Source organism: Mustelus asterias, chromosome 22 (genome assembly GCF_964213995.1).
Source record: "Mustelus asterias chromosome 22, sMusAst1.hap1.1, whole genome shotgun sequence".
Lineage (NCBI taxonomy): Eukaryota > Metazoa > Chordata > Chondrichthyes > Carcharhiniformes > Triakidae > Mustelus > Mustelus asterias.
In genome coordinates this window covers 12,544,173-12,616,261 of record NC_135822.1, presented here as the reverse complement: position 1 = coordinate 12,616,261, position 72,089 = coordinate 12,544,173, and positions in this window count along the sequence as shown.

The window sequence follows — 72,089 nt, the reverse complement described above, 5'->3', positions numbered from 1 at the left end:
CAATCCCTTTTGGACCAATGCAGGTCAACAGGAGGTGCTTCATCAGAAGGGGCAGATTTGGTTTTGCTCTGAGAAATCAGACTTCCAATTTGTTAAGGTGCATCAGTGCTGATCACTTCTCCAGTTCCCATAGGAACACTACGTGACTCTTCCTCAGGCTGGCTTGTTTCCATACTGCTTTCAACCACAATAACATCACTGACGGGCATATTCGGAATGGTTCTTTGTGGGACTCCATTCTTCTCAAATGATAATCTAGATGTTTCTTCATTCTTTTACCTTGAACTTTACTGCATATGATACCAGGCCCATCCTGGTCTTGACAACACTTGGGGACCCAACTATGACCTGTCCCAAAGTTTTTAACAGACCATCCACTTTGAATGTTCTTCCAGGCTTTGTAGAATCATGATGTTTCTTTTCCACACACTGCTTTGCCTCCACCCTCCCCATCAAATTTGGAAACATCAGGTCCAACCTGGTTCAAGTGCACCTCTCCATCAGCAACTTGGCAGGAGTTGCTCCAGTGGGCATGTGGGACGTTGTTCTATAGGTAAGAAGAAAATGCACTAATTTGGTCTGTTGGGATGCTGGAGATTGTTTTTTCATGGCTGCTTTGAAGGTTTGCACAGCCATTCGGGGAGGGGATACAATGTGGTATGTACGTGCTTAATGCCATTTGATGACATAAGAACATAAGAAATAGGAGCAGGAGTAGGCCATCTAGCCCCTCGAGCCTGCCCCGCCATTCAATAAGATCATGGCTGATCTGACGTGGATCAGTACCACTTACCCGCCTGATCCCCATAACCCTTAATTCCCTTACCGATCAGGAATCCATCCATCCGCGCTTTAAACATATTCAGCGAGGTAGCCTCCACCACCTCAGTGGGCAGAGAATTCCAGAGATTCACCACCCTCTGGGAGAAGAAGTTCCTCCTCAACTCTGTCTTAAACCGACCCCCCTTTATTTTGAGGCTGTGTCCTCTAGTTTTATCTTCCTTACTAAGTGGAAAGAATCTCTCCGCCTCCACCCTATCCAGCCCCCGCATTATCTTATAAGTCTCCATAAGATCCCCCCTCATCCTTCTAAACTCCAACGAGTACAAACCCAATCTCCTCAGCCTCTCCTCATAATCCAAACCCCTCATCTCAGGTATCAACCTGGTGAACCTTCTCTGCACTCCCTCCAATGCCAATATATCCTTCCTCATATAAGGGGACCAATACTGCACACAGTATTCCAGCTGCGGCCTCACCAAATGAAATGCTGGAACTCCTCACTGGTAAATGCTGTCCCATTGTCTGAAACCTGCACCCCCCACCAGCACAGAGACATATTCCCCAGTGGGTCATGAAACTAGATTGGGCTTGGGGTCACATTCTGGGGAACACCTCACTGACATGTCTCCTCAGGAGTCAGAGGCATTGACAGTCCACATCTCTTTGATTTGATTTGATTTGATTTATTATTGTCACATGTATTAACATACAGTGAAAAGTACTGTTTCTTGCGCGCTATACAGACAAAGCATACCGTTCATAGAAAAGGAAACAAGAAAGTGCAGCATGTAGTATTACAGTCATAGCTAGGGTGTAGAGAAAGATCAACTTAATGCAAGGGAAGTCCATTCAAAAGTCTGACAGCAGCAGGGAAGAAGCTGTTCTTGAGTCGGTTGGTACGTGACCTCAGACTTTTGTATCTTTTTCCCGACGGAAGAAGGTGGAAGGGAGAATGTCTGGGGTGCTTGGGGTCCTTAATTAGGCTGACTGCTTTGCCGAGGCAGCAGGAAGTGTAGACAGAGTCAATGGATAGGAGGCTGGTTTGCGTGATGGATTGGGCTACATTCACGACCTTTTTAGCTCCGGCACTCGATGTATTACTGGGGATGAAGCACGATTGAGTTTGAGTTAAATGAGGAGCCTCTGGGAGTGGCTGTCTCTAACATACTTGAAATACAATGCGACGCAGTGGAAAATCAGGTAGAGATGCGAGAGACAGTCAACAGACTAGAGTGAAGGATGGAAGAATCTGTCCATGTTTTATCTGATGTCATGGTTTCGACATGTGAGCAGCTCGGGGTCTCCATGGAAAGGGTGGTGGCTGCCTTTGCGACCTTGGTCCAGCAGATCCTGCTCGATCTGGTACGTTGATTAAGGTCAAATTATACTTCAGCAACGACCGGATGCCCATTGGTACGTTATCCTGGCCAGATGATGAAAGCACATCATAGATCATAGAAACCCCACAGTGCAGAAGGAGGCCATTCAGCCCATCGAGTCTGTACCGACAACAATCCCACTCCAGGCCCTACCCCACCAATCCCACTAACCTACACATCACGGACACTAAGGGGCAATTTTGCATGGCTAATGCATCTAACCCGCACATCTTTGGATGATGGGAGGAAACCGGTGCACCCGGAGGAAACCCACGCAGACATGGGAGAACGTGCAAACTCCACACAGAAAGTGACCCAAGCCAGGAATCGAACCTGGGTCCCTGGCGCTGTGAGGCAATAGTGCTAACCACTGTGCCACCGTGCCATCCATTCAAAGCTTTTATTGATGACCTGGCAGATGTATAGTAGCTGTGCTTCCGAAACGGATGCCTGCAATTTCCATTCTCACATACCTCTCTGTCAATGCTCAAATGGAGCAACTGTATTGAAAAGCTAATGACTGCTGCAGTCTCTCGTTAAAGCAGACTAAAAGACAATATCTCCAATTGCACCTACTCAAGGAAGTCTTCCGCTTTTCTCTCAGCTCTGACTCAATTTCAATGTTGTGACTCTAAATTGTTTGAGAGTACTCCCTAAAAGGGCCCCTTAGTCCAGCTATGGGCTCTTCCACAGTGACTCAGACTCTTACACAAATTCTTTTCTAGTTTTGATTTTAAATTGCGCATTAATTGGGGTTTCAAGATGGCGGAGCTGCATTTTAACTTTGAGACCAGCTTCAACCCTTTCCATTTTCAGTGTTCGGACCTTCCAACCTTCCTGGAACCTGTGCAGGTAGATCCCCGAACCCATCACTGTCATTGTCCCAATGCCCCATGTGGACCTCACCTCTCCCATCTCAAGGGTGTGTGCATGGCCACATATAGAGGAGAACCATCCTAAGAGAGCTTTGAATACTGCCCCTTTTATTATATTTTCCTGATTTACAGGCTGCCCCTGGACAGACCAGCACCGAGCCAAACAACCACATTACCACTGACTGTAAGACAATGAACATGACCACTGCACCCACCCCTCACCCTCGCACCCCCCACACACTCATCCATCCCCACACCAAGCTATGCCTTCTCCCAAATTGAGCACACTGGCCTTGTCTCTTCCTGGAGCAGGACTACAATATGCGTACCATGCATATCCCTGTAGCGTGACCAGCAAAGCCCAGGACTGCCTTTAATCTGTCAGTGTGACTTCCTGGTCCCAGCCCAAGGCCTATGACTATCTTTCAATGAGTTTGTCTGTTCCTTCATGACTGATCACACCAATCTCTGCCTTGCCCCTGCATCCCTCATGTGCCAGCCTTTCCTCTTCCTTAGCCCAAGAGTCTCTGCGCAACCCATCTCTTGTGTGCCACACTAACACAACTCCCCCAATATTCTGGAGTCTGTGTGCACCCCTTCCCATTCACAGGGAGCAATTTTATCCCATGTTCGCTGTGAGTGGAAAAATGGAAACAAAGGCCCAAAATATTGCAAGAGTCAGAAAACGAAATTCTTACCAGCGAGATCTTGTTTTCCGATTTTACCTGCCAATTATACTTTTTGTTTTAATGCAGATCGGAGTGCCCTTTATAAAGGGCACTTCAATCTCTGTGGAGCCGGCACTGCTGGCTTTATGAGACCCGACCCTCCAACCTGATGGCGAAAATGACACCCCCAGATTTTCTGTGCAGAGTGCCAGAGAATCTGGAGAGAAAACTCAGCCGTGCAGCTGGAGAGATACACACCAGTTTTCTTGTCACAGTCAGCACTCTGTGCACAGAGTGGAAAATTACTCCCATACAGTTTGATTCCCATCCGCACCCTTCTGTGCCTGCATTCTAGTTTTCCATGTCAAACTCCAGCTTCCCCACCTTTGGTCTCCCCATTACTTACTGGTCTTTGTTTCCGAGTACAGCCCTGCCTAGACCTGCAGCACATACCAAGTGCTGCCCTCCTGGAGTATGGAGCCACCCACCATGAGGAAACGAACCCTACACCCCCACCAGTGTGAGTTCACACTGGCATTGCTGAGAAACCAGAGTGGCCCTGTTACAGGTGGGCTTTTAATCTTGCACTCATCTCAAAGTCATGAGCACCATCCGATAGTGAATTAGACCGGTCTGACATCCCGCTGGTGTGGCACACAGTTGGGCGGGGGAAGCGTGATTCCAATGAGCATTGTTTTTAATGAGTGCTCATGAAATGATAATGTAAACAAAAAACATTTCTGACATGGCCCTTCAGACAACCCAACCTGCCACCAGCCTGCCGTGAAAGTTGTGAGGGAACAATTCTGATTGGATTTGCGCTGGCAGGATTTCGATTTTTGACCTCTTGATTTTCCACTCCCATCTGCCACGAAACCCGCTGGAAAATTCTGCCCTGTGTTCCTTCTGTGAGACATCATCATATTCCATATACCTCTGGCTTTTTTTCAACCCCAGTGATAGGGCATTCCATTAACAAAGACCACTATCTCCTTAAGAAAGCTTAACTGCATAAGCCAGAAATCCTAAATAGGCTGGTGTATTTATTATGGGCAATTTATTCCCTGATCGCTACCAGCCTTTATCATTTAAATGAAAAAAAAAGACACTGAGAAATAATGATATGAAAAATGTACTGGTGAAAAGCTACTGCTGCTGATAATATGACCCTGGTATTGTTGTGTCTCTCAATGTGTCCTCTGAGGCTGCATTGTAAAAATGGTCAGAGCAAGAAATTTAGAGCATGTTGGGGTCATGGGCTGGGTCACTGGGTGGCAGAACTCAGTAAATGATTCCCTCCCCAGGCTGTAATAATAGTAACTGTCAGGGAAAGGGAGCAGTCACAGACAAGGCCAGCCCAACCAACTCCAGACGAAATAAGAAAATCTTTGCCTGGGGGGACCTGTGTTCAGGATCTTGAGCTGTGCTAAAGGTGGGCAAACACACTGTTGTGCTTATTACAATCCACCTCCTCCCCATGCCCTCCACCCCTGAAGAATTGTAAAGGTGCAGTCACAGGCTCTGAGGACTGCCGCAGGGGAGAATCCTGGAGTTTGTGGCAATTTTCTGCATCAAATGTTTTGATAATTAAGCAAAGCTGATCAAGAGAAAAACAACTAGTCTCCAGAGCTCAGAAGGCAAAGGCCCATAAAATGGAATATCCAGAAAATGCCAAAGGCTGCCTTAGCAGATTAATGATGCTCTAGTAATAGATTTTTCCCATGCAAACCATTAAGAAGCAAGGTCTTAAAAAAATGTGCAGGTGTATCAGAGAAGTACCCACAGGTTGTGACATGGGGCACACTCCTAGCAATAGCTAAAACTGTTCAACTGAAGCAAATGCAGCCAACGGAACAAATGCAAGTAACATTTATGAAAGAAGAGATTGTAGGTTATTCATTAATTACCTCATAAAAGATTCCTGCTAATTCCCCTCCATGCCAAATCTGAAATATGTGTTTCTTAATCAGGTTGCAACTATTTGCTTATTAGTCCCCCCCTGCCCCAATCCCCTCTCTAATCTGCTTGTAGTTACCTGCAGGTTAAAAGACTTGTTTCCAGTCCTGAACTATGGAAGCACTTTAGGGATGTCCTCAAAGCATTTGTGAAGAGGTCAAACATCCCCACCGACTCATGGGAGTCCCTGGCTTGTCACTGACCAAAATGGAGAAAGCTCATCTGGGATGGCGCCGCAAACACATTGAGACTTCATCAAGAACACGCAAAGGCAAAGGTCGCGGCGCAGAGGGAACGCTAACCTTCAAACAACCCACTTAACCAACCCTTCAAGCATCATCTGCTCCACATGTGGCAAAGTCTTCAGACCATACATTGGAGTCATCGGCCATCTTTGAACTCGCCATCCTTAATCCCAAGAGACTTTCTGGGAGGAAAAGAGATAAAATTATTCTTAGAACCTTCAAGACTCACATCCATACACTTAATGAGCATGTATGATATTATTTTGTTTGTTCTTTATGTGTAGGTGTTAATCCATTCTGTCACCATAAAAATAGGACACACAAGGGTGTAGTGTGGGAGAGGCGACTGAGCTCAGCAGGGGGTTGGCTAGGGGAGCAGGAAAGTTATCACATCAACAGCAGCACCCCCACCGTAGACTGGCTGTCTGCATATACATGAAATAGACAGCACAGGCAAAGGTGGATGTTTCACTATATCTATCAACAGGACACAACTGAATGTCCTTGCTAACAGCACTGAAACTGTAATAAAGACATAGTTAAGTGACCATTATCAGAATGGACAGTCTATCCGCCTACCACTAAAGATTATGACATTATCGATGCGATTAAATAACTCTTGTCTGGGGCCCACCTCTTTGTATCATATGTAAATAATTTATTGGTGTGCGTCACCAGAAACAATTATCTTTAGTAGAAGTTGTAAGAAATGCCCTATAAAAAAGGCTAACTGTACATAATTGGGCAGAGCATTCTGAAAAAGCCTTAGGAATTCTCCAGTTCCCTCGTTGATAAGAAAGAAATAAAGGATCCATCACTCGCAAACGCTGTGTCCGAATATCTTTCGAGAACCGACACTAATGTGAGTCCATTAAACATCGACAATCAAATTGTTTGCCATTAGCTTCCTGAATTACTTCGTTCTGACAGCATCTGTGGAGAAAGAAACAGAATTAATGTTTCAAGTCCAAAATGACTCTTCTTCAGAGCTTCAGTTCCAAAGAAGAGTTATTTTGGACTTGAAGTGTTAACAACCACCTCACTGTCCACAAGATGCTGTCAGACCTGCTGAGTTCTTCCAGCAGTTTCTGGTTTTATTTGCTCACTGACACATCTGGGTGTCACATGATTCTCATTCTATTGCTCTTGGGTCTCATTGGTTGGGTCCCTCACAGGTGTCATCAGCCACATATATTGTGTCCAAGCAGCAAGTCATTCAGTCTGCTTTAGGGTATGAAGAGGTTGGGGAAGATGAAACGCAGTAGGATAAAGCTATCATGGCCACTGTGTGTGCACACCTGCATGAACGTATTTTTGCACATCAGCTGTACATTGATGGAGTACAAGCCTTTACATTTGATGAATACTCCTCCGTGGTCAGGGAGAGGTTCTTTAATTGCCACAAATGTGCAATCAATGACGTGTGGGAAGCGAGCCAGAGACCCCATCCTAGTGCTCATTGTGCTGACTGGGGGCATCACTAGATAGTTGCTGACCTTGGTAAGCAAACTAGCCTTCACTTGTTTTATGTATTTATGGGCTGCTGACTATGAGATTCTGCAAATATCTCTGGCAGAGGATTCAGAAGCAAAGAGGTTGAGGATAGTGGTAACTTTCACAACCACTGGTGAAGGAAGCATGGCCTCCAATTCCATATGGCAGCAGGTCTTGTTCCACCAAATTGCAAATGTCCATCATCATCCAGACACAAAACCCTAAACCTCCCGAGGCACCATGTTCCAACATGGTGAGCAAGCTTATCCTCTGTCGGTAAGCTGTGTGGACTCCTCTGAGCTGCATTTTTCTGCTGATCCCTTCTCTTCTGAAACTAAAGGTCAAAACAGGCTATTGCTGCTCCTGCCATTCTCTTACCTGCTGCTGCTAGTAATGGCCATCTTGATCCTCATCTGAGGTCCAAAATAACACAGCATAAGTGGCACCTACACTGATCTGATGGATCAAAGCTCCAATGTGCGGATCTAATGTGCACACCTCCAAAGTGTAGACTGCACCTTCAAGGTTGTAAAAGTAATCTCTCAGCCCAAGTGAACAAAGCCTTTCACATAAGGAGGCAAGAAGGCAGCTGTGAGATGTCAGTACTTGCTGGCATATTTCCCTGTCAGGTCTTCAGCACCCTCAATTATTGTGTATCCTCACCCTGCTTTTCCTGGCAAGTTCCAGGAAGTCCAAAAAACCCACAAGCATGCAGTTAATTTTCAAAATCGATGTTAATATGGCTGAAACTGATTGATTAACATATTGAAACTGATAACCCACCTCTCATGAAGCCTGAAGAACTTGCAGTTGTACAGGGCATTGGTGAAGCCGCACCTGGATTATTGTGTTCAGTTTTGGCCGCCTTGCTATAGGATTGATGTTATTATACGAGAGAGAGTGCAGAAGAGGTTTACAAGGATGTTGCCATGACTCAAGGGACTGAGTTATAGGGAGAGATTGGACAGAGTAGGACTTTTTTCTTTGGAGCATAGGAGACTGAGGGGTGATCTTATAGATGTGGAGAAGATCCTGAGAGGCATGGATAGGGTGAATGCACTCAGTCTTTTTGGTTGAAGAATTGAGAACTAGAGGGCATAGGTTTAAGTTAAAAGGGGAAAAAATTAATGGGAACCTGAGGAGCAACCTTTTTACACAGAGGGTGGTACGTTTGTGGAATGAGCTGCCGGAGGAAGTGGTTGAGGCAGGGACATTGACAATATTTAAAAGGCTTTTGGACAGATACATGGATAGGAAAGGTTTAGAGCAATATGGGCCAAATGGGGTTAGCTTAGATGGGCGTTTTGGTCGGCATGGACCAGTTTGGGCCGAAGGGCCAGTCTCCGTGCCGTTGATTCTATGAATTGTGGTTAAATGAAGAAGGCAGTGTGTTGGAATTGGCTTCTCGACATTCTCGCGCATTCCATGAATTAACACCTCACCCCCACCCAAATCTATCCTCCCAAATTATTTGGTTAACACCTTTTCCATTTCCCCTTGTTCCCCATTGTAATTTCTCCTATTTCTGCCTCTAATGAACCCACATTTATTTTTCTAAGCTCTTTCTTTCTACGTGCTTGTTAAATCTCTTGCAATCTGTTTTTCTACTTCTCACCATATTACTCTCAGATTCTATTTTCCACCTCTTTATTGACTTTTTGGTCATCCATTGCTGGTTTTTAAAACCTCCCAATGTTCAAGTTTACTACTTTTTTGGCAAAATTATAAGTTTCCTCTTCTAATCTAATGCTAATCCTAACTTCTTTAGTTAGCTATGATTGTAGCGCTCTTCCAATGGACTTTTTATTCCTGAAGAAAACATGGATTAGCTGAGAATTATTAATTATTTCTTTAAATATTTGCCTTTGTTTACCTACCATCATATAGCTGGGCAGCTGGTCGAATGGGCGGGTGGGTGAGTGGGTAAGTGGATAAATGGGTGGAAAAGTGGATAGCTGGGTGAGTGGGTAATTGGGTGGGGAGATAGTTGGGTGATTGGGGGATTGGTGGGTCAGGTTGGAGGGGGGTTTAGTCAGGTGGGGGGTAATCACGTTGGGTGGGGGCGTTAGTCACATGGTCAGGAGTAATCAGGTAGTCAGGTAGGGGCGGTCAAGTGGGGGGGAAGGGACTCGGGAGGTGGGCAGAGAAGCGTCAGTAGTGGAGTTACCCAGCTGTTTGGCCAGTTTTCAAACTGCTTAATCTTTCCTGGGTAACTATCAAGCTAAGTCGCGTATATCTGGGCCAAGACTGCGCCCTGAGCTGCTTTGGGTCGGAGATATTCATGCAGGGTCCTAGGCAGCAGGAAATTGTCTGCCAAGAGTTTCAGTTTCACAGGAAATTTCCACGTATGTTCACATGTCAGCACTTCAACAGAATTCCGACATGCATCTTCCAAAATACATTTGGTCTCCAGCGATCCGGAGTTGGGAGGTTGGAGGCCCACATGTCCACAATATGTTCATCATTGTAATTGTTTGTATTTCTATGCATACATTTCAGTATCTGGTGCCAGGTAACTGGCAGATGTATTTCAGTGCAAAATGCCCATTTGAATTTATAGCTGTAATTCAGGATGTATAACCAGTACATGCTGTGGCACGATGCCAGTATTTCAGCAGAAACTGTGAGAGAGCAGTGTGGGTAATTCTCCAAGACATGGAATTTTGGAATTGGTGCCAGCTTCCAAGGAAAGCTTCAGGCAAGCATTGATAAACATGTTAATCCCATTTTGTGAGTGCCCTAACAAAGGATAATACTAAATCAATATTTTCCATCCCTCGTGAGCAATTTCCTTCATATACTTGGATTGGCATTTGTATAAGCAATTGGACTGTCATTTCATGGAATTCAGTAAGCCAAATTAGTCAACAAGTCTTTGCCATGACCTAATCCCTGCACGTGTAGCCATTTTTAAAAAATCTATTGTAGCAGTGTGTTTATCCAGCTCAGAATGATGCAGAGCAGCATTTGTAGGCTAATTTTGATTCTATGCTCCCGTTTGTTTTGTGAGTGCTGGCCGCAGGCTGCGTTCCAGCTCTGTGGGCAACAGCTGTTCTATGGTACCTTCACCCCTTTTCCACAAGTACCCAGAGAGTGTCAACAGGCTGACTCAGCACACATCAGGAATTGAACCCAACTCAAACTCTATGCTCTTCTTCACATTATGCCAATAGATCCTATGCATCCACATAAATAGACAGATAGGATCTCGGTTTTATGCCTCATCCAACAATTCGGAAATCTGCCTCTAGAGCATTGAAATATCAAATTAGATTATGTGCTCAGGTTCACAAATGGTAGCCATAACTCCAGTTGCCAAGGCTCAAGCTCTGCAGTTATCATGCCAAAGCCCTTCAATGCACTCTTTTTCCCCCTTTAAGACGCTCCTTGAAACCTACCTCTTCTCTAATATCACCTTACATGATTTGGTGTCAACGTTTGTGAAGCACATTGGGTATTTTACATTAAAGATGCTGTGTAAATATGTTATTGCTGTTGCTGTCCAGGAATAGGAATTATATCCCACACATTCCCGATTTAGAAGGAAGAATGCTACTAACAGAGTATTTTAAGACGTGTCAAGCACATTGTTAGTGAAGCGCATGGCATTACATTACCTGATGGCCTTCATGAGGGAGAATGATGTCACATACTAGTTTGTATTAACATAAATACCCTTCAGTTTCTTAAGGAACTTAAGGAGCCAAAAGACAACCAACTCAGGTAGTTGCTCATGGTTAAATATCCATATGACCAGGCAAATATTTCCAAAAAGAGAAGAGTATTCATGAAAATGGATCCAGGAACGAGGAACTTCAGTTACATTAATAGATTGGAGAGATTGGCACTGTTTTCCTTGGAGAAATGAAAGTTGAGAGGAAGTTTGTTAGAGATACTCAAAACCATGAGGAGTCTGGACAGAGTAGATAGGGGAAAATTGCTCTCACAGGTGGAAACATCGATAACGAAAGGCACAGATTTAAGGTAATTAGCAAAAGAAGGAATGTCATGGAGTATGGAATAGGTTCAACTGAGGCATTGAAGGGGCAATTGGGTTATTATCTGAAAAATAAGAATGTGCAGGGCTATGGGGAGAAGACTGGGAGCAGTATTATCTACATTGCTCTTTTGGATAATGGGCCGAATGGCCTCCTGTGCTTTAACCATTCTGCGATTCTATTGCTTAAACTCTGAATCGATTGTTCCAAAGAAGGTTAAGAACTATGAGAGATTTTGAAAGAGGAGTAAGGAAGAAACAATTTCTGCTGTTAGGCGGATCAGTAACCAAAGGATGGACAGACATAGTGGCAAGCTGGTTATGTTATGGGTTTTTACTCCAGAGGCCAGAAATAATGATCCAGAGACATGAATTCAAATCCCATCCGTTCAGCTGGGAAATTTAAATGCAGTTAATTAAGTGTATCTAGATTACAAAGCTAGTATCAGTATTTATTTATTAGTCACAAGTAGGCTTACATTACAATGCGATGAAGTTACTGTGAAAATCACCTGCTCGCCACACTCCGGCGCCTGTTTGGGTACACTGAGGGAGAATTTATCATGGCCAATTCACCTGACCTGCACATCTTTGGACTGTGGAAGGAAACCGGAGCGCCCAGAGGAAACCCATGCAGACACGGGGAGAATGTGCAAACTCCACACAGACAGTGACCCAAGCCAGGAATTGAACCTGGATCTCTGGCACTGTGAGGCACAATAAGAAGTCTCACAGCACCAAGTTAAAGTCCAACAGGTTTATTTGGTAGCACAAGCCATAAGCTTTTGGAGCACTGCCCCTTCATCAGGGAGTTGTGTTCACAAACAGGGCATACAGAGACACAAACTCAATTTACAAGATAATGGTTGGAATGCGAGTCTTTATAGGTAATCAAGTCTTAAAGGTACAGACAATGTGAGTGGAGAGAGGGTTAAGCACATGTGTATTGTCTCCAGCCAGGACAGTTAGTGAGATTTTGCAAGCCCAGGCAAGTCGTGGGGGTTACAGATAGTGTGACATGAATCCAAGATACCGGTTGAGGCAGTCCTCATGTGTGCAGAACTTGGCTATCAGTTTCTGCTCAGCGATTCTGCGTTGTCGTGTGTCGTGAAGGCTGCCTTGAAGAACGCTTACCCAAAGTTCAGAGGCTGAATGCCCATGACTGCTGAAGTGTTCCCCGACAGGAAGAGAACACTCCTGCTTGGTGATTGTCGAGCCGTGTTCATTCATCCGTTGTCGTAGCGTCTGCATGGTCTCCCCAATGTACCATGCCTCGGGACATCCTTTCCTGCAGCGTATCAGGTAGACAACATTGGCCGAGTTGCAAGAGTATGTACCATGTATCTGGTGGGTGGTGTTCCCACATGAGATGATGGATTCTGTGTCGATGATCTGGCACGTCTTGCAGAAGTTGCTGTGGCAAAGGTTGTGTGGTATCGTGGTCACTGTTTTCCTGAAGGTTGGGTAGTTTGCTGCGGACAATGGTCTGTTTGAGGTTGTGCGATTGTTTGAAGGCAAGAAGTGAGGATGTGGGGGTGTCCTTGGCGAGATGTTCATCTTCATCGATGACATGTTGAAGGCTCCGGGGAAGATGTCGTAACTTCTCTGCTCCGGCATTGGACTGGGGTACTGGACGACGAAGGGTACTCTGTCCCATGTTTGTCTTCTGAGGAGGTCGGTGCAGTTTTTCGCTGTGGCGCGTCGGAACTGTCAAAAGTGTTCTCTTCCTGTTGGGGAATACTTCAGCAGTCATGGGCATTCAGCCTCTGATCTTCGGGTAAGCGTTCTCCAACACACGACACACGACAATGCAGAATCGCTGAGCAGAAACTGATAGCCAAGTTCCGCACACATGAGGACGGCCTCAACCAGGATCTTGGGTTCATGCCACACTATCTGTAACCCCCACGACTTGCCTGGGCTTGCAAAATCTCACTAACTGTCCTGGCTGGAGACAATACACATCTTTTTAACCTGTGCTTAACTCTCTCTCCACTCACATTGTCTGTACCTTTAAGGCTTGATTACCTGTAAAGACTCGCATTCCAACCATTATCTTGTAAATTGAGTTTGTGTCTATATATGCCTTGTTTGTAAACACAACTCCCACTCACCTGATGAAGGGGCAGTGCTCCGAAAACTTGTGGCTTGTGCTACCAAATAAACCTGTTGGACTTTAACCTGGTGTTGTGAGACTTCTTATTGTGCTTACCCCAGTCCAATGCCGGCATCTCCACATCATGGCTAACATCGACACTGTGAGGCAGCAGTGCTAACCACTGTGCCAGCATGCCGCCCCAGTAATGGTGACCACCAAATTGCAAGATTGCGATAAAAACCCACCTGGTTTGCTAATATCCTTTAGGGAAGAAAATCTGCCATCCTTTCCAGTCTCATCTGTAAGCGACCCCAGACACGCAGCAGTGTGGTTGATTCTTAACTGCCCTCTAAAATGGCTTAACAAATTATTCGGTTGTATGAAACTGCCATGAAAGAACACTAAGAATAAAACAAGCCAGCATCGCCAGTTACTGGACACAGCAGAGGCATACACAACCCAATCAACCATGAACCAAAGTCCTGCTCACTAACATCTCAGACTTCCCATGGAGTCTCATGGTATCAGGCCAAACAAGGGCAAGGAAACATCTTGCTGACTACCACCTACTCCCTTTACTGATGGATCACTACTCTTCCATGTTGAATGTCACTCAGAAGAAGCATCAGCCATAGTAAGGGTACGGAACCTACACTGGATGGAGATTTCAGTGTCTGCCTTGGACTTGTTGCACTACTACTGACTAAGCTAGATGAGCCCTGAAGAACATAACTGCCAGTTTAGGTCTAGTGGCACATGATGAGAGAAACAACTCAAGGGAAAAATCTGCTTGACCTTATCCTCATCAATCTACCTGACGCAGAGGATCTCTGATCAATGATGGTATTGGTAGGGGTAACTGCTAGCACAGTTGTGGAGTTGAAGACTCATCCTCAAACTGAGCACAGCCTTCTTTGTGTTTCACGGCACTGTCACTGTGCTGAATGGGATTTTGAACAGAGCGAGCAGCTCAAAACTGGGCATCCCTGAGGGACTGGGGGCCAGCAGCAGCAGAAATACAGCAGCAAAAGAAGAATTATCCTAACCTTATGGTCTGACATTTCCCTCAGTCTATTACTACCATCAGATTAAAGGGGCAACCCTGGCTTGATGAAGAATGTAGATGTGCATGCCAGGAACTGTGCCAGTTCTACCTAAGGAAAATGAAATGTGACCTGGCGAAGCTACAGTGCAGAACTAGCTGTAGTAGTGAAGACCTGTGCTCCAGAACTCTACACCTCTAGCCAAGCTGTTCTAGTACAGTGACAACACTGACATCTACCTTACAAATTGGAAAATTACCCAAGTATGTACTGTTTACAAAAAAGCAGACGAATCTAATCTGTCCATTTACTATCCATCAGCCTAATCTCCTTCATCATAGATTCATAGAATCCAACAGTACAGAATGAGGCCATTCAGCCCATCAAGCCTGCACCGACTACAATTTCACCCGGGCCCTAACACTATACATTTACCTTAGCTAGTCCCCTTGACACTAAGAGGCAACGAAGAATGGCCAATCTTACCTAACCCGGGAGGAAACCGGAGCACCTGGAGGAAACCCATGCAGACATGGGGAGAATGTACAAACTCCACACAGACAGTGACCCAAGCCAGGAATTGAACCTGGGTCCGTGGTGCTGTGAGGTAGCAGTGCTAACCACTGTGCCACCCAGATCAGCAAAGTAATGGAGAGTAACAGTAACAATGCGTACTCATCAGTGTTCATTTAGGTTCTGCCAGGACCATTCATAGATAATGGTATAGCCTTAGTCCAAAGATGAACAAAATCCTGAATGAATTGAGAGTGACTGTCCCTGATATCAAGACAGCCTTTTTAAGGAGAGTGGCATCAAGGAGCCCTAATAAAATTTAATTCAATGGGAAGTGAAGGGGAGGGGTGGGGTTCGGCGAGGGGTGTCGGGTGGGTGTATGGGACATCCCCACTGGCTGGAGTCATACCTATTCAAAGAAAGCTGGTTGTGGTTGTTGAAAGCCAATCATCTTAGCTCCAGGACATAACTGAGTTCCTCAGGGCAGTAGGCCCAATCATCTTCAGCTGCTTCATTAATAACCTCCCCACCACCAAAAGGCCAAAGTGAGGATGTTCACTGATATTTGTTTAGAATTCAGTTCATTTCTCAAGTCCTCAGATAATGAAGCAGGCCATGCCTGCATGCAGCAAGGTCGAGACACATTTCAGGTTGGGCTAATGAATGACAAATGACATTCATGTCAAACAAGTGCCATCTCCAAGAGGAGAGATTCTAATCACCTCCCCCTGACATTCAACAACAGCATTACCATTTCAGAAACCTGAACAGCAACATCCCGGGGGGTCACCATTGACCAGAAACCTGACAGGTGCTTTTTCAACAGCATCTCCCAAACCTTCAACTTTCACCAGCTATAAGGGCAAGGGCAGTGGGCACATATGAACATGACCGGCTGCAAGTTCTCCTACAAATCACACACTGTCTTGACTTGAAAATGTTGTTCCATCATCGTCACTGGATGTAAATTCTGGAACTCCCTAGCCAATAGTGTTATGGGAGTACCTTCACTGCACAGACTGCAACGGTTCAAGAATGTGGCCCACTGCCATCTTCACAACTTTGGGATGGGCAATAAATGCCATTGATGCCAACAGACCATGAATGAATATGGAAAAATGTCAAATAATTAGCAAAAAAGAGATGAGGAGAAATTTTGTTACGCAGTGAATTTTTATGATCTACTTTGCACTGTCTGAAAGGTTGTTGGAAGTCTGTCAATAGTAATTTTCAAAGAGAATTGGATATATACTTGTAAAGGAAATTTTGCAGAGAAATGGGGAAAGAATTTTAGATCTCTTTCAAAATAATGCCACAAATACAATGGGCTGAATGACCTCCTTCTGTACTCCATGATTCATTAACTTAAAGTTTGCTTTGATTTGGGATCTGCTGCACTTGATAACTTGGTATCCAGGTTTCCACAAAATACCATTGAGAATGCTGTGCCAATCAATGTAGTAAACCTCCTTTGCAACTCAACGCCAGAGTATCTAGTGGATGAAAGCTGGGACCAAGTGTCAGTGTGTTGAGAAGGTATATTGAAAGATTCAGTGCCTGTTCTCCCAATGGGTGCTCCAAAGCACTTGATACCAGTATGTCGACTGGATGGAAATTAGACACAGTGCCAACAATGTCCAGTCACCACAATTTAGGATCAGAACTGATAGGTTCAGTGCATGTAGTTCAGCACATGCCATCAGTATGTTCAGCTGATATGCTGCACAAAATCTATGAGAAGTGTTAGCCTTGGCTCAGTGGGTAGGACTCTTGCCTCTTGGTCATAATTTTGTGGATGCAAACCCCATTTCAGAGGCTTCAGCACAAAACCTTGGCTTACATTTCAGTGGAGTCCTGAGGGATTTATCAGAGTGCTGTTCTTTAAATCAGGTATTAAACCAAGGTCCCATCTGCTTTCTCAGGTAGACATAAAAGATCTCATGGCACTATCCTAAGAAGGGTAGAGAAGATTTCCCCAGTGTCATAGGCTCATAGGGTCATACAGCACAGGAACAGGCCCTTTGGCCCATCATGTAGGGTGGCACAGTGGTTAACACAAGAACATAAGAACATAAGAACTGGGAAGAGAGTAGGCCATTTGACTGATCTTTTTGTGGACTCAGCTCCACTTACCCGCCTGCTCACCATAATCCTTAATTCCTTTACTCTTCAAAAATTTATCTATCCTTGTCTTAAAAACATTCAATGAGGTAGCCTCAACTGCTTCACTGGGCAGGGAATTCCACAGATTCCCAATCCTTTGTGTGAAGAAGCTCCTCCGCAACTCAGTCCGACGTCTGCTTCCCATTATTTTAAGGCTATGCCCTCTAGTTCTAGTTTCACCCGCCAGTAGAAACAACTTCCCTGCTTCTATCTTATCTATTCCCTTCATAATCTTATATGTTTCTATAAGATATCCCCTCATTCTTCTGAATTCCAATGAGTATAGCCCCGGTCTACTCAGTCTCTCCTCATTAGCCAACCCTCTCAACTCCGGAATCAACCTAGTGAATCTCCTCTGCACCCCCTCCAGTGCCAGTATATCCTTTCTCAAGTAAGGTGATCAAAACTGTAACAGCACTCCAGGTGTGGCCTCACCAGCACCTTATACAGCTGCAACATAACCACGCTGTTTTTAAACACCATCCCTCTGGCAATAAAGGACAAAATTCCATTTGCCTTCTTAATTACCTGCTGCACCTGCAAACCAACTCCTTGAGATTCCTGCACAAAGACACCCAGGTCCCTCTGCACAGCAGCATGCTGCAATTTTTTACCATTTAAATAATAGTCCATTTTGCTGTTATTCCTACCAAAATGGATGACCTCACATTTACCAACATTATACTCCATCTGTCAGACCCTCGCCCACTCACTTAGACTATCTATATCCCTTTGCAGACTTTCAGCGTCCTCTGCACACTTTGCTCTGCCACCCATCTTAGTGTCATCTGTGAATTTTGACATACTACACTTGGTCCCCAACTCCAAATCATCTATGTAAATCGTAAACAATTGTGGTCCCAAATCTGATCCCTGAGGCACACCACTAGTCACTGATCGCCAACCAGAAAAACACCCATTACCCCACTCTTTGTTTTCTGTTCGATAACCAACCTTCTATTCATGCTAATCCATTACCCGTAACACCGTGCACCTTTACCTTATGTAGCAGTCTTTGGTGCAGACTTTGTCAAATGCCTTCTGGAAATCCAAATACACCACATCCATAGGTTCCCCACTGTCCACTGCACATGTAATGTTCTCAAAGAATTCCACCAAATTAGTCAAACATGACCTTCCCTTCATGAACCCATGCTGGATATAAATGGGACAATTTATATCCAGATGTCTCGCTATTTCTTCCTAGATGATAGATTCAAGCATTTTCCCTACTACAGAAGTTAAGCTAACCGGCCTATAGTTACCTGCCTTTTGTCTACCTCCTTTTTTAAACAGTGGCGTCACATTTGCTGTTTTCCAATATGCGGGAACCACCCCAGAGTTCAGCGAATTTTGGTAAATTACCACGAGTGCATTTGCTATTTCTCCCGCCATCTCTTTTAGTACCCCTGGGATGCATTCCATCAGGGCCAGGAGACTTGTCTACCTTTAGCCCCATTAAATTGCCCAACACTACCTCTTTCATGATAATGATAGTTTCTAGGTTCTCACCTGCCATCGCCTTCCTGTCATCAATTTTTGGCATGTTATTTGTGTCTTCCACTGTGAAGACTGACACAAAATATCTGTTCAATGCCTCAGCCATTTTCTCATTTCCAGTTATTACATCCCCCTTCTCATCCTCTAAAGGACCAATGTTTACTTTAGCCACTCTTTTTCGTTTTATATATTTGTAGAAACTTTTGCTATCTGTTTTTATATTCTGAGCTAGTTTACTCTTATAATCCATCTTACTTTTCTTTATAGCTTTTTTCGTGGCTTTCTGCTGACCTTTAAAGATTTCCCAATCCTCTCGGTTCCCACTAATCTTTGCCATTTTGTATGCATTTTCTTTCAATTTGATACCCTCCTTTATTTCCTTAGATATCCATGGCTGATTATCTCTTTTTCTATAGTCCTTCCTTATCACTGGTATATACTTTTGCTGAGCGCTGTGAAAGATCGCTTTGAAAGTCCTCCACTGATCCTCAATTGTCCCACCATTAAGTTTTTGCTCCCAGTCTACCTTAGCCAACTCCTCCCTCATCCCTTTGTAGTCTCCTTTGTTTAAGCACAAGACACTGGTATTGGATTTTACATTCTCATGTAGGATGGCACGGTGGCACAGTGGTTAGCACTGCTGCTGCACAGCGCCAGGGACCCAGGTTCAATTCACAGCTTTCACTATCTGTGAAGAGTTTGCACATTCTCCCCATGTCTACGTGGGTTTCCTTCAGGTGCTCCAGTTTCCTCTCACAGTCCAAAGATGTGTAGGTTAGGTAGATTGGCCATGCTAAATTGCCCCTTGGTGTCGGGGGATTAGAAGGGTAAGTGTGTGAGGTTGTGGGGATTGGGTCCTTGTGGGATTGTTGTCAGTGCAGGCTTGATGGGCTGAATAGCCTCCTTCTGGACTAGGGATTCGATGAAATGTCTATGCTGATCATCCAATACCAATCTATACTAATCCCATTTACCAGCACTTGATCCATAGCCTACTATGCCTTAGTGATTTAAGTGCTCGTCCAGATGCTTCTTAAATGTTGCGAGAGTGTCTTGGCCTAATTTTTCTAAAAATAAATTGATCACTTATCTGACTCAGCAACTATCACACATTGATTTAAGTTAATTGGAAAAACAAGCGTCGAGGAGAGAAGGAGAATTTATTTTATGCACTGAGTTGTTATGATCTGGGATGCACTGCCTGAAATGATGATGGAAGTAGATTCAATAATAATGTCCAAAGGAAAGTGGATACTTTATGGTATATGTGCCAGGCCCATATACTACTTTGTAGTATGGGAGCCTGGCACATATAGAATTAATGTGGGACTGAGTACATTATGACCCCCACTGATGTAAGAAAGCACATGACCCATACCCAGGGTCAGTTGAGTGTTGGACAGAACCGTGTGTATAAGCAAGCATGGAGATAGCTCCTAACTTGTACTCTTTAGTATATTTGTAATTAGTTTTAAGAGTCAATAAAAGATCACAGAACCTCCCCCAGTACATGAGACGCCATTCAGCCCATCGAGTCTGCACCGACTCTCTGAGAGAGTATTTCACCCAGGTACTCTCCCCCGCCCTATTCTGTAATCCCACACATTTACCATGGCCAATCCACCTAACCTGCAAATTTTTGGACTGTGGGAGCAAACCGGAGCACCCAGAGGAAACCCAGGCAGACAAGGAGAAAATGTGCAGACTCCACACAGACAGTCACCCAAGGCCGAAATCAAACCCAGATCCCTGGCACTGTGAGGTAGCACTGCTACCACTGTGCCACCGTGCCGGTTAACCGACGTAAGACTACAAAAATGTCTACGGACCTATTGTACTATAGCTAACACCCTACAACATGATGGCAGTTTGGGGAAAAACCCAAAACCTTGCAGAAAATGCAGACAAAAACTGAAATTCTGGAAGACCGAGTAAAAGATTAACAAAACATTTGACCTGAAAAGAAACTCTAGAAGCAGAGGTACAGAGATGAAAGATCACCAGGAAAAAGCTCCAAAGAAAGACTTGGAAGCTGAAGGAAGAAATTTAAGCTTCTTACTGCAGCAGAAGACTCCATTGAATCTGCTTTGGAAGTCCAGCTTCAAAGCATAGAGTTAGCAGTTCTACAGCAAGTCCTGAGAAATCTTAAACAATTTCAGTGTCAGAAGTGCAGTTTGAATAAAGCTGTTGCTGAAAATTGAATCCCTGAGTCGGTGCTCTAACACTTGCTCTGAAAAAGTATTATAAACAATGACTTGAATACTCCAGGAGAATCGTGTCTATTAAACCGAGTTAAAGGTAAGCAAAAGCCAGAATTCAACAAATTTGCAATTTTAGACATAATTATTGAGCAAGAGAACTCAGCAGGCTTGCAGAGCTATATGGAAAGAGTAGGAGAGCAGGATCAATGGGATAGCTCTTTCAAAGAACCGGCATAGGCATAATAGGTTGAAAGGCCTCCTCTTGTGCTGTATAACTCTATATTCTGATTTGTTTTTTCTCATGCTGTCTGCACAGGGCTCAGTACAAGCAAACCTTTTGTTTAGCTCGTTGGATTTTTAACTATAAACTTTGGGCTTCACTGCAAGGTGGTAGAATACAAATGTTGATCTGAAACTCAAAAATTACATGGATTAACTTTTCCAAATGCCTGTCTGATGTTATCCAACAGATCTCTAGCTTTTATTTCTTTTCAATAACCTCCTCTGCTGAAGCCACTGTCTCACAATGAAGTGAGCACCTACTGGCAAAGGAGAGGTTGAATAAAGTAGGATTGTTTTCACTGGAACGACGGAGGCTGAGGGGAGACCTGATAGAGGTCTACAAAATTATGAGAGACATATACATGGTGGATAATCAGAGGCTTTTTCCCAAGGTGGAAATGTCAATTACAAGGGGCCACAGGTTCAAGGTGAGAGGGGGAAAGTTTAAGAGAGATGTGGGGGGGAAGTTTTTCACACAGAGATTGGTGGGTCCCTGGAATGTGCTGCCAGAGGAGGTGATGGAACTCTTTTGGGGCAAAATATGTCTGTTTCTTTGTGGAAGAAGTGATGGCATTTGTGCAAGATATCATTTTGTTTGTCATGCCAAAAAGCTTGACTGTACCTTAATAGCACTGATTGATCTCAGCAATCAGAATTTGGAGTGATAGAAAAAGTAGATACTTTTTGTTGCTTTGACAAGTAAACCATTTTCACTGCATTGACGAATTAAAGCATTTTTGTTTACCTGTGAGAAAGTATTCAAATGCACAGTGGATCGCTAATGCCTTTTTATTCAGGCCATTGTAGTCACGGATGGATAATGTAGGCATGGTAGATAGGTCTCCAAACCCAACAGATCCATAAATGTCCTTCAGGCAAGGGACCCTGCCACTCTGACCTAGCTTTGTCTATGTGTGACTGCAGTCACGCACTATGTGATCAACACTTAATGCATTCTGAAGCAACCTGGCAAGTCATTCAGTTATGAAAACAATCACTATGCTAAACTGGAGATGGGCAATAAATGAACCATTACCAACATTACCCACATACCTAGAACAATTTATTTTAAAATCCCTTTTTGATAGTGAGAAAGCGGAGAAGGGGCTATTCCTAATATTGTTGTTGTGGATATGGTCAAATAGGTGGAAATAGTATTCAAATAAGCAAAATAGCGCACAAAAAACATCAAGTTGACATTAACAGTACATTCATATACTTATTACTGATGTGTTCATAGAAGTAAAAATTATGGTATTAAAAATAGATGAGCTATCCAATTCAACTGTAACCATGTTCTGATAATGCCTTTAATAACAGTTTTCATCACCACTATTACTTTGCTTCCAGTGGCTGCTTTGATTTTAAATTTGCAGAAAACATTTTGTGTAATCCCTTGAGCCAACTTTATATTTTTACATCTTTCACAGAAGATGATGGAAATCTGCATTTTCCATTTCATTTTTTTTAATGCTATTATGTCAGATGCAGGATTGGCCACTGGAGTCAGCTAGCATGCAGGCAAGGTCGAATATGGACCTATTGAAGTAAGACAATCATCTTGGCTCTCAATGCACGATTAATGTCACATTATTATGTCCTGGTCCAACACTTTTACTCTTCAGCAAATAACCATCAATCACCTGGCTGCTACCAATCAGATGTTTGTCATTGTAACTAAGCACTAATATAAGGGGAGCTACCTCAGTATTGGATGTGACAAGAGGATATAAATCTGCCTCTAGCCAACCGACTCGGAGTGATCATGTGTGAGTGGGGGGGTGGTGGGGTGGTGGTGGAGGGGGCGGTGGGTGCGGGGGGAGGGGGAAGGGGGGAGATGAGTCCCAGTGCCAAAAGGCCATAAATATATCAAGACTGGCAAAATATAGTTCTACAAGCGTTTGGAAACACTGCAGGTATTTTATCACTGGATGTCTGTGTGCTGAACAACATCAACTTGCGCTTGTATAAACATTATAAAATGTCACAAAGTGCTTCATCAAGGCAAAAACGGAAGCTTGAGCAGTCACAGGAGACAAGGCAACCAAAGGCACAAAGAAACATTTTGAGGAGGTTCAGAAGGAGGACAAGAGGCAGTAAAGAGAGGTGTTTGCGGAAGGAGTTTCAGGATTTGTCCGAAACCTGAATTTTGGAGCACTTACACTACTTATTCAATGTAAATAAATGATGGCCAGATAATCATGCATCTTCCATGTTCAAATTGCCAATTTGCGCTCATAGTGGGTAATGCTGCTTTCAAGAAGTGCTAAGTTGGACAGTTGCCCCATTACCTCGAGTTTCCTGCAACATGTTGCCTACTGGCAAACAGCATGGATAAGACCAAATCAGTTGAACAGAAGGGAATCAATTCTACCAAACCTTTCTAAAAATGAAGCAAATATTTTACCTTCAATATTTACCTCTGTATATCTCTTCCTTTGTTTAGTTAGATAACACGGTTGTGCCAATTCTTTGATCTGCCCTACCCTTGATCACAACTCCGCACTGGGAGCTCAAAACTAGTAAATCAACCCTAAAATCACATCCTTCGGTGAGTTTCAGTTCTGTTCATAGCAGGAAGACCAAGTTCCAAATTCATTCACAGACCAGAGTTCAAGTCCAGTTCACAGGGCTTGGGTTCCAAGCCCATTCACTAGGTTCAACTTCCAATCTCACTTTCAGGCTCTGAGTTCCAATGACACAGGTGTTGAGTTCCAATGTCATTCACAGAGCTCGGATTCCTATCCCAGTCTTGAATAACATTGAACTTTGCATTTAGTCAGTAGTCAGTTGAGTTACTAAATGCAACACAAGGATTACTGGGGGGTCATAGAATCACAAAGCACAGAAGGCCATTCAGCCCATCAAGGTTTTGCTGCTCTTTGAAAGAGCTACCCAATTAGTCCTGTTCTCTGCTTTTTCCCATAACCTTGGAATTTCATCTTGCTCAAGTATATATCCAATTTCCTTTAGAAAGTGACAATCCTTTCAGGCAGTGCATTCCAGATCATAATAATGTGTTACATGAAAAAACTTACCATTTCCTCACCGTTCATCTAGCCAGTATTATTTACTGCAAAGGACATTTATTGAATTAGATAATATCCTTGTAGCATGTGCCAATCTGATTCTGACTTTCTTTAGTAATTTTCAGATAATTGCCCTATAAGAGCAGTGAGCTAGGATAGGATCAAAGCCTACTGCAAAGCCCCACATAAATGAATAGTCAATGGCATCTACCATTGATACTCATTTGCCAAAATAAAGCTGTTCTATGAGAGTCAGACAGATGAGAATAGAGCAAATATTATTGCTGTAAATTGAAGGAATATCCTGTAGAGCAATGTGCATTGGGCATCATGATTGATTTGAGATGTCTATAAAGATTATAATAAAACTCTTGTTTCACCAGGAGCAAAGCAGGATTTTCATGACTTCGAGAAACAACTTACTGCAGACAAACTGGGTGGCATGTTAACAACTTTAAAAATAATCATGTGTAGGGGGCATTTTCTTGTTCCAACTCTGCACTTGATTGCCGTGTGCCCGTCAGTGTGATCATCCAGGAGGTGGCCTCTAATTGGCTGCATCCATGTCTACTGTCCAGCTGAGGGCAGTACATGGGTTCCCTCCATCTTGAGCACCCTCTGAAGTTTTACCAATTTTGTTGGAATAAACTGTGGCTGCCAAGCCACCACTGTGAATCTGGTCAAGAGTGTGAGGGAAGAGCACAATGCCTCAATGGTGCCCTTGCCAGCCAGGGGGTGGGGGGGGGGGGGTGGTATATAGAGGGGGGGGTGGGGTGGTGTTGCTCAACATCCCCAGTCTGCACATAATTGGGCACTTATATTTGCCAATTGCCTCTCCACCACTGACCGGCAGGTAGCCCTTACCACTTCGACCCATCTCCAGTAAGATCAACTGGATTTAGAACCTTTGGGAAGGAAGGAAAGAAGGTTGGGAGGGGGGGGGGAAATAAAAATAAAAAGGAGATATGCATAGGGAAATAATTGTGCAGACACACCACAAAAGGAAGCAGGATTTCTTTGAAGAACGGCACAGCACTTCGACAGTTAACAGCAGTTCTCTGTAATCAAATTAACATTAATTATTTAATTAATTAAAGTCCAATGCTTCGAAGCATGATTGATACCCAGATAGGTTTCAATTAGGCTAGCTTGTTAGCAGTTAGAATCAAGCTCTTTATCTCTCCTGTAACTTGTGTTAAGGATTCTCCGTGTTTTGCTGTGTTGTTCTTTTTGGAACATATGGATTATAGGGACTGAAAATTTTCAACTGAACGTTAGTTTCCACTTTTAGCACTTAGTGTAAGCATCAATCCCCCTGGGTTAGCTGCAGGAGGGCTGGAATGCAAGGTGATGCCCTATCTATGCTGACTAATAGGTTGGCTTTGTGTGATAGATTTGGGAACTGGATGAGATTCCCTAAACTCATTTCACTTACAACTTTTACAACCAGGAGAGAAGTGGAAAAATGTACCCGTCAGTTTCAGCTGTTTTTAAACACAATTTATGGAGCAGAAACTGCAATGCTAATAAAGTCCCTCTCTGTACCAACATTGACAGACAATGATCCATAGAATTCTCCCTTTTCCATAACTGAAAGGCATTGATCCATAGATCCTGTTCCATCACTGTTCGACACCGACCCCGAGGGTGCATGCTGTGCCAGCATTGATAGGCACAGACCCATAAACTCTGCTCTGTACCATCATTGATAAGTATTGACCCATAGGGGTATAAATTTGTCATGGATGGTAGTGCTAAACTGACAATATCATATCAACCATCTGTTTGTCATAAGCCAAGTTTCAAAGTCAGCCCCATTGACTTGAATAGAACTGAAGACCCAAGAAATCCTATCTGTTTTTCACTATTGCTAAAGATAAGTTTCCATATCGCTCACAATATCCCTGAAAGACACAAAACCATCTATCATGACAAGCAACATGTGGGAGCGGGGTCATGGGGCAGTACAAATTTGCTGCATCTAACTATCTGCAATGCAGTATTGGAAATCCGTTTATTGGTCTCCCATTGACAACACTCAGCCCAAGGGAAAATGGAGTCTGTACAATGAAGGCAGTTTTGAAATTAATATGTTTCAAAATATTTCAGAACCAGGAGCGCTGTGAACGTCAGTGATGTGCCACTTTTAGAGATGCGTTTTTGTATATTCCCCCATCTGTAAACTTCTCACTTAAGAAGTTCATTATTCACTCACATCGGAACCATGGATTCGTTTTCATCATTGATCTTCAATTGTGTCAATACTACTACCAATGCTACATAGCAATATTGGAAGGGTAATTGTATTTCAATTATGGAGAAATTGTTTTTTTTTCAAACGTTTTAAACCTTCTAACCATGATTTCAAATACATTAATCAGGTTTTGTCTTTTGGACATCGGGTCTTTTTGCTGTTTTTCAAGGATTTTTCTGTTCACAATATCAATATGCACAAGTTTCTGAAGAACAGCATATACAAGTAGTGTAGATAACAATAGAAATAACCTAAATAACTCATTAAACCTTTTAATCCCGAGTACTGGAAAGTGTACAATGCTATTTTAGTTCGAGACAGATACTGTCTCAACTGATGGGAGAAAGATCCTCTGTCTTTCAGCTGTAAAACTTCAATTAAGTTTGGACAGTCTTTATCTGGTTCACTTTGCCCAATGTTCACAGGACAATGCTGTCCAGACTTCCTGGGTCTGAAGGTTGTGTTTTCAAATTTGATGCTAATATGGACAAACAAATGTTTGAAAACATGTATCAAATTCTCTAATCAATGATTTTAACTTTAATGAGCATAAAAGTGACTGCAATTTTCAAAATGCTAAATAAGCAAGGATCTTTGTATCCCGATAGTGCAAAAGGAGCCCATTTATCCAATCGAGTCTGCACTGACGCTCCAATAGAGCATCCCACCCAGGCCCTATCCCCGTAGCCCCACGTATTTACCCCACCAATCCCCTAACCTACATATCTTGGAACACTAAGGGGCAATTTAGCATGGCCAATCCACCTAACCTGCACATCTTTCGTCTGCGGGAGGAAATCCATGCAGACACGGGGAGAACGTGCAAAATCCACACAGTCACCTGAGGCAGGAATTGAACCCGGCTCCCTGGCACTGTGAGGGATCAGTGCTAACCACTGTGCCACCGTGCTGCCCCATTGATGGGATTTTTTAATACCGAAGACAACTGCCAACCCCTCTTTCTCAATCTGGGAACACCTCTCATCCGAGAGGGTCTTAGATGCATATGCAATATCTTTACTGTCCTATACTCGGGAATTTTTTTCCTAAATCCCTTATTTTTAATATATCTCTTCTAACTTAAAAAGCCACCTCCAAACCTATTTGATCTCACCTTTGGTCACCTCCCCAGGTCTCCTGACCCCTCCTGGATATTTGTTCGCCCTCAGGTTGACACAATTTACATTTGCATTATTAAGAATAATATGTTAGTGCATGTTATGTTGTTGAATGTGAGCAGCTCTTTTTTGTTACAGTCTTCCTCATAGTCATTAACAATGATGATGGGGGATGGAAATAATTAAAATGAAAAGATACCTAACCACTACTAGCAGGAGGACTGATAAAGGCATGACACATTAATTAATTAATGAACATTCATTAAGCTTATTATTTCGTGAATAAATGCAGCACTTGATGTGGAACAGAGTAGGTAAGTCCCACATTTTATACCTGACTTGTGTTGAGTTCGCTTCTCTCAACAATGACAGAAGTCGAGATACTTTTGATCTGCCTGAACTTCCTTTGATTAGTGAGGTACAGAATCAATTGACCAGGTACCTTGTGTGCTATGCAATGACTTCCCCTGGAAAGCAAACTTCTGTTGATGTCAAGAATGTGCTCAGGAGACCTCCACAGTCAAAAAGCCATATAGCACTTACCGCCTACAGTCACATGTGAAGAACAGTTGCTGGGGCATAGGAAGGGAAAGCTGCCAGTGTCTGCAGAATTGTACCCTTTCAGGCATCTGCAGAAAAGTTGGGCAGAAAACTGACAATTTAACCTTCACTCAGTCCAAGATGACAAGGACAAACTCCTGGATCCAATCTGATGCAGTCAATGGAGATTGTAACTTTTAAGGTAATGTATATTTTACATTCTTGGAATGATAACATTCTTACCTTTCAGAAATGTCTGCATTCTCCAATTTACAGCAGACTACTCCTTGGAAAGCTGCCCTTTTTCCTCCACCACTATTGTGTCATTCTGATTTTCCGAATCCAGGGTTTTCCATCTTAAGAACAATGTGCTTTTTCATCCACTTTTCCATGAATAAATAAATAAATATGTTTTTTCAATAGCCAGCATGGAGTGGCAATTCACAACAATTTATATTCACGCCAGAGTGCTTGTTTATTAATTATTAATAGGAAATCAAAGCATTTGGGGGACACAACAACATATTATTTATTTACTCTGCTTTGTTTTGTGCAAATCACTGACACGAAAGTAGTGCTCAGAAACTTAAAGGAGACAAAACATTTGGGGTCTCCTCAAAAGGGGCCTGTGAGATGGCCTTCTCACTCAGGTTTGATGGAGTGAGTTACTAGGGAGTGAAGGAGACCTTAGACGAATATGAGTAGTCAGCCTACCACCAACACAGCTTAACTGAAGGCAAAGATTCCTAGACAGAAGAACGTCACTTTACATTTAATTCATAGTAGGATACCCCTAACTACCTCCAGACCCAGACAGATAATGATTTAACAGGCATTCTGGTTTGACTTAAGTCCTTGGTAGTATATCTATGGATCAGGTTTCATAGTCAATGAGTAAAATACTTAGGCTCATTCCTGCCCAGTAAGAGGACACTATATCACCAGAAGCATTTCCAGATGTTGAGGGCACTGTGGAAATACAGGCAGAATATTGTTGCAGTAGCACATTGCCATCTGCTGTTGGACAGGGGCCCTGGTAATAGTGTTGTTGAGGGAAAGCCAGTGCCGACTTTTAAAGCTGAGAATACCTAAGTGGAGAGCCAAGGGCCAAGGTGCATCAATATTGAAAATAGTTATCCCGTCATTATCTCATTGCTGCCTATGGGAGCTTGCTAGGTACAAATTTGCTACCACATTTCTGACATTACAACAGTGAGTGCACTTCAAAAAGGATTTCATTGGCTGTCTAATGACTGTGAAACATCCTGAGCTTGTCAAAGGCACTATAGAAATATAAGTCTTTTCTTTCTATTGCTGAACTTGGTCCTGGAATATTCTCTATGAGACATTATTATTTCCAACTAGGCTGTTTCAGTGCCTTCTGGTACTTAATAGACAAACCTTGTTAATTATGTTCCCTTCAACACTATTATATGTCTTACAATCACTTTGAAATGTTTCTGATTTTCTGTTTTTTGGTGTCACCTATTTAGTTTTCTGATTTGCTTTGTCTTTTCTCTTACTCTTCAACTTGATGGTATTCTTCACTATAGATATTCGATCCTCACTACAGATGGGGTTGTTAAACTTCCAAGTTTCTCCTGGAATATCCAGAAGGTGAAGAATAATCTCCTAGACACTTCTGCAAGCAAACCTAATGTTGGAAGAAATTACACGGGGCATTAAAAAAGTGATGTTTATTCTTTTTCATTTTTTAAAAATGGGATTTATTAATTACAAACAATATTGGAGAAAACGTCTGCTCAACCGGACAGTTGGAGGTAGGCGGTCCTGTGACGAAACCTTCAGATGTTGCCAACTTTAACTGGACTTCTCTAAATGAGATCAGCCAACACAACCAAGACCAAGGACAGGACATGAACACTGGTCCTTGAACACTGGTCTTGGACACTGGTTCTTGAACACTGACCTTGTACACTGGTCCTTGAACACTGGTCTTGGACACTGGTGTTGTACACAATCGGGTTTCTTATAGGAAACCATTTTTCTGCCCCAGAAGTCCTTGGCTCTTATCTGGTGACCTCCATGATTGAGGTCGCATTTCAGACAGGGGAGGCGACAAGACTTTACCCACCATGGAGATGTTACAGAATCACAGAATTGTTATGGTGCGCGAGGAAGCCATTTGGCCTATCGTGTCTGCAATGGCTCTCTGAATGAGCAACTCATTTAGTGCCATTCCCCTACCTTCTCCCTGTAATGCTCCACATTCTTCCATTTCAGATAACAGTTTCATTCCCTTTTGAATGCTTCAATTGAACCTGCCTCCATGCATTCCAAAGTCACTATGTGAAGTTTCTCTTCATATTGCTTTTGCTTCTTTTGCTAATTATTTTAAATCTGTGCCCTCTCAGTCTTGATCCTTTCACAAATGGGAACCGTTTCTCCCTATCTACTCCACATGGCTTTTGAATACCTCTTTCAAATCTCCTCCCAACAATCTTTTCTCAAAGGAAAACAATCTTAATTTCTCCAATCCTATCTTCATAACTGAAGTTTCTCATCCCTGGAATCATTTCATGAATCTCTTCTGCAGCCTCTCAAATGCATTCAGATCCTTCCTGAAGTGCAATGCCCAGAAGTGGATGAAATATCTTTGGCTTAGGCCAAAGTAGTGACTTATACAAATTCAACATAACCTCCTTGCTCTTGTACTCTGTGCTCCTGCTGATAAAGTTAGGATGTTATATATTTTATTAACCACTTCCTCAACCTGTCCTGCCACCTTCAATGATTAATGTATATATACACTCACGTCCCTCTGCTCCTGACACCCCTTTCAGAGTTGTACCCTTTATTTTATATTGGGCAGAATGTTCTTATTTTTTTGCAGTATGTGGCAGCAGGCAGGAAAAATGGCGTGAAAGAAATCAACTCAAAGATGTGAGGGTTATATTGATTGGCCATGCTAAATTGCCTTTAGTGTCAGGGGGACTAACAGGGTAAATATGTGGGGTTATGAGGATAAGGTCTGGGTGGGATTGTTGCCGGTGCAGGCACGATGGGCCAAATGGCCTCCTCCTGCACTGTAGGGATTCTATGATTCTAATAACAGTTTCCCCTGCCGCTTTGTTAGGGAAACTGAAACAAATCCAAGGGTTGAGTCGCATTATGTCACACTGGGGGGTGGGCTCTGATTGAGCCTGCCCACCAGCAACTTAGGTTTAAATAGATTGAGACGCCATACAAAAAATTAAAATTAGAATACCCCACCACCCTTCCTGACTCCCACCCCCAACATCACTCAGCGGAGGAGAGGGTCATCCCTGGGCACTGCCCCCTGCTATTGCTCCCTAGCAGTGTCCCCACAGAGTGATGCACTCACCTGAGTTCCTCAGGTGGGTTCTGCTCACAAAGTGTCTGCCCTGGGAGACCTGTGGTGATTCACACCAGTATCCCCTCACGCTGACGTGAATGGAAAATCTAATGGGGGGAATTCTCAGGCGTAGAGGTTGATAATTACATTTAAATATATTCAAATTGGTATCCCAATCTTGAATGTCAGGATTCCCATTACGTCATTGCATCATTGGTTGGAGGGGCAGTTGTGGACAATTGCTACAGGAAAACTGATCAGCATAAACTGCATTTTGGGACTCCTGTGGGATTTTCTCTTCCTGTCGCCAATAGAACGGGCACAAAAAATACCCCCTCCCCATTGTCTCTCATGTTCTTTCCTATCAAAATTTATCAATTCACGTTTCTCTACATTGACCTTCATCTGCCCCCTATCCACCCATTTGACCAACCTGTCTATGTCCCTTTGAATTTCTACACCACCCTCCTCACAGTTCACTATGCTTCCAAGTTTTGTATCATCCACAAACTTTGATATTGTGTCCTGTACACTAAGGTCTAGGTCATTAATACATATCACAAAAAGCAAGGGTCCTAACACTTGAAGTGGAGATGCCGGCGTTGGACTGGGGTAAGCACAGTAAGAAGTCTCACAACACCAGGTTAAAGTCCAACAGGTTTATTTGGTATCATGAGCTTTCCGAGCAATGCTCCTTCATCACGTGAGTGGCTACTGAAGGAACAGGTGAGCCACTCACTGATGAAGGAGCAGTTCTACGAAAGCTCGTGATACCAAATAAACCTGTTGGACTTTAACCTGGCATTGTGAGACTAACAGTTGAAGGTAGCCCATTGATCAGCTACTGTTTCTCCTGCCAACCTTTAACTCCAATTTATTTGATCCAGATCCTTTCTTTTCCCATTGACTTTGGCTTTCCCCCGCTTAATTCTTCTTACTCTGGATTGTTCTTTGTCCTTTTCCATAGTCAGGCTAAACCTTATGATACAATGATTGCTGTCCCCCAAATGTTCATCCACTGACACTTAACCTATTTGACCCACATGAACCACATCTAGCAATGCCTCCTCCCCCATTGGACTGGAAACATACTGCTGAAGGGAACTTCTTGAATACGCTCTAGAAAGTCTTGCCCTTCTCTGCCATTTACACCACTATTATCCCAGTCTATTCTTGGAGAATTAAAGTCCCCCATTATAAGTACTCCATCATTTTTACACCCCTCTGTAATTTCTTTGCAAATTTGTTCATCTACATCCCTCCCATTAGTTGGTGGCTTGTAGGTTAAATCAAGCAATGTAATTGCACCTTATTTGTTCCTGGGCTCGAGCCAATAGATTCTGTCCTTGATCCCTCTTGAATATCCTCTTTCTCCTACACTGTAATACCCTCCTTTATCAATACTGCTACCGCTCCCCCTTTTTATGTGCACCTGAGCTGGCCAATTTCCAGCCCGAGATTAACTGATGTCCTGTGGCAACATTGAATGCAGTTTGCTATGATGCTGCTTGCACCCTTCATTTTTGTGTTAAATTTCGATGATTTCTCTTCAGCCTGTACGAGGCGACAGTCAATTAGTCTGTAAATATAGGCTCTTACGTACACAAAAAATTCTGGACCTTCACTGTCGTCTGAAAAAGGCTGACCTCGTAGCCTGACAGTTGCCCCTTGTGTCCGGCAACAGGCCTTAGGCCTTCACCCAGACCTGTCATAATCAAAATACAGTAAGAAGTCTAACAACACCAGGTTAAAGTCCAACAGGTTTATTTGGTAGCAAATGCCACTGGCTTTCGCAGCGCTGCTCCTTCGTCAGGTGGAATGGGAGATGTGCTTACAAACAGGGAATACAGAGACACAAACTCAATTTACAGAATAATGATTGGAGTGCTAATCAAGCTAATCAATGCTAATTCAGCTAATCAAGTCTTAAAGGTACAGATAATGTGAGTGGAGAGAGCATTAAGCACAGGTTAAAGAGATGTGTATTGTCTCCAGACAGGACAGCCAGTGAGATTTTGCAAGTCCAGGCAAGTTGTGGGGGTTACAGATAGTGTGACATGAACCCAAGATCCCAGTTGAGGTCGTCCTCATGTGTGCGGAACTTGGCTATCAGTTTCTGCTCAGCGACCCTGCGGTGTCGTGTGTCGTGAAGGCCGCCTTGGAGAACGCTTACCCGAAGATCAGAGGCTGAATGCCCATGACCGCTGAAGTGCTCCCCAACAGGAAGAGAACAGTCTTGCCTGGTGATTGTCGAGCGGTGTTCATTCATCCTTTGTCGTAGCGTCTGCATGGTTTCCCCAATGTACCATGCCTCGGGACATCCTTTCCTGCAGCGTATCAGGTAGACAACGTTGGACAAGTTGCAAGTGTATGTACCGTGTACCTGGTAGATGGTGTTCTCACGTGAGATGATGGTATCCGTGTCGATGATCCGGCATGTCTTGCAGAGGTTGCTGTGGCAGGGTTGTGTGGTGTCGTGGTCACTGTTCTCCTGAAGGCTGGGGAGTTTGCTGCGGACAATGGTCTGTTTGAGGTTGTGCAGCTGTTTGAAGGCAAGAAGTGGGGATGTGGGGATGGCCTTGGCGAGATGTTCGTCTTCATCAATGACATGTTGAAGGCTCCAGAGGAGATGTCGTAGCTTCTCCGCTCCAGGGAAGTACTGGACGACGAAGGGTACTCTGTCCACCATGTCCCGTGTTTGTCTTCTGAGGAGGTCGGTGCAGTTTTTCGCTGTGGCATGTCGGAACTGTCAATCGATGAGTCGAGCACCATATCCTGTTCTTATGAGGGCATCTTTCAATGTCTGGAGGTGTCTGTTACGATCCTCCTCATCCGAGCAGATCCTGGGTATACGGAGGGCTTGTCCGTAGGGGATGGCTTCTTTAAGGTGTTTAGGGTGGAAGCTGGAGAAGTGGAGCATCGTGAGGTTATCCGTGGGCTTGCGGTACAGTGAAGTGCTGAGGTGACCGTCCTTAATGGAGATGCGTGTGTCCAAGAATGCAACCGATTCCGGAGAGTAGTCCATGGTGAGTCTGATGGTGGGATGGAACTTGTTGATGTCATCATATAGTTGTTTCAGTGATTGTTCACCATGAGTCCAAAGGAAGAAAATGTCATTGATGTATCTAGTATATAGCATCGGTTGAAGGTCCTGTGCGGTGAAGAGGTCTTGTTCGAACCTGTACATGAAGATGTTGGCATATTGAGGTGCGAATTTGGTCCCCATGGCTGTTCCGTGTGTCTGGATGAAGAACTGGTTGTTGAAGGTGAAGACACTGTGGTCCAGGATGAAGCGGATGAGTTGTAAAATTGCATCTGGAAACTGGCAATTGTCGGCGTTGAGTACTGAGGCAGTTGCAGCAATGCCATCATCGTGGGGGATGCTGGCGTAGAGTGCCAAGACATCCATTGTGACGAGGAGTGCTCCTGGTTCTACTGCTCCATGTGTGCTGAATTTCTGTAGGAAGTCCGTAGTGTCGTAGTGTCAGGTACACGGTACATACACTTGCAACTCAGCCAACGTTGTCTACCTGATACGCTGCAGGAAAGGATGTCCCGAGGCATGGTACATTGGGGAAACCATGCAGACGCTACGACAAAGGATGAATGAACACCGCTCAACAATCACCAGGCAAGACTGTTCTCTTCCTGTTGGGGAGCACTTCAGCGGTCACGGGCATTCAGCCTCTGATCTTCGGGTAAGCGTTCTCCAAGGCGGCCTTCACGACACACGACACCGCAGGGTCGCTGAGCAGAAACTGATAGCCAAGTTCCGCACACATGAGGACGGCCTCAACTGGGATCTTGGGTTCATGTCACACTATCTGTAACCCCCACAACTTGCCTGGACTTGCAAAATCTCACTAGCTGTCCTGTCTGGAAACAATACACATCTCTTTAACCTGTGCTCAATGCTCTCTCCACGCACATTGTCTGTACCTTTAAGACTTGATTAGCTGTATTAGCATTGATTAGCTTGATTAGCATTCCAATCATTATTCTGTAAATTGAGTTTGTGTCTCTGTATGCCCTGTTTGTGAGCACATCTCCCACTCCACCTGACGAAGGAGCAGCACGCTCCGAAACCTAGCGGCATTTGCTACCAAATAAACCTGTTGGACTTTAACCTGGTGTTGTTAGACTTCTTACTGTGTTTACCCCAGTCCAACACCAGCATCTCTACATCATAATCAAAATACGCAGCAGCGCGATGCATTTGTTCATCACTCCTAGATCCTGCGCTGCCCAGTGATAGTCATACAAGATGCAATCTGGCATTATATCAGTGGAAATAATTCACCAGAAACAGTGTGGTGGCAGCAAATGAGACCATCCTTTGTATGGTTGGTTTGCCTGCAGTCATCCTTCTTCCCTAAAAACATTGACTTTATGTAAAGCATAACTCCAGAGGCACCAACTGCAATCTCTTGACACAAGTAAATAGCCATTCTGCATATGTAAGCCTAGTTTGTGAATATCTGATTTGTTGACCACGGAAGACATCTCTCCCAGGTCAGGTCTTGCCCTGACTAGTCACAATTTACAGATAGGATTGGCTAATGGTGGAAGAATGAACCCTCGCCTTCCTCCATCAAGGAAACCAACTTCAACTCTGAAGCTGAGATCAGGATTTGAACAGGATTTAGACTGAAGAATGAAGTAGATGGACCAAATATCCTCCCTTATCTGGATATTTATCTTCTTAATCTGTGTGGTTCAACTCAACATTGAAACTGTCTGAGCCACATAAGGGAAAGTTACGCTGACTTTTGGCTTCATTAAATCAGGAGTTATCTCAGATGAAAGTAAACTAGAAATGATTCTGAGTTCCCTGTAAGGTCAAAGAGATGGAGCTGTTCCGAAGAGTCAGTCATTGTGCTGAGCAGTAATGAGCTCCAGTGCCTACATTCACAATGTGCTGAGCTAGGTCCCCTATCACCAGCCACCAGTCTTGATGTCAATGTTAGTCCCACAGGGCAAGACAGCTTCTACAAATATATCTGCTGTGAAGCTATGTCACCAATGCTCTATTTTAGTCCCTGAGTCACCTACAGAACGGCAGTTCTTAAAAGCTTCAGTAGAAACCTAATCTATGAGTGTTTACACGTGATTTAGTGCAGCAGAGATAACAATGCCATAAAATTCTGAATAGTGCAAATTTATGACAATAGCGCACAGCTACCAACTGCATTGGAATTGACACACCCAAGAGAGGACTTTTTCCACCATATTTTAAATGGTTTAAAACTTTCATTAAAATATCGGACAGATTAATTTCATACAAGTACATTAATATCATCTCGCAACATTTCATCTGGCCAAACAATTTAAATCATAGGCCCTGTGATATTCTCTGTGGTGAACCCTCCGGGAGAGTCACATTCTCGTACTCTCAGAGTTCTGATAGGCAGTGTATCTTGGGAACTCGGGGCAGCACAGTCCATGTATACGTCACTCTCCACTGAAAGTACCAGATCATAGAATCATTCCTTGTATCTGCATTTATGTGTTATTAAAAATCTTGTGTCCATGTCAATTTTCCGTTCAGCCTTAAGTTGTCATGGTTTTAGGTCACATCTTTATATCAACTTTTAATACTAAAACTGCCTATATAAACATTTAATTCTGTATGTAAACAGCAGTTCTAATATAGTTACAAGGTCTGACCAGTAGGCGACGCAATGTAGGGACGACTCAAATCCTTTTTCACCTTACATTCGATTGGCTGACTAAAAAAAGACTTACATTTCTATAGCACTTTTCACAACCACTGGAAGTCTCACAGTGTTTTACAGTCACTGTTGTAAAATGTAGGAAACACAGCAGACCATTTGCACACAGCAAACACTCACAAACAGCATTGTAATGACCAGATAATCTGTTTTTGATTGAAGGAAATAACATTGTTTTAGATTATTTACTAGTGTCACAAGTAGGCTTACATTAACACTGCAATGAAGTGACTGTGAAAATCCCCTAGTCGCCACACCCCGGCGCCTTTTCGGGTACACAGAAGGAGAATTTAGCATGGCCAATGCACCTAACCAGCACGCCTTTCAGACTGTGGGAGGAAACCGGAGCACCCAGAGGAAATCCATGCAGACATGGGGAGAGCGTGCAAACTCCGGACAGACAGCGACTCAAGTCGGGAATTGAACCCAGGTTCCTGGCGCTGTGAGGCAGCAGGGCTAACCACTGTGCCACCGTGCCGCCCCTATTGGCCATTTCACCAGGGATGATAACTCAACTGCTCTTCTTCAGAATAGTGCCATCCACCCAAGCACCTAGATTGGGCCTCGGTTTAACATCTTATCTGAAAGAAGGCACCTCTGAGAGCGTAACACTCCTTCCATTCTGCACTGGAGTGTCAACCTTTATTTTCATGCTCACACCCAAGAGAGGAACTTGAACTTGGAGCTTGTGACTCAGAGACAAGAATGCTACTAACTGATCCACAGCTAAATCAAAGGATAAAAATGGACAATTCAGTAGAATTGTTTAATTTATGGCACTCTAAATATTTTTAATGGTCAGATAATATTTAATAGCTTGTCATTTTTTTCCATATAAGAGAAAGTATCTGATAATAACTTCAAATAGAGACTGCAGAGGTTAACCGGATTGTGAGGAGATCTCTGAAGGTCATCAGATATTTCTCTGTATTTATTCACTTATTAGCACAGAGGAGAAACATGAAGCTAACCTGCCCGTGTAGAAACTGACTGGATCTGGTGCATAGCAGCTAGTATATCCAGTCCGATTTTACACTCTGCTGAATTCAGCCAGAGTTCATGTCCCTGTAACTTTTTCAAATATGTAACTTATTATAAGTTTATCAGGGCCATTCCCTTAACACTCTTACCTGCCGCCATAACATCACCTCTCAAGCAAGCACCTTTTTACCAGACTGATTTTATTCAGCTTTGAGGAACTTCACTACAGTGGTTGCAGTGCTTGAATGACTCCCTTGTTTTTCAATGACCAATAAAGGACTTGGTTTTGTTAGTGCCTTTCATGAGCTCAGGACACCCAAGCTGCAAGTGCTTTTGAAGTGCAGTCACTGCTGAAATGCAGGAAACATGGCAGCTAAATCAACGCACGCCTTGGTCCCACAACAGCAATGTGATAATCACCAGATAACTTGTATTTTAGTGATTTCTGATGAGGGATAGATATTATGCCAGCACATCTGGTGGGCTCCACTGTTGAACACTAAAGCAGTGCTTTGGGACATTCAGATCCACCAAAGAAGTCAAACAGGACCTTGTTTAACATTCCACCTGAAAGATAGTGCATTTCTCCCTCACTCCTACACAGGAGTGTCAGCCTAGATTACATACTCAAGTCTCTTAACTGAATTTGTAACTTTCTCACTCAGAGGTTACCACTGAGCAAAGGTTGACACCAAAACGTACACAGCACTCCAACGTTCTGTCTGACCAACAGCACTGTACAGTTTGATCAGGGCTACCTTTGACTTGTATTCTAATGTCTACGCTGCATAGTTCAGCATCCCACTGGCCTTGCCAGTTGCTGCTCTACATTGGGTGTAGAAGTTTAGAATTGAGTCTTCACCTCTTTCAACTATTTTTTTCCGAAGATATTTCAGTCTAATTTGTGTTATTAAGGAGACCTGTATTTGTGCTCCTTTTTTGTCTATGAGTACATTTCGCTTTGCAAAGATCCATGCTGAAATAAGCAGTGCTGAGGGATGAACTGTAGTAACAGCATTAAGTAATCCAGGTTAGTTAATCACACCACGCAGCTCTACCCCAATACATAAATCATCCTCAACCCCAAGAGAGAACCCTATTGGGCCAGGGGAACATTTCTTCCCTTTCCCACACTCAACCATTAAGAATGGTAATTTATGGGAGATTTTCCATTCTGGCCCTTCTCAGTGCACACTGTTGGTCCATATGGGATACTGCTTGGCCCACTCTGTGATTTTCCATCCATTAATGTTCCTCACAGTTGGGGGTGTGTAGTTTTCCAACGTGGGTTTCTGCGCACTGAGGCCGTGTTGAGCATGGAATCTCCCCTTTAGTGTCAATCTCCCCTTTAGCTCATGCCGTGTCCCCAGTGGAGACTCAAGTGAAGCTTCCTTGTTGCATCCCTTACTTTACATTCTAGCAGTCTGAGCTGGATCTGAATCTATCCAGGGATAAAAAGTCTAAGTGTGTTGCCCTTTCACCCTTTTGTGTTTGAGAAGTGAATTAATAAAATGATTTTAAGGAAACTAAGCTAGACTAACAACAAGTTGCATTTATTTACAGTCTTTAATATAGTAAAACATCCAAAGGTGCTTCATAGGAGCAGTAATAAACAAAGTTTAACACTGAGCTGTATAAACAGAACAGAGCACCGTAAACTGGGAAGGAGAGGCAGTGAAGTGAAGGAGGTTACAGAGTCAAGGAGGAACAAGGTCATGAAAAGACTTGAAAATTAGAGTTAAACCAAAAGAAAGCACACACATTTGTACAGCGCCTTTGGAACAACCGAAAGTGCTTTATAGTCAATGAAATACTTTCAAAGTGTAGACACTGTCATAAGGTAGCCAGTGAGGCAGCCAAATTGTGCATTGAAAGATCCCACAAACATACAGTAAGTGACCAGATGGTCTGTTTTAGTGATGTTGCTTGAGATATAAATATCACCCTGGACAACTACAACATTTTTCTCCTAATTACTCACTCCCATTACCCCTAAGTGAAATTCTCACTCCCTCATCACTTTCATAACAGCAGCCTCTGTTCAATTAAGATTTTTTCCTCTATTAAGCTATGAGAAAAGTATAGAGTTTCCATTTTTAGCAAAACATTATTCTCTTAAATGCAGAGCAGGCCGCCTAAAAGAATTTTGGTGTTTTAATTTCGAACCCTATCTCCCAGTTCAAATGGGTAGATTCTAGTGTTTGGGAGCTCCCTCCCTGGATACATTACGCTGAACTACAGGCTTTGCTCCTGTGTGTGCTGAGCGCCACCTACTGGCTTAGCATTGTGCTTCTCCCACAATTGACAATTAAGCAAAAGAAGGCCAAGGTGACCCTTCCAGCAGAATTTTTGAATGCTTAAACATGCATTAACCCAGCAGCTCAAAGTGGATTTTCTTTTTCGAGAGCATAGTGTTGTCTGATGGTTAGATTCTCAAAGGTGGTAATCAAAGATATTTGATGGACTGGACTGTGTTTCTATGCATACAGGACAGTGCCGTGGAAAGGATTTGTAGCCCAGAAGTTATTACAGACAATATTACTGCATGAACACTCCACACCTTTGCCTAACATTCCTCGATCGTCACGGGCAAAACCGCATCATAGCATGAGATAACAGAATGACATACAAACAGGTTAAAAGCTGGAATAATAGAGCACAGAGGGAGACTGTTCAGCCCATTGTGCCCATGCTGGCTCTTTTAAAGAGCTATCCACACTCCTCTGCTCTTACCCCATAGCCTTTCTTTTTCAAGTATACATCCAATAGTGTCATGCAACGGAATGAGGTCTAATAGAGAGGGTGTTATAACTGACACAGGACCACATATTCTGGCAAGGCTGATGCTAAGGACCTTAGAATGAGGGCAAGGAGTAACAGAGAGGGAGGAAAGGAAGGAAGCTGAGGATTGGGGGATGGCGTGGGTAAAGGATAGAGGGAGCAGCTGACGGGATAAAGCAAAATATTTATTTGTTAAATCGATTTTTGAGTTTATGTTCTTTAACAAAGTGTCTATCTAATTCCCTATGGAAATTGCAGCAGAAAGTTTTATTCTAGCCAGGCTACAATAAGATCGAATAAACAGATGAGTATTTATACAAGAGCTTAGGGCAGTATGAACACAACAATAAGATAAACACTTCAACAGACAAACTGTGAGAGATGAAGGATAGTCAACATCTTTATTTTATAACTTAGCCTTCGAGCAGTGCTTGAAGCTTATTTAAACGTCTGGAGCCTGAATTCCACTGGTGCCTCATTTCTAGGTTTGTATGTTTCAGTATACTGCGCAGTCCTATCTCACACACACACACAATCCTATCTCAGGCACAGAACAGCTGGACGTCTCCCATTGAATTTCCCTCCCAGCGATGAGACAGTTAATTTCAATCACTGCAGCACTGCTCATAGGCCAGTGTCCCTAGACTGTGGATGTGAACATCATTGGTAAGGCCAGCAATTCTTGCCCATCCTTAATTGCCCCCGAGAAAGCAGCAGTGAGTTGCCTTCTTGAATTACTGCAGTCCGTGTAGTGTAAGTAAACCCACAGTGCTGTTGGGAGGGAGTCCTAGGTTTTTGACCCAGCAAATTGAATTTCAATTCCAATTCTCTTAGTGGTGCACTAAGGCAAACTTAGCTCATTATTCCTGGAATAGGCTGTTAGCCCATTGCCAGAGGTCCATAGCTTAAGTGGTGCAACTCCACATCCAGCATGACTGAGCAGGCATCTCTTCCACTTACCGCCAGCCATTAGCGTACTGGAAGGATTTTGCAGGTTGATACTCAATCTGTTTGGCCATGTTATGAATGCATCTTCCTTGTTCATCAAACTTTGGGATGGGACTCAAACCTGGAGCTTCTAGGTCAGAGGCAGGACCTCCAACAGTGAAGTGAAGGAACAGCGATATAGTTCCATGTTAACATGGTGTGTGACTTGGAGGGAAATGTAGTGGTGATTCCATGTTTCAGTTGCCCTTGTCCTTCTAGGTGGTAGAAGTCACAGGTTAGGAAGATGTCTCAAAGGAAGCCTGCCAAGTTGATGCAATGCATCTTGGAGATTGGACACACTGCTGCTACTGTGAGCCATTTGTAGAGGGAATGAATGTTTAAGATGGTAGATGGGGATGGGGAAGTGATGGCCTAGTGGCATTATCATTAGACTATTAATCCAGAAACTCAGCTCATGTTCTGAGGCTGGGGTTTGAATCCCGCCATGGCAGATGGTGGAATTTGAATTCAATTTTTTTTTTAAATCTGGAATTAAGAATCTATGATGACCATGAAACCATTGTCAATTGTCAGAAAAACCCATCTGGTTCAGTAATGTCCTTTAGGGAAAGAAATCTGCCATCCTTACCTGGTCTGGCCTACATGTGACTCCAGATCTACAGCAATGTGGTTGACTCTCAACTGCCCTTGGGCAACTAGGGATGGACAATAAATGCTGACCAGCCAGCGATGCCTATGTCCCACGAATGAATAAAAAATGGGATGCCAACCAAATAGTTTCTTCGTCAGTGTTGTTGGAGCTGTGCTCATCCAGATAAGTGCAATGAGTACTAAAGTAAAGTTTATTTATTAATCACAAGTAAGGCATTACATTACATTAACACTGCAATGAAGTTACCGCGAAATTCCCCTAGTCACCACACTCCGGCACCTGTTTGGATCAATGCACCTAACCAGCACGTCTTTCTGACTGTGGGAGGAAACCGGAGGAAACACACGCAGACACGGGGAGAACATGCAAACTCCACACAGACAGTGACCCAAGCCGGGAATCGAACCCAGGTTCCTGGCGCTGTGAGGAAGCAGTGCTAACCACTGTGCCACCGTGCTGCCCTAGTGAGCAGTGAATTGGTGAGTAAGTGTTGCATGATAGCACTGACAATCATACCCTTCCATTGCTCGTTTACTATATGAGACTAGACTGTTTGGACAGTAATTGGTTGGGTTGTTGGATTTGTTCTGTTTTTTGTGGACAGGACCAACGCAGGCAATTTTCTATATAAAATAAAAGCAAAATACTGCAGATGCTGGAAATCAGAAATAGAAACAGAAAATGCTGGATAAACTCAGCAGGTCTGGCAGCTTCCTTGGAGAAAGAAATAGAGTTACCTTCTACAGAATCGAAGAGGGATAGAAATGTAATGAATTATACAGGTGGTGTGGGGTGGGAGGGGGTGGGGGTGAGGCAAAATGGAAGGTCAAGATTAGGCTGGAGCTAAGGAGAGATTGACAGAAGACAAAGGGGGTGTTAATGGTGCCAGTAAGGACTGAAATGTGTTAATAGTGGCATAAAGGTAAAATAGCAGGATGTGTTTATAGGCGAACAAAGGTGAGTAGGAGCAAAACTGAACAACAAGGGGCAGGTGGTCATGTGGTGGAGGAGTGGGGCTGTGTTACGGTAAGTCAAGAGAATCAAAAAACAAAAACGGGGGGGGGTCAAGACAGAGGGGAAAGTTCACAATCTGAAGTTGTTAAACTCAATGTTGAGTCCAGAGTTGTAACATGCCTAATCGGAAGATGTTGTTCTTCCAGTTTGTGTTGGGCTTCACTGGAGCATTGCAGCAGGCCAAGGGTGGACATGTGGATATGAGAACGAGACGCTGAGTTGAAATGGCAAGTGACCGAAAGGCTGGGGGTCATGCTTGCAGATGGAGTGAAGGTGTTCCATAAAGCGGTCTCCCAGTCTGTGTTTAGTTTCCCAAACATAGAGCAGTGAATACAGTGGGCCGAATTGAAGGAGGTGCAAGTGAAATTCTTTACATTGTCAGTAGGTGCCTGTCTGGAAAGGAAACACCTTCCCTACAGGTACCAAATTGAAACCCCTTCACAATAGAAAGGCCTATCTCAGGTTATTCCTCAAACTCCTCTTCGATGTTGCCAGAATTCGATGACTGTTCCAGTCAAATATGCTTGTTGACACTTAGGCTTCGACTTTTGTTGGGTGCCGTGTGTTTCGGACAGGGTGGAAAGACAAGAAGGAAACACCCATGTGGATCCTTGTGTTGCCACAAGTCTAAAGGAGTGGCCCTCAGCGTAAAGCTGGACTGGGCATGTACTTTGGCATCTGATGCTAGCACAGAGAGAGAGAGAGAGAGGAATAACTAGGATGTAAAACCATGGGCACTGGGCAAACAAATTCCTGATGCACCTCTCAACTGCCAGAGGCCAGAAGGAAAATGTGCACATGCCCACAACAAAGGAAACAATGAAAAGACTTGATTACACTTGAGTGCATATCCTTCCATTCTTATTTGTATTAGAAACTCCCAGTTGCATTAAAGTGCACTAATCTTTCGAAGGTTAATTTATTCATAGATGTCTTGACAGAGATGTATGACTGAACCACCATCCCAGGAGAGCACAGCAATGCAAAGCTGAATCACAGAAACCAGCCTTTTCACAAACCGATCCTTGGGATTTTGTCGCAGATGCATTCAGAGATATTTACAATTGAACCCAGTAGGAAGTTGACAACCCAAGCCCTAATTTCAGATGCTATAGGGGTATTTGTGATCCCCAAGATATGAACATTGTTGTGGAGTGAACTTGGACTTGGCTGGTATCACATTCAGTGCACACCCCATATTCAATGGAACTGAACATCATGGGTGATGTACACATAAAATACCTTGAATCATAGATTGCATTTCCTACAATGCAGAAAGAGGCCATTCAGCCCATCGAGTCCGTACCGACTCTCTAACAGAGCATCTTACCCAGGCCCTATCCACGTGACCTCACGTATTTACCATGGCAAATCCCCCTAACCTCCACATCTTTGGACACCAGACAATTTAGCATAGCCAATCAACCTAACCTGCACATCTTTGGACTGTGGGAGGAAACCGGAGCACCCGGAGGAAACCCATGCAGACTCGGGGAGAATGTGCTAACTCCACACAGACAGTGACCCAAGGCTGGAATCAAACCTGGATCCCTGGCCCTGTGAGGCAGCAGTGCTAACCACTGTGCCACCCTTATAGCAGGCACCCAATGCAATACCACTTGATTTGCCTCTGTGCCCATGTTTAAGTACTGCTCCCCCCTCCACGTGGTCACAGAGTCACTTTGACTTTAAGTGATTGTGTAAAATGGATGATTTCAGTGTAATCAGTCATTGAAGTCAATGCAAATGAAAATTGCAAAAGACACACAGCAGAGAGCTGATCTCAGATGTCTTGGTTCACACCATTTCCCAAAGTCAAAATGATCTCTCCCACCCCCCGCAAATTCTACTCCCTGCTGCCCCCCCCCCCCACCTCCCCCCAGCCCCCTCCCCCCATCGACCCACTAGCCATACAGAGGCCATTGTCTCAAGCTTAGGCATGAAATCAGAAGGGTTTAGACTTTGCAAAGTTTGTGTCAGAGCCTAATTCTGGAAGTTCCAGCACCCACCATTTTCACCTTGGGTGGAGGGATGGAGGCAAGTTGTAATTTGCACATCTGTGGTCCATGGAGGCAGCTTGGCATGTAAAAGTGCAGCTGCATTCAAACATATCCAATTTTTATTACTGGGATTTCCAAAACATAACATGCAAGCTTTAGACATTTAAGCAAAAGGTCAAAAGTTTCTTCAGTCAGAGAGTGGTGAATCTGTGGAACTCTTTGCCACAGAGGGCTGTGGAGGCCGGGTCATTGAACATCTTTAAGACAGAGATAGATAGGTTCTTGATTAATAAGGGGATCAGGGGTTATGGGGAAAAGGCAGGAGAATGGGGATGAGAAAAATATCAGTCATGATTGAATGGCAGAGCAGACTCGATGGGCTGAGTGGCCTAATTCTGCTCCTATGTTTTATGGTCTTATGGTCTAAGTATTTGAATGATTATAAATGTATTGAATGGGTGTTTTATGAATGGCAGTATTTGTTTTGCAATAGTGGAGTCATCAATAGCTTCTCAGAACTCTATTTTATCTCACCATAGCTTCTGAGATTTGCCCATGGTGGATACTGGGTGAGTTGGATTGTAGGGTGTAAGGGCAAAGGGTGAGGTGGGGGTGATAAAAGATCATGAGGATTTGTGGGGTATCATGGATTGGCATGAGTTGGCACTGTTGATAAAGGAGCAGTAAAGGACCATGGGCGTGAATGGAAGAGCATAATTTGGCATGAGGACATTAGCGGCTATTGAGGCTGGTTGGGGGCATGAGGTAACATGAATTGGTATGGGGAGTTTGAGGGGGGTGAAAGGGCATGAGGAGTGAGGACTAGAAGGCTGCTTTTGTTTTACAGCTGAGATCGGCCTTTTAAACAGGCTGCCTCTGCCCCCGACATCTCTGTGGCTGTCTGCACACTGTCTCCAGGGAGACCAGGCCCAACCTCCGTGAGTGCTCACTCCCCAAAACAAAAATCTGAATACTTGAGCACTTTCTCCCGAGTCAGAATTTTCCCAATTCTGCGAAAATTTGTCCCTTAGAGGCACATAGATGACGAGTAAGAGGGTGAAAGAATCATTTATTTTTGAGTACACAGGATCGTGAATAAATGGAATGAACTATCAAAGGAAGCAGATTGAAAAGAAATTGGATACGTAACTGGAGGTGTATGTGAGGTTCAGTGCATTGTAGCACTGGTGACAATACTGGGGCCAACCAGTTGCATCACAGGGCCCTATTTTACCATTTTGATTCGAAGCGCTGGGCAGACTTGAGTGTTTCAGGTCTGGCTTTTAAACCCGTTCTCAAGCGCCCCCATACGCACTCTGCCTGCAAAAATATCAGCGATTCTGAATCACGCTGCACAAGCCTGTGGGCGTGGCTTAATGCGCCCAGAACCCTGCAGCTCCGACCACCGCTTCCAACTGTGCATGCGCAGAAAACAAAATGATAGAATGCTGCTCCCCTGCTACATCCCTACCAGGCCGGATAATGCCTCCTCCTGGCCCCCACAGACATTGCCCCACCCCCCCCCAACATTAGTGACCCGTTATCCCCCCACTCCCACACCACCCAGACCAATCATAGGCCCCTCCCCTCTCCCCCCCCCCCCCCCCCCCCCCCGATTGATCTCAGGTAGAGTGGCAGCGGAACCCCTTCCCCCACATTGATCTCAAGCAGAGTGGCAGCAGACCCCCATTCCTTCTCACTGATCTCAGGCAGAGTGGCAGCGGACCCCCCTTCATCCCCCCCACAGCCTCCCCCACCCCCACCGACCTCAAGCAGAGAACCGATGACACTCGGCACCTACCTCCTCACTAACTGGAGCGCCCGAATTGGACTTTTGTGGAGCAAGTCTGTTTCGCGCCGATTCTGGATGGGCGAACGTGGTGGTAAAGGGGGAAGTGCCGGTAAGGTTGGGCGTGCAGCCCATGAAGTCAATTTAAATGCATGCAAATGCATTAAAATGGCCGTCGCACCCATTTCGGTTGTGGTCCCGATCGCAGCCATTTTCGGGGCTTGGCAAAGGGGGAACTGGTGTGGAGGCGGGCACGGATTGCGCTACTCGCCTCATGCCCGACTTTGCCAAGTTTCCGCACCCGAAAAGGGGGGCAACACGATGGTGAAATTGGGCCCATCTTGTCCAGTACTGTGCAAATGTGTCAGCCATGTCTTTGTGGCAAAAGTCTCACCCCTGAGTCAGAAGGTTGTGGGTACAAGTTCCACTCTGGAGACTTGAGCACATAATCCAGGCTAGCATTCCATTGCAGCGCAAATGGAGCTCTGTAATGTTGGAGATGCCATCTTTCAGATAAGACTTTGGATGATTTCCTCATCAGGTGGATGGGAAAGATCCCAGGGTACTATTTCAAAGAGGAATCAGTGAGCTCCCCCCAGTGTCCTGGCCAATAGTTATCCCTTACTGGTTGCAGAGTGCTTTGGGAAATCCTTGGACATTCCCAATCCAAATGCTGGGTCTCTAAAGTGAGTGCCTTTGAACAGGGGATCTCCTCTGGGAGCTTGCCCGAGTTTGGTTGCTGTGCTCCCCACATTGTGAGCCCCCTCACCAGCCACTGAGTTAAGACCAGCAGCAGAAGAATGAGGTCCTTAAGTGACTCTTCCCCTATTTAAATATCTCCCACTATCAAACTCACCATGAGGGTGAGCACAAAATTACAACCTATGATATCCTACATACATTTTAAGCAAGTCACTGGGTAATGAAGAGGAGTGGGAACCTTGTTTTTTTTTCTCTGTCCTCGTGGCCTAAGGGCCTGGAGGTTAATTGTAGCGCTCCTAATCCCTGTCTCAGCCAAGCTCAGCTAACTTCGCACAGTCTGGGGTTTGAACCAGTGACCTTTTCGGTCTGGAATCGTTATTTTTCTTAATGGAACGAACACGGAAAGTGAGTTATCCCATATTCCTGATGTCCAAATGAGGCTTGAAAGGGCACATTATGCTTCCATCTCTTACCAGCTATCCACGTGAATGTGTTTGTAGCCCAGGCTCTATATCAGCTGGTGTATCTCATCAATATTGCTCAGCACTGTCTCACAGTGTTCGCACAACTCTCCCGGTATAAAATAAGAGACTCCAAGGGACTAAAACAAATACATTTTTAAAAAATGAAGTCATCAAAATATTTTAACCAGCATCGTTGGAGCTGAGCTATAGGTGAATCCAGAAACATGGTACAGGGCTGGCACGGTGGCACAGTGGTTCGCAGCCTCACAGCACCAGGGACCAGGTTCAATTCCCGGCTTGGGTCACTGTCTGTGCGGAGTCTGCACGTTCTCCCCATGTCTGCGTGGGTTTTCTCCGGGTGCTCCGGTTTCCTCTCACAGTCCAAAGACATGCTGGTTAGGTGCGTTGGCCATGCTAAATTGACCCTCAGTGTACCCGAACAGGCGCCGGAGTGTGGCAACTAGGGGATTTTCACAGTAACTTCATTGCCTACTTGTGACTAATGAATAAATTTTAACTTTATTTTTTAGACTTTGAGCCTTAAAGAGAACATCAGGAAATCACTGCCCGTGAATTTCCACTCAGTCAATTTGCCCATTATTCCATTATTTTTGCTATGCACTCCCAGCATGCAAGGCTCGGTCCCAGGAGTTCTCATTTGTAACATCTACCTTCAGATGGCTCCTAGTACAGTAGAATTTTTATTCTCTTAAGAATCATTTAAATCTAATCTTGAACAGGAAGTGACTCACAAATGGGTGAGTTATCCAAGGATGAAGTCGGGGGGGGCGGGGGGGGGGGGGGGGTGTGTGGTTCAGTTAGCACACCCGAACATAAGGCAGCAGTTTTAGGAGAAGATAATTGAGGGCAATGGGGAAGTAGAATAAACTCATATAAACAACCCCAAAAACATTTATCGCCTTTCAATCTGAACAGTTGTCGTGACCACAACCCTAATAAACCTACATCTTCTCAGTTTGTCTTTTGTACTTTGATAATTTCATCATTGGAACAGTACATGTTTAATGTGGTACCAACTCCAGTGAAAATAGTTCCATAATTTAACTGTAAATGCATGGCACCCCTCGAGTGACATCAAGGTACTTGAGGCTTCATTAGGAATAAAGGGTATTTATTGATAGAGGAATCAGGTACGGGGATAGCAGTCAAGGCTGCCTTGGGGCAGAGCCCCAGTTCTTACATGCTTACTACATGGCAGCTCAATGATTCTGCACAAGGGAAGACTCCACCCTGTGATTGGTCCCACAAGCCAGCTGACCCTCTTCTGCTGTGCTGTCTTAAAGAGACAGACCCCGCAATCATCACATTAACCAGCTCCCTCTGTGATTCCCTCTTGATTCCAAGACCGGTGCAGCACCATGAAGACAGGCCAACGTTGTCATCTCAGTCAGACTTCCTCCAAAGATCACATTGCTGGTGTGTCTATGTCGAGCTGAAATCTCAGTCCCATCACAACTAGAATGAATTGACAGCAAGTGGTGCAAGGAGAGATTTTTTTGTCATCATTTGCCACTTGGCCTTCGGAGTCAGCTGTTGGAGGCAGGGCTGCAACATAATGGGCTGGTTGTCACATATATCACTAGGATACTCCTGTGTGTCAGTTATGGTTCAGTTGGTAGCGCTCTTGCCTCTCAGCCTTCAAGTCATACTCAAGAGACTTGAGCACCCAATCATGGCTGACACTCCACTGCAGCACTAAAGGACTTTTGGAGGAACTGTTTTACTAATGAGATATTAACCCAAGATCCTGTCTGTTTTCTCAGGTCTCTGCAAAAATTTCCCAACACACTGTTTCAAAGAAAATCAGCAGAGATAGAAATACAGAAATGCTGGAAATACTCAGCAGATCAGGCAGCATCTGTGGACAGAGAGATCATTAACATTTCAGGTTAATGGCCTTTCTTCAGATTTCCTGCCGTCGCACTATTTTGTTTTTGTAAAAGCAAACAGAGTTCTCGGTGTTCAGCTGAACATTTAACTCTCAAATAACAACATTAAAACAAATTTATTGCATTGCTGTTTCGGGGATCTTGCTGTTCGCAAATCAGCTGCTGAGTTTCCTGTGTTACAGCAGCTACAACTGTAAAGCATTTTGGGATGTCCTGAGGCTGTGAAGACGGGATAAAATGAAAGTTTTTCTTTACTTTACGCTCTGCTATACATTTTCACCTCTCTGGTGGAGGCTGCATTATTCACACCTGCAAACCTGAGGTCAGACCCTCGTCTGGTGTTTCAATAATTCGCACCATCTGTACGCTTAACAAGTGAAGGCCATGATATTTCAGCGGAACTGGGATGGGTGGGTGGGACAGACGGAGCCAGCTCCTGACCTCCTCCAACTGCCCCACTACACCATGAAGTATATTTTCTCAAGCCAAGTAAAGTGCTCAGTGATGGTTGGGTGTACTTGTTTTTGGCTGATTAAATTCCAACATTGCTAATGTAAACCCTGTATTAGCAGAATGGAATGCAACAACTGAGGGGAAAATGGTGCCTGGATACATTTCTCGTTTATTTGGATTTTTTTTCATGTAAGACGGCTGAGAGTCTAAGAAAATATTTTTCTATTTTCACTGAACTTTTCTTCATAATAGAGTATGTAATTTGGATAGGCAAGATCCTCTCATGCGGTTATTAGTGTTACTTGCTTTTCAAAGCTCGATTAGGGGAAGTGTTGATGGCTCAGTGACTAAGTGCCAGAGAATCCCAAATTCAGATTATTGTCTTGTCTTGAGTTGCTCAATCTCAAGCATGCAAGGTGGTGGAGGGGCGAAGAAGCAACATTTTAATTGGTCTCAGTACCTCTGGGTTGTAGTGGCAAATCAGCCATCTCTGTTTTTCTGATTCATCTTCAGTGGGCCATGCTGGGAAATGAATTCATATTGACGTTGGGTAAGGGTGAGAGTTGATTAGGCTCTGATGTTCTGCACACCCTTCCCTCCCCCCTCAGCCTGATGGACTTTGTGCCAATGCCCACTGTTTGGATGCACAGACGAAGAAGACTGCTCCTTTAGACAGAGTAATCAGTGTCACCTGAACCTGTGCCACACCCAAGCATGAATCTTGAGAAATGAAGAAAAATTGCTGCAATTGGCTCACAATTCAACTGTACAGCATAAGAAACAAGTGAAACAGGATACACCGCCTGCCTAGGCCTCAAAGTGTTAATGAAGTTTGAGAGGAAGCTCCACCATACCTCATAAATCCAAGGATTTCTTTGCAAGAAGTCTTTCCCGTGGTGTGCTTCGACTGCAAGTGGCCGCTCTGAGTTCCTGGACTTGTACACCAACAGCTTGTAAAATTGGCCTGCGACATCTGAGAGGAATTAGCAGCCCAGATCTGGCAGAGTTAGAGCTAAAAGTGTCAGTAGTCCAGTCCAGCACCCTGCAGACAATCACAGGCCTCTGTCACTGCTGCATCGAATTTGATACAACCCATGCCAAACCTGGAACTGATTCTTTTTTGTTACCTTCTCTTAGCTGCTCTAATGAGGATGGGTAACAACGCAATTGTTGACCTGCCCATCGCTCCCGTGGGGCACTCCCTCAAACGCAAACCTCATGCCTCATTGCTTAAGTGACTCCATGTGGGGTTAAAGAAAAAAATCAGAATTTGTCAAAAGCAAATAAATATAATTATCAAAACTTGGCAACCCCACAGGGCTGCCTGGCTAAGCACAAATGACAAGAGGTGTGCAGGGCACAAATGTATCGATAATGCAGAGCAGGACAGAATTAAACATTCTTTTGTTGTCCTGTGTTCAGGAATCGACTGATGTTTTCCTTTGCATCAATCATTTCTGTCATAACTCCATATCTGTTACACTTAAGGACTTGTCAAGCCTATCGTTACTTAATTTGTCTGTTTTTTTTTACAGCATTTTCAAATACTGCACACATGATTGACTTTTCTGTAAGAGAAGAGGGAGAAGTAAAGTTTATGGCAAATCAAAGCTTCCACGCTCTGAAGTTTTTTTTTCAGGCCAGGCCTATGTTCAGCTATGCCTTCAATTAACATCATTCTGCTAAATCCTTCATGTCAGCCCAGGGCAGTGAATGAAAACCTCTTCCTTCTTGTTTCAATCTTTCGCCAAGTCCATTTGCCTTGAGCTCATCTAATTGAAAGTGATCTTCGGTACGAGCCCCCTCCTGCCTAATCCTTGTCTGAAGGAACTCACATGGTCCTCATTATAGCCACACCGGTCTCTTTTATTCAATTTCTCATTCGTTTCTGCCAGATGCATTTTTTAAGATGACATTATTAACTCCATGCTCGTGAGTTCCTGTCCACAACACAGGCCAATAGATGTTATCAAGCAGCATTGATGTATACAGTTACCTCTCAAGTATTCTATAGATTACGTTTTGTGCAAAAGGCAATTGAGGGCTTTATAACTTTAATAAAACTGAAACCGAAACGCACATTTATGTAAACAGTAATATAGAAGAGTGTGACTGTGTACCTTGGGTTTTAGCAATACGGGATGCAGTCTGATGTGTGTAATGGACATTTACAAGAAGGGACCCAAAGGGATTTCAAATCGTATTGTGGTGAAGGCTGTTTTGCAACTTTGGAATTGTCTTTTGCCAAAATGTTAGCAGATTTTTATTTGAACAGTGAAGCAATTCATTGGGCAAAATAGGCAGTCTGTTGAGGGGCACTTTCTTTACAGCTGAAGAATAATGAGAGGTTTAAGAGCTGTTGGTGCTGGATATAGATGTCTATTGTAGTCTGTGAAGCAACTATGAGAAAGCACCAAGGACGTGCCCTCTTACACCTTAATTCGTTTACTTTCTGAGTGTTCCAAACAAAACACCAATAACCAAGATCGAAACTGACGGGGAGGCATCTATGATGTAACGTTACTTGGTTGCTCAGTAAGGAGAGACAAAAAGGCATTCAGGAGAATTATAATGATTGAGCCGTTGCATTGTAAAATGAGAAGGATCAGTGAGCAAAGGACTGGGAGGGAGATAGAATCACAGAACGGTTAGAGCAAGGAGGAGGCCATTTGACCCATCAAGCCCATGCCGTCTCTCTGCAAGAGTAGTTTTAGTCCCGTTCCCTGCCCTGTTCCTGTAATCCTGCAGATATTTCCCATTCAAGTGCTTATTCAGTTTCCTTGTGAAAGGCACAATTGAATCTGCCTCCACCTTTTCAGGCACTATATCCAGGTTGTAAACACTTGCTGATGTTTCCTATATAAATTTAGTTGTTCTGCGCAGCCTGTTTTTTCCAGCTTGTGGGTCCCTTTAAATCTAGAATAAGGCCTGTGTGGTATCTTTCAGGATGCTGTGTTGCAGTTTGCCACTCACTGCGAAAACAAGTTCTTTCTCATGTCACCTTTGATCCTTTTGATGAGGGGAACTTCTTTACACAGTGTGTTGTTGTGATCTGCAAATGAACTGACTGAAAGTGTTGTGTGGACCAGATTCCAATAGTAACTGTGAAATAAGAATTGAATGCATATTTGGAAGGGAAATGTTTGTAGGTCTATGGAGTATAGAATCACTGAAGTACAGAAGGAGGCCATTTGGCCCATCGAGTACCGACCAGACAATAGGTCAGCAGTATAAAAATCAGTTTTACACAAAGTAGTGCTACTATAATATGAAACAATTCATCCTCCATAGAATTCCTACAGTGCAGAAGGAGGCCATTCAGCCCATTGAGTCTATACCGACCACATCCCACCCAGGCCCTATTCCCATAACCCACATATTTACCCTGCTAATCCCCCTGATACTAGGGTCAATTTAGCATGGCCAATCAACCTAACACGCACACCTTTGGACTGTGGGAGGAAACCGGTAGCATCCACAGGAAACCCACGCAGACATGGGGAGAAAGTGCAAACTCCACGCAGGCGGTGACCCGAGATTGAAATTGAACCTGGGTCCCTAGCACTGTGAGGCAGCAGTGCTAACCACTGTGCCACCATGTGGTTAGGGAACAAGGGAGTGGGATTAATCTGATAGCTCTTGCAAAAAAGACTAAATGGCCGCCTTCTCTGCTGTATTTTCCTCAGAGACAATGAAGAGTATGAACGCACAATAAGAAGAAAAGTTGTACAGTAAGGAGTAATGTGAGGAACTACAAAAACAGAGCGAATGGGTCTATGCTACAATGAGAAAAGGAAGACTTGAATCTACATCACAACAGGATATCTTAAAGTGCTTTACAGCCAATGAAGTACTTTTGAGGTGTAGTTACTGTTGTAATGTAGGCAATAAATACCACAGCCAATCTTAACACAGGAAAAGCCCATACACTGCAATGTGATCATGATCAGGTCATCTGTTGCTGCAGTGTTGATTGAGGGATAAATGTTGGGCAGGATACCAGAGGATAATTCCCCTTCTCTTCTTCAAAATAGTGCTTTGGGAGGGGGTCATTCAACCGCACCCCACCCCCAGAGGGAAAATCAGTCGAAAGTCGATATCACTGGAACGCTCTGGGGACAGGCTAAATCGAATGAGTGTGAGGCTTCCACTCTTCATTGGGAGGAAGTCCCACCATCAGGAGATGCCAACCAATCTGGTTAGCTCCAGCAATCCCAGCAGCACCAGAGCTCGGGTAGTGGGTTCTGCTGGGATTGTAGGAAGGAGGAGAAGAAGAATGTGGCTGCCCAGAAAGGTAAGTCCCGGGGTCCTGGGAGGGATCTGAGAGCCCAAGGGAGGGAGTACTATGGTGGGGGATGGGTTTTGAAGGGCAAGTGGTGCAGAAGGAGGGGGTGACGTCTTGGGCAGGGGGAGGGGAAGATGGTAATGCAATGAGTGCACGAAGCTCCCCAATGAGGTGATTCTCCCCCTTCCTTCCCATCCTTTCTCATCTAGACCTTAACAAACAGCCTGACTGACCACTCCTGCCTTCCTGCTCATGCCAGCTGTATTTTGGTACAAGTGTCATTCTATTCAGGTCACTCGGCTTGCTAACAAGCGTAATTGATTCCGAATTATTTATTTATATTAGGTAGACGGACTGCTAATTTTGGCACCCCCCCACCTGGCGTGCTATGGGGTCACATTCTTTTTTTAAATTCATTCATAGGACATGGGCCAATTGAATAAGTAACTGGCTATCTCATAGAAGACAGAGGGCGGTGGTGGATGGAAATTTTTCAGACTGGAGACCAGTTACCAGCAGTGTACCACAGGGATCAGTGCTTGGTCCTCTGCTATTTGTGATTTTTATCAATGACTTGGAGGAGGGGACTGAAGGGTGAGTCAGTAAATTTGCTGATGACACCAAGATTGGTGGAATAGTGGATGAGGTGGAGGGCTGTTGTAGGCTGCAAAGAGACATAGATAGGATGCAGAGCTGGGCCGAAAAATGATAGATGGAGTTTAACACTGATAAATGTGAGGTGATTCATTTTGGTAGGACTAATTTGAATGCGAATTACGCATCAACGGCAGGGTTCTGAGGAATGTGGAGGAACAGAGAGATCTTGGGGTCCATATCCACAGATCTCTGAAGGTTGCCACTCAAATGGATAGAGCCGTGAAGAAGGCCTGTAGTGTATTAGCGTTTATTAACAGGGGGTTTGAGTTTAAGAGCCGTTGGGTTATGCTGCAACTGTACAGGACCTTGGTGAGACCACATTGGAATATTGTGTGCAGTTCTGGTCACCTCACTATAAGAAGGATGTGGAAGCACTGGAAAGAGTGCAGAGGAGATTTACCAGGATGCTGCCTGGTTTGGAGTGTAGGTCTTATGAGGAAAGGTTGAGGGAGCTAGGGCTGTTCTCTCTGGAGCGGAGGAGGATGAGAGGCGACTTAATAGAGGTTTATAAGATGATGAGGGGGATAGAGTGGACGTCCAGAGACTATTTCCTTGGGTGAATGTAGCTGTTACTAGGGGGCATAACTATAAGGCTCATGGTGGGAGATATAGGAGGGATGTCCAAGGTAGGTTCTTTACTCAGAGAGTGGTTGGGGTCTGGAATGGACTGCCTGCTGTGATAGTGGAGTCAGACACTTGAGGAACTTTCAAGCGATTATTCGATAGGCACATGGAGCACACCAGAATGATAGGGAGTGGGATAGCTTGATCTTAGTTTTGGACAAAGCTCAGCACAACATCGAGGGCCGAAGGACTGTACTGTGCTGTACTGTTCTATGTTCCATGTTCTATGGGCATCGCTGGCTAGCCAGCATTTATTGCCCATCCCTAGTTGCCCGAGGGCAGTTGAGAGTCAACCACATTGCTGTGGTTCTGGAGTCACATGGAGGCTGACCAGGTAAGGATGGAAGATTTCCTTCCCTAAAGGACATTAATGAATCAGATGGGGTTTTCCGACATTGGATTCATGGTCTATGGTAGATTCTTAATTCAAGATTTTTTTTATTGAATTGGCATGGCAGGATTCGAACTTGGACCCCCAGAACATTAGCTGAGTTTCTGGATAAATAGTCTAGTAATAATACCACTTGGCCATTGCCTCCCCTTCAACAGAATATGAGGTCACAATTTCCCACTTTCCTGCTTCAGAATTACATTGGACCTAAATCTACCACTAATTCCTGTTATTTTTATTCTCTCTTACTGGAGATTAAGGGAAAAGAAGAAAAAGTAGTAGATTCCAGCACTTATGATAGTTAAGCACGACATAAGCATGACCGGCAACCTTAATAGAAGAATTTCATTACCTGGATACTGGAATAGCTTTGTCTTCAATTGATTCTTTTGCTTTTCCCTCCCTCTCCAATGAGGAAGAAAAATGCCAATGTTTTTTTTAAAAGTTTATTTATTAGTCACAAGTAAGGCTTACATTAACACTGCAATGAAGTTACTGTGAAATTCCCCTAGTCACCACACTCCAGCACCTGCTCAAGTCAATGCACCTAACCAGCACGTCTTTCAGACTATGGGAGGAAACCCACGCAGACACGGGAAGAACGTGCAAACTCCACACAGACAGTGACCCAAGCCAGGAATCGAACCCCAGTCCCTGGCGCTGTGAGGCAGCAGTGCTAACCATTGTGCCATCGTGCCGCCCACAAAACCCCACAACAAAATAGCGTTGAAGAGAGAATGGGAACTACATAAAAAAGGCAGACAGAGAAAGAGGAAAAAAAGAGGAAGGAAAAGAGAAAGGAAAAGAGAATGGAAAGATACTTTTTTTGAATTGTGTAGGAATAGAATATTGCTGCCACTTGTCCCCGTTCTGTGAAGCTTTCTGGTTCTACCTCACTTTACGTCTTTGGTGCTAGCTGTTGCCTCAGGTGAATAGCTCACAACTGAAAATCTCACACCTCAGATTTGTGCATTGCTGACAGGTTTGACATTAAAGCCCCATCTGTGTACAATCAGCACTTGTTACATTGCAGGAGTAGCAGAACAGCTGAGAAAAAGGAAAGCCAATTCCAATTACAAGGAGACAAACATGTTGACAGCACTAGACTTGCATGGTTGAAAAAAAGAAAGTTGCTGAATTAGTAAAAAAAAGAGCAAGAATTCGATGCAGAGCATTGCTGAATACGGATGGGGCAGGGTAGATAGAAACAGATTGTTTTTGTCTGGGGAGGGGCCAAGAGTGATGGAATCATAGATATAATATTAAATATAAAATATTTCAAGCAGCAAGTGAGAGAAATAGAGAATTGTAAGTCTTGGAATTCACTTCTGGGGCTAACGGTTGAGACAGCAAATGTGTCAACATTGAAGACAGGTTGGATGAGTGGGTATTGAAAAGGGGTATGTGAACAGGATGGGTAATTGTTTATCTAGTATTTTCATTCACGGACGTGGCAAACAGCAGTGTCAATTGGATGGGCCGAAGAGTCTGTTTTAAGTTATAACTTAGATATATTTCAGTGCATTAGTCAATGCCATTTTTGTGACCTCTTGTTAAAGAAGCTTAGCAAAATGAAGTGAAGCTCCATTGCTAGCCTAGTGAGAAAGGCACAACCCCAAGAAGCTACATCGACAGGTCTCAGGTTCAACACTGTGCCTGTGTTGTGTTGGTTAATTTCAACTGGGTCAGCAATGAGGGGGTTACGAATGACCTCGCCAGTCTGCCTGCTATCCAGTGTCCATAACTGGAAGCACACTTATGTCTCTATCCACTGAGGACTGACATTTAGAAGAATGAAAGGTAACCTTATTGAGACATATAGAGACATATCGGATTCTCATGGGGCTTCACAGGATAGATGCTGACAGGATGTTTCCCCTTGTGGGAGAGTCTATGACCAGAGGGCATAATCCCAGAGTAGGAGGTCACCTCATAGAATCATAGAGTCCGACAATGCAGAAGGAGACCGTTCGGCCCATTGAGTCTGCACCGACCACAATCCCACCCAGGCCCTATCCCCATAACCCCATGCATTTACCCTAGCTGGTCCCCCTGACACTAAGGGGCAATTTAGCATGGCCAATCCACCTAACCTGTACATCTTTGGACTGTGGGAGAAAACCGGAGCAGCTGGAGGAAACCCACGCAGACATCTATTTAAGACCCAGATGAGGAGTATTTTTTTTCTCTCCCAGTGTAGTGAATCTGTGGAATTCTTTACCACAGAAGCTGTAGAAGCTGGGTCGTTAAGTATGTTTAAGGCTGAGACAGACAGATTTTTAATCAGTAAGGGAATCAAGGGTTAGGGGATAAGGCAGGAAATTGGAGTTGAGGATTGTAATATCAGATCAGTCATGGTTTCATTGAATGGTGGAGCAGACTCAGTGGGCCAAATGGCCTACTTCTGCCCCTATCTTATGGTCTTATAGGACCAAACTTGGTCTTGATTCAGCTCCTGCCATATTTGATGGCCTATTGCTACTCTGGGTGATGTGTCAGCTTTGGAAAAACCATGTGTGCACTGGCTGTTTTTCTGACTGTGAGCAATCAGCAGTGGGCAATGTATACCTGAATTTCCCATTTGCCACCTGGTGGGCAAGGCTGCTAATTTCCAGTGAGCACTCACTCAGTGCCTAAAGAATAGTGCCTACTTAGGCAAAGAATGAGAGCTCTGTCAAAGTTTCGAAGTGTATTTTTGCGCAACCTGGCACTTGAGGACCGTAGGGGAAAAAAGTCAAAAAAATTAAAGGAAGGGAAATGTGAAAACTGGATAGATGGGGTTCATTTATTAATGTGAGCAAATGCATAATTCATGGAACAACTTGCAGGCATTTCAGACTTAAACAGCACCTCAATCTGCACCTTCACCACAAACCCAACTTCCAATAGATAGATCTCCATCTCACCAGCACAACAGCAACTCACGCTACAAATCCAATACAATTAACACCCAGCAGCACTGCAGCCTGATATTAACTGCTATTCAGTTTCAATAGTGACTTACTTCCAGCCCACCTATAGGTGAGCTATTTTGCTTTTGGTAAGGAGCGTGAAAGTGAGTGGACTTCAGCTTCACACCATTCACAAGAGACTCATCTCCATTCTCTCGTCCCGTCATCTAACTCCAACAGAGAAATGTCAACTCGCTGTGTGCAAATGGCCATGAATGTGAAGGTATCACCACCTGCTGCCAGCCATACTGAACAGGAAGGGGACACCATCACATGCCACTAAATACAAGTAACACTGATCACCGTGAGCATTGCTAACTTCCAGCAGGTAACCAATGTGTTCTCATAGAGTCATATAGTAGGATTTTATGGACTCGCTTGTCCTGAAACCGTAAAATCCTGCCTGAGGTCAACTGACCATTCCATAGTCGTCCCCCACCACCGCGTTCCCCCCCCCCCCCCCCCCCCCAGCCTCTCCGATTCTCATGGCGGGCAGTATAGTAAAATTCTGACCATAGAGTCATACAATACAGAATAGGCCCTACAGCCCATCAAGTCTGCACTGATAAAACTATACTAAATCTACACTAATCCCACCGTCCAGACTTGGCCAATAGCTGTGAATGCTATGGTATTTCAGGTGCGCATCCATGTACTTTTTAAAGGTTGTGAGGTTTCCCGCCTCGAATACCCTCCCAGGCAGTGCATTCCAGATTCGCACCACCCTCAGGGTGAAAAGAACTTTCCTCAAATCCCTCTAAACCTCCTGTCCCTCACGTTAAAATTATGCCCCCTCATTACTAACCCTTCAACTAAGGGGGACAATAGCTGCTTCATATTCACCCTGTCCATACCCCTCATAATCATATACACCTCAATCAGGTCCTCCATCAGCCTTCTCTGCTCTAAAGAGCCTATCTAGCCACTTTTTATAGCTTAAGTTCTCCATCCCAAGCAACATCCTGCTAATCTCCTCTGCATCCTCTCCAATGTAATCACATTGTTCCTATAGTGAGGTGACCAGAACTGCACACAGGACTCCAGCTATAGCCTAACCAAAGTTTTGTATAGCTCTAACATAACCTCCCTGCTCTTATAATATATGCCACGACTGATAAAGGCAAGTGTCCCATATGCCTTCTTAATTATCCCATTAACCTGTCCTGCCACCTTCAGGGATCTGTAGACAAGTACCCCCAGATCCGTCTGTTGCTTTGAGTTTCCTAGTGTCCTGCCATTCATTGAGTACTCCCTTGTGTATCACTTTGCACTTTTCAGGGTTAAATTCCATCTGCCACTGATCTGCCCATGTGATCAAACCCATCTATATCTTCCTGCAACCTAAGACCTTCTTCCTTACTATTAACTATCCAGCCAATTTTTGTGTCATCTGCAAATTTATTTATCATTGCTCCCACATTCTCAACTATATTGTTTATTTATATCACAAAGAATAAGGGACCTCGCCCTGATCCCTGTGTTATGCCACTAGACACTGACCTTCTAGCATCAGCCTCTGTCTCCTACCAGTTTTGGATCCATCTTGCCAAGTTACCCTGGATCCAATGTGCTTCTACTTTCTTTATCAGTCTCCCATGTGGGACCTTGTCAAAGGCTTTGCTGAAATCCATATAAACTATATCAACTGCACTACCCTCAACTAAACACCCAGTCACCTCCTCGAAAAATTCAGTCAAACTTATTTGGCATGATCACCTTCTGACAAAGCCATGCTGATTATTCCTAATCCAGTTTTGTCTCTCCACGTGGAGATTTTCTCCTTCAGAATTTTCTCCAATAGTTTTGCTACCAGTGATGTGAGACTCACTGGTCTGTAATTCCTTGGCTTATCTCTGCCACCCTCCCTGACAAGTGGAACCACATTCGCTGTCATCCAATCCTCTGGCATTTCCTCTGTGAGAAGTTTAACAACACCAGGTTAAAGTCCAACAGGTTTATTTGGTAGCAAAAGCTTTTGCTACCAAATAAACCTGTTGGACTTTAACCTGGTGTTGTTAAACTTCTTACTGTGTTTACCCCAGTCCAACGCCGGCATCTCCACATCATGACTTCCTCTGTGGCCAGAGAGGAATTAAAAAATTGGGTGGGAGCTCCTATAATTTTCTCCTGACATAGATTTACATGAAACCAAGCAAACTGCTAATTCATTCGAGCAGGTTTGTGGGGTGGATATCTCCATGGGGATTTCTTGACTACAAGAGCGGATAACACATCATCCAAGGATGTCCTTATCCTCACCTCCAGCATGTACTGCAGGACACCTTGGTGCTTAATGCCAAAAGAGAGGGAGACTGGTGCTTCTCGAGAACAAAATGATAATAAATTCACTCTCAAAAGAATATAAAAGTCATTAGAAATCTTGTTATTTGGAACTGGTTGCAGGAAAATCCTCAGGAAATAAAAAAAACTTCTACACCAGAGACCCTTGTTTTTTTTTCAATTTACTGCTGCAATTGAATGGCCTTATCACTTCCTGAGTGAGACTGGCAATGACTTCATACAAGCCGATAGTGATACAAGTAAAAATTAAAGTAGTGGGATTCTGAAACATGCCAAGTCTGGTTTCTGTGATTCTGCCACTAAATAATCAGCTATTTAAAATAAACATGGTAGTGAGATAAAGGAACCAGGGGATATATAATGTGACACACAGGTGGTTTATATTTAGTGGTAACAATGCTAGGATTGAAAGAAGCGTAAAAAGTAAAAATAGCATTTCTCCCTGGTGTATTTCCAAGTACAATTTACTTGCTATGCTTTCTGAACAATAAGCTGCCACTTTTAGACCTGAAAAGGGCCCGATCCACCACAAATTACCCTGGCTAGGAAAAATGTCTCAAACCTTTAAGCAACAGAATAAGCAATCCATTTCACAATACTGCTATGCAGCACCTACGCACGTGTGATTTTCTGCTAAGAGGATGCTGGTGCCAGTCCACAAAGACATTCTGCCAACTACCCAATTGAGCAATGTCATGTATGAATTTCAGTGCCAGTGTGATGCCAGGTACGTAGGCCATCCACCCCAGAGACTGGTTGATCGAATCAAACAGCAGATTTCCTTCATTTGTTTGTAATAGTCGCAGTACAGACATTACTCAACCAGCCCACGGGGATCAGCAAATCCCAATAGAAAACCTCTACTGCTCAATGTGATTCCACAATCGGGCAGCATTTGCTGAACAATCCTGAGTGTGCTAATAGCTACACTAACAAACAATTTAAGATAATCAGTTGAGCTCATAATATGGTTCACTTACACCTGCCAAAAGCAACATACATTCATATGCAGAGACCATTCTCTTCAAACAAAAGGAATGCGTTCAAGCATGGTGCTTTTTTGAATTACCTGGAAGCTTGGGAGCCTATAGATTCCCCATGACAATGCCTCAGCCAATCAGAGTCAACTTGGTGACTAATTGGTACCTTTTCTCTTGTAGTATAAATTGTTGTGATATTTTGAAATTCGGCATTCTTGAGTGCAAGATGAAAACCATGGGCCACATTTCTCTCTTCTTCGCAAAGTTCTGTACTACCGAGTGACAGTAAACAGTAAATGTTAGCAATATTGTTAGCTAGTAATTGAGGCATGTGGCAGCTTTGTAGAAAAGGGACAGTTAGCATTCAACACTGTTGGAATCTGAAACAAAAACAGAAAATGCTGGAAAATTTCAGCAGGTCTGACAGCATCTGTGGGGAACGAATAGAGCCAATGTTTCAAGTCTAGATGACCCTTCGTCAGAGCCTCTATACCTATACCTTGATACCTATACCTTCTTCAGAGCCTCTATCCTCTATACCTGTGTGCAATCTCATGCTTACTGTCCTATGCCAGTATGAAAAGGTCCTAAAACGGAGAAAAAGCATTAATCTTTATCTCAATGTTAAATTTACATAATTTATGCAATCAGGCCATTAGGGCAAAGAATATCTCAATGTTCTCTTAAAGACTGGGTTGGACCACAGATTCGATGCAGATGCATTTGATAGTTGGATCCACCTTTCAGACCCTCCATGCAATGGTGTGAGCCCAATACAGTAGCAATGGTGATGATCAGGGCATCTGGCCACTATGCTCAGCAGGTTCTCTTTGGCATCACCCACTGCCATGAATATTGATACTAAGAAGTAGTATCCTCTCACAGAAGGCAGCCTAACTCTCAGCAAGAATACCAAAGTGAGTACACTTCAGGACAACCACAACGTGTGGCATGCCAATGAGACACAAACAGAATCCCATCTCACTGTTGCACAGGATTAGACAGAGAGAAACTTCAGTCTTCTTGCTTAACCAATGAACATTGCAAAGCTCTGAAATCTGCGCTGAGATAGGGAACTGACAGATTCTCGCTCAATCGCATGGCGATACTGAAAGAAGTCTGACCTTTTTGGTGCTGACAGCAGGTTCACACACATTGTGATGTGAATTTCCTTCTGTTCCATTTACAATTTCCTATGCATTCTGATGCCAATAATATAAACTCTGATGTCAATTTCATGTCTTTTTTGATGCCAGTTTCATATTAATTTGAAGTCAAGTTCATACAATGAACTTTCCAGGAACTGTTCTTTCAAGATAACCCTTTGTAATTTTAATTCATTGCCAGGATTATGCCTTCATATATTCCACAACCTCCCCAGAATTATTGTCTAATATCATGCCTTTTACTTTCATATTTCTGGCTCAAGGCAACACGTTATGCTATCCCAAGAAGAATAAGTTGTTCCTTACACAGGTTGTTACTTAACAGGTACAGTTTGCTGTCTGTTACTCCAAACTTATGGTGGAATTTTGTGCTCTCCCACATGGCACGTTTGGTGATGGGGGGCGTTTAATTGGGTGGGTGATGGACGTTGGGGGGACCCTGCCATCTTCCCACCTCCACCTGGATCAAGCCCGTGGTGGGAAGAAAGGATTGTCCCACAGTCACCAGTTTGTGAAGACCAGTCTTCAGGACATTGGAGCAAGAAACTTTGAAGAAAAATCATTGGGTCGTTTAAAACAATGGCATGCTTTATTTTCTCTGAGCACTTTTGCTAATTTTTTTTTAAACGAAGATGGGAAAAAGAGCTGTTTAACTGAAGTTGAGGGTAATCCTGCCAGGTGATGAAGAGTTTTCTGTCTTCTTAATTGGTTGTGGGAAGATGGAGCACTGCAAGAATGAACATGTGGGTTTCCTCTGAGTGCTCCGGTTTCCTCCCACAATCCAAAGATGTGCAGGTTAGGTGGATTGGCCATGTTAAATTGTCCATTAGTGTCAGAGGGATTAGCAGGGTAAATGTGTGCGGTAGGGCCTGAGTGGGATTGTTGGTGCTGGCTTGATGGGCCGAACGGCCTCCTTCTGCAGTGTAGGGATTCTATGATTCTATGTTGGTAGATCAAAGTCGGATGTAGAGGGCTGGGCAGAAGGGGATACTAAGGCTAATTGATGTTGTTTCCTAAACTCTACCCAGCACAGAGTCACCAACTCAGCAGAGAGTTGAACCTGAGCCTTATTGATTTTTAAAACAGTCTTTACTCCATTCTTAAAGTTACAAAGTTAATGCATGGAGCGGACTGGGCGAACCCTTAATCCATCTCCTTGTATGCTCCAAAAATTCAATTCAGATTGAATCCAATTCGTAGTCCCCACAAGAAGAACATACAAAATCCAAGCTGCCAAGAAAAGACATTACACCTGATCTTGGGCTTAATCTGATGCTTGACTTAGCCAACAGGCCAAGAAGCACAATCATGCCAGGTGATCATGGTTTCAGCCTGCCTAGTGATCTTTATGGATCAGTCCCAGTCTGAATGCTCCACTCACCCACCTGTTACTGCAACGGATCAGGGAATCTTTCATTTCTATTTAAGTTGACATACTGAAGTAGATACCTTTTAAATGTATGGGCCACAGAGCACTAAAATATATTAGAAGCACAAATACACTTTTTCTAATCAGTGATACAGAAATTCCTTTATGGAAAAATGCAGACCTTGAGTACATTTTTGTTGCTCAACAGTTTCATATTTACATAATTTATTCAGGATTAATTTCCTTCCCCACTCAGTGCCTAGAATTGGCCTATGTTATTTTAATAATTTGTCTCAGCTTGAGTCTGAATTTCTGACTCTGTAGCTCATTGGCATTGTAAATATTTTAAGGCAGCAATTTGGGAAATAGCTGTGAGAGTGGCCAAGTCACCAGTGGTTAGTGCTAAGGCTGCCCGTCCACAGCAGTAAGGTCTGTTTGTGCCAATAAAAAAAAGGCTGAGGGAGCTGGAAACTTAAAGGGACACTGTCATTGTCGGGACAAGGGAAGAACCAAATAAAACCAGAAAACTAAGTTTCCTCATATTTGTTCCTGATTTCTGCGTGGAAAGGCTGCCGCATTTTCTGACATGCCAGTCACTGCCAGAGGTTGTCAACTCAGGTTGTATGGATTCGTGGACATTTCGTTACGATGTCCTGGCTCCATCAACCACACAGTCAAACAACCCTTTTTTCCTGTAGCCGATATTTTTATAACCAACAAACAGAAGTGTTCAGTAAAAATGAAAATAAATGCACCAGACTTTAATATTGCTGTGATTTTGCCCCATTGTTTGCTCACAGCCATTATTACAAGTGCAAGACTTTATAAGTCAGCTATGTTTTAAACTGTCTCTTTCAATTTAAGGTAAAACAGAATGTTCTGGGATGGTGATCATACTAAACTCTCCCCGGTGTCAGGCCCATATGATTTAGTTGTAATGAGAAAAAATGTGTAAGCAGAAACCCATAGATTCCCAAGTGCTAGTTTTCACACCTTGACACAAAAGAGGGGCGCCTTTGTCTTGCTGGATAAACAGTCTCAGTCAGGCAAAGAGACCTGGAAAGGCAGACCGAAAACAACGGCTATTATGCCAAGCAGAGGAAAAGATTGTTTTTGTGTTAACCAACAAGCAGAATACTGGTGAGAAGGAATTCCCTGTTTGAAGAGACAGGTGCTACGGAGATTTAAGAAGAAAGAAGTCACCAGAGTGAACCTTGCATTCAGATGTCAGTTCGAAGGTACTCAGGAGATGGAGTGATGGGATTTTCAAACGAGACACTAGAAGACTCGCCTTTGAATGGCAGGCAGATGACTGCGAATTGAATAACCAGGAGGTGTTTGGGAATTCATCTGCAAGGATACATATCGGCTGAGAGTGTGGAATGGGGTGGCACGGTGGCACAGTGGTTAGCACTGCTGCTTCACAGTGCCAGGGACCAGAGTTCAATTCCCAGCTTGGGTCACTGTCTGTGCGGAGTCTGCACATTCTCCCTGTGACTGCGTGGGTTTCCTCTGGGTACTCTGATTTCCTCCCACAGTCCAAAGATGTGCAGGTTAGGTGAATTGGCCATGCCAAGTTCTCCCTCAGTGTACCCGAGCAGGAGTTGGAATGTGGTGACGAGGGGATTTTCACAGTAACTTCATTGCAGTGTTAATGTAAGAATACTTGTGACTGATAAATAAACTTTTAATGTATAAACATTGCATGGGGTTGTGTTCATTAGTAAATGGGGAAAATACCTTTTCTATTCTTTAATGTATTATTTGCCCACTAGTAACATTTGGTCAATGTTGATTTTATTTTTTTTGTTACAGTAAAAGTGTTAAAAAGTCTTGTGCATTTCTTTTCACCTATATTTGGGAAATTTATATCTCCTTTTTTTAAAACGTTATCCAGCACTCGGGGAATGGTAATACTTTATCCAGGACTCTAATTTTTAATTCTAGAAGACTCCAGGACAAACCTGAGGGTTTGCAATATTTGCCTCTTTGCTCCACAAAAATAAGTGTGTACACCTCTGGATATTTTGATGCGCTATGGTATGGTTTGATGCACTGCAGAGGTGATGGTGTAATCTGGCACTCTGAGTGGGAGCAACATTCCCAGTGAGCATGTCTGAAGAATTCAAAGTCTACACCTCCACAATTTCCCAAGATACATCCCTTGTAATGTTATGTCCTGCTAGGGGGACTGGTCTTATTTTGTGTAATTTTTGCTGCAGCAATATCACTCATAAATAATTCATTAGAAAGATACTAGGGCTAAATGGGTCAAAATATGAGGTGGAGATGCCGGCGTTGGACTGAGGTAAATACATTTGGAGCCGGCAGTTTGCGATGTCGATGGTAAACCTGTTAAACCAAATAAACCTGTTAAACCTGTAAATCTGTAAATCTGTTAAACCAAACCTGTAAACCAAATAAATCTGTTGGACTTGAGTTTGTGTCTTTATATGCCCTGTTTGTGAACTGAAATCCCACTCACCTGATGAAGGAGCAGTGCTCCAAACGCTAGTGGCTTATGCTACCAAATAAACCTGTTGGACTTTAACCTGGTGTTGTGAGACTTCTTACTCAAAATATGTGGACAGGATGGCATAGACTAGAATTGTATTCCTTTGCATAACACAGATTAAGGGGTGATCTATTTGTATTCAACATTATTAAAGGCTTTGATATAGTGGATAGAACTGTTTTCTCAGGTGGATGAGTGTATAACAAGGAGCCATAACCTTATAATTAAAATTGGACATTCAAGGATGATGGTAGGAAGCATTACTTAACAGGGAGAGGAGTGGAAATCTGCAACTTTCTTCCCAAAACTTTGTTGAGACTAGGGTCAGGATTTTCCGTGCCCCTCATGGCATGTTTTGTGGTGTGAGGGGCACATTTAGAGGCAGTCTGCTATTGGCTGATGGTGGGACCTTCTGGTCTATACATCCTTTGCTGCTGGGAAACCCACAGTGGAGATTCACCGTCGGTGGGACTGGAAAATCTCACTGGCGAGAACAGCCGAACAAGTGCAGCCTAGGAGTGGAATTCTCCCACTTTGAGAACAAGTGCCATGACAGGCGTGGGAATGTGGAGTGTTTCCCGCTGTGGAGGCTGGTGGGAAAACACACCAAATCTTCCAGCTTTGACCTCATTAATTTTGCACCCAGGTGTTTCATCCCATATTCAGTGGCAGGGCAAGCCTGGATGGCATGTAATCTGCCATTGTGTCCAACTGCCATATTGAAAAGGCACCCAACATCACTGATCTATTATTGAAGAAAGGAACATACTGAGACTGGAAGATGGACCCCCTCCAGGATGCCGGATCTAGAAGGTCCGCCTGCAGATGCTCCCTCTACCCACTGCTATGGTGTTCCAGGGTCCAGGGTTCCGGATGGCCTCTACCCTGAACTCTGGAGGCAGCCCCAGGCATTGTCCAGGTGAGTCCCAACAGCTGCATGCCACTTTGTTCCAAACGTGTGTTTTGCTGCCAGGGAGATCGTGGAGGACCTGACAAGGGGAATCAGGCTTCATCCATTAATGGGATGCAAATGAGATTCACAACAGCCTCTAGTGAGTTTTCTGAACTGCCATGGTGGGCACCAGTGGAAGATCCAAATGTAAATTCATGCCAGCATTATAATGATTTCCCCCCTTCCCTCCCTCCCTCCCCCCTCTCCCCACGCCTGCTATTGAACCTGCCAGCAGGGGCTTGGGAGAATTTCACCCTAGGTAAATTTTAAAAAATCAGAACAGAGATTTGATAGGTTTATGTGAGGTATGACTAGTTCTAGAACCAACTATCAATGGATAGATGCTCTAATATATAGACCAGCCACACTCTGACTGAATGATGGAAGAGGATCAAGAGGTTAAATGGCCTAATGCTGATCCTGTGTACTTATTCAATTACCTTTTTCTTCCAATCATCAACTCCCGTGTCCTGATTGCTTGGGCTTATGTTTGGGTACTCTTCCACAGTGTATTTTACTTCCCTCAAACTATCATTTCTCTTGTCTTAATATATTGAATGTAGATTCAAAGCACATAACCAAGAAGTCCAGACCCAAGTCTGGACGAGGAAATGTGCACCAATGCTTTGGATTAGAATCATAGAATCTTACCAGACAGAAGGAGGCCATTCAGTCCACTGTAACTGTATCTGCTCTGGTAAGAACTATCCAAATTAGTCCGACTTGCCCACTTTTTTCCATTGCCCAGTTCAATATGGTTCCAAAATTTACATAATTGGTAACTGCACTTAGGAAGTCACAAGGACAACTTAGAGAGAGAATTGAGACATCAAAGTTTGAGGTTGGAGCATTGGACAAGAAACCAGGAAAGTCCCTTCTTTTTAAATAGTACAGGATCTCCTCATCCACCTTGGTTAATGTCTCACCCGATAAATGGCACCTCTGACAGAGCAGAATTCCCTCCGCCCAGATTCGCGGGCAAGTTCTGGAGCGTAGCTTCAATATGTGACTTTGTAACTCAGATTGTACCATCCAATCTGTATCTAACACCCAAGATCATACCTAAATGTGGAATGCTTTGTAGAGCACTGTAAGAGTTTTATTCTGCATGAGCACAGTTGACCTGGGAATACTTGTTTATTTTTTGTTGGCTGAGCCAGCGTTTATTGCCCGTCCATAACTGCCCTTGAGCTGAGGGCATTTTAAGAGTCAACCACATTGCTGTGGATCTGGAGTCACATGTAAGGCCAGACCAGGTAAGGATGGCAAATTTCCTTCCCTGCAAGGCATTAGTGAACCAGATTTTTTTTTTTACAACAATTGGTAATGGTTTCATGGTCATCAATAGACTTTTAATCCCAGATTTCTATTTAATTCAAATTGCATCACCTGGCATGGCGGGATTCGAACCTGGGTCCCTGAGTGTCTGGATTACTAGTCCAGTGACAATTCCACAATGCCTAAACCGATTATACCTCATTTAGGAATATATGATGGGACTTCGCTGGTGGAGCTTTACTCTGCATCTAACATGTGGTGTACTTAGACTGGGAGTGCCTGACATTGACACTGGGTGCAGAAGTGGAAAACTTTACTCCCCGTGAGAGAGAAACATGTGCATCGTGATCTGCCAAGAACTCACATGAAAGAAATTTAAAACTCTAGGGAACTTTAAACTGTGCACTTCTGAGGTTTAAGTGCTGAGTCCACATCTGCTCAGATTTTGTATTCGATAGAAATCTATTATATATACAATTTCAAAATAAAGACTATACGCAAAGAATGTTATTGTACTATATCCGAGATGAATTGAAACTTGTATTATATTTATAAACCATTTTCATTTCATGTGATTGATATTACAAAAATAACAAATTTAATATGACTAATGTTTATGCACATGATAATTACATTAAAAGGAGAGCAGAAAGGACAGACCCAGCAGACTGACTGAATGGCATTCATCCTAGCTAAACAGGTCGATGAGCTCTATAACTGTCTTCCTCCATTCTGTGTAAATCTATATTCCTCATCCAAAATCTTTAGCTCAAAGCATGAGATGCCATTTCTGCCTGATGAGGAACACTGCTGTGAATGTTTTCATTCAGTTTAATCCATTAAGCAATGACATCATATCTGACACCAGGTCCTTTTTATGTTTAATGTACTTTGAAGGTATTGCTTGCTCTCTCTATACTAAACTGTTACAAGGGATTACATTTTGAAGCAATTCATAAAACTGGAAAGGAAAGATAGCAAATGACAGACAGAATGGGGGTATGAAAACATCTCCCAGACACGTGCACATGGGCACACGCGCCTTACTTACTAAACTAAGAAAACAATAGAGGGATTTCTCTGTCTGCTCATGTTAGTGGAATGTCAATGTGAGTGTGAAGTGAACAAAACGTTTTATATTCTTCAATATTTGTTTTAGGAAGCATACTATACTACGTGATTATACGTTCCATGTCAGAGCACATGAAATTCAAATCAGTCTCCATGAATATGATTTCCCAATGAAGTGGGCTGTATGAGCAATGTGCAATCAGATGATTTACAAATATTGCATGCAAGATTGTTTGACTTAGTGGTATCTTTCATTAAATGGAGACTATTCGGCCCATCAAGTCTGCATTGACTTTCCAACAGATCATCCCACCCAGGCCCAATCCCAATAGCCCCATGTATTTACTCCACTAATCCCCCTAACCTCCACATTTTGGGACACTAAAGGACACCTTAACATGACCATCTTTGGAGATTTCTACATTGTGTCCCTGTGAACTTGGTCAATTTTTATGGTCCACATTTAACAGTGAGATGGGGCGCCAATTTTTAATTTCATCCTTTTTCCACTTCCACTTTTAGATGAGGATGGTAATACCTTTCCTCATGGATTCTGACTCTCATATACCTCCAGCAGGCCTGGGCCGATCCAGTCTCACAGAACCAGTCAGCCGTCACTGCTGGGAGATTATCTCTTCCCAATGGACT